The sequence below is a fragment of the Antechinus flavipes genome, chromosome 5 (genome assembly GCF_016432865.1).
Source record: "Antechinus flavipes isolate AdamAnt ecotype Samford, QLD, Australia chromosome 5, AdamAnt_v2, whole genome shotgun sequence".
NCBI classification, from domain to species: domain Eukaryota; kingdom Metazoa; phylum Chordata; class Mammalia; order Dasyuromorphia; family Dasyuridae; genus Antechinus; species Antechinus flavipes.
In genome coordinates, this window is record NC_067402.1 from 188,257,795 (window position 1) to 188,329,883 (window position 72,089).

The 72,089-nt window shown below is 36.5% G+C and overlaps 2 protein-coding genes and 1 long non-coding RNA gene across 4 annotated transcripts; 1 reads left to right on the forward strand and 2 right to left on the reverse strand.

The window, feature by feature from the left end:
* Positions 1 to 649: 649 nt before the first annotated feature.
* Positions 650 to 15,984, forward strand: C1S (complement C1s). 2 transcript variants are annotated; one of them, XM_052000353.1, is made up of 12 exons: positions 650 to 813; positions 1,742 to 1,864; positions 3,844 to 4,048; positions 4,249 to 4,429; positions 5,106 to 5,231; positions 5,772 to 5,971; positions 7,246 to 7,399; positions 8,372 to 8,487; positions 8,951 to 9,029; positions 9,478 to 9,606; positions 12,206 to 12,280; positions 14,761 to 15,984. In XM_052000353.1, exons 2-12 carry the CDS (start codon positions 1,824 to 1,826, stop codon positions 15,558 to 15,560), a joined length of 2,106 nt encoding a protein of 701 aa, XP_051856313.1. In that variant the 5' UTR covers positions 650 to 813; positions 1,742 to 1,823; the 3' UTR covers positions 15,561 to 15,984. The 2 variants fall into 2 exon arrangements, with proteins under 2 accessions (XP_051856313.1, XP_051856314.1); XM_052000354.1 differs by having other exon boundaries at positions 1,745 to 1,864.
* Positions 15,985 to 26,424: 10,440 nt separating this feature from the next.
* LOC127564211 (uncharacterized) lies at positions 26,425 to 31,546 on the reverse strand. The gene is made up of 2 exons (XR_007954204.1): positions 31,167 to 31,546; positions 26,425 to 26,852 (listed from the first exon to the last, which is right to left on the reverse strand). It is a non-coding gene; the product is annotated as an uncharacterized LOC127564211 (long non-coding RNA).
* A 22,229-nt stretch (positions 31,547 to 53,775) lies between these two features.
* C1R (complement C1r) lies at positions 53,776 to 66,981 on the reverse strand. The gene is made up of 11 exons (XM_052000800.1): positions 66,779 to 66,981; positions 65,901 to 66,129; positions 63,771 to 63,960; positions 62,926 to 63,078; positions 62,611 to 62,807; positions 62,203 to 62,350; positions 61,935 to 62,056; positions 58,433 to 58,511; positions 56,970 to 57,110; positions 54,867 to 54,938; positions 53,776 to 54,676 (listed from the first exon to the last, which is right to left on the reverse strand). Coding segments are annotated over exons 1-11 (2,103 nt in total). The 5' UTR covers positions 66,781 to 66,981; the 3' UTR covers positions 53,776 to 53,906.
* Between the last annotated feature and the right edge of the window lie 5,108 nt (positions 66,982 to 72,089).

Genomic DNA, 72,089 nt, shown 5'->3' on the forward strand with positions numbered 1-72,089 from the left:
GAGTACAGGTGAAAGGGGGAAAGGCTCTAACTTTTCTGACATATGTAGACATTACCTCTGATAGGGGAGGAAGAGCCCTGGAAAATATAGTTATAGGTTCTCTTTTTTCTTTCTCTTGACTGGAATGTTTTCTGCATGATTCAAAGCTTCTAATCAATCACAAACATCTGAATGAGGCCTTTGTTCACCTGGCAACCCATCTTGCTTTAATTAAAGTAAAGAGTAAAGTGCTAAAGTGAAAGTAAAAAGAAATTCTGAGCTAAGTTTTTGGTAAATATCCTTTCTTTTAGTATTTAACTGAATTGGACCATGGGAGAGAAAACTATTTATTATGGGCTGGGCTTGACTTCTATTCCCCTCCTTTTCCTATAAACCACCTGATTTCCTCAAAACCACATGCAGATACATTTTGTTACACCCCCTTTGGCTAGGAAGAGAGGATTGCACAACAACAAAATTTCCCCTTAAAAAAAAAAAATCTTGTCCTACATGCCTCAATAGGGGAACTCAGGCCAAGGATGAAGTGGGCAGTGCCTATTCCAAAAGCAGAGGGAGCTCTAAGATCAAGACTGAATCCTCTTCCTGGTTTATGGTCTTCCAGCCCCTCCTTGTGTAGTTCAGGGAATTTGAGAAATAGACACATACAGGGGCAATGGTAGAGACAAGACAGAGAAGGGCAGAGAGGCTGGCTGAGAGGCAAAGGAAGTGCTAAATTCCCTGGTAGCCCTCTGTACTTGTCTGTACGTACCTCCCAGGATGCCTACTTGCAGAAATAAGGGAAATTGATCCACTCTTCCCCATCAGCTCCAGAAGGTAAAAACCTTAAAAGCAAGTGGTATGAACTCCAATTTGGAGAATACCTTCAATATGATGGTTTTGGTCTTTAGGCAAAGAAGAGAGAAAGGAGTTTCATCTCCTTTCTTAACCTGGGGCCATTTTTCTTGGGCCAACTTCACCCTTATTCCATCCTCCAGTAACCCTTGCTAAAAAACTAATATGTACTTTGAACAAACTATGGGAAGATTATTACTTTAAGATAAAAGGAAAAGATTAAAGAAATGAGAAAGAACCTGTTCTCATTCGTTCTCCTCCAGTTTCTTTTGATTAATTTGCCATTTTTCTTTCCCTATCTATCTTTCCAGCTCTGTTTCCATTTGAGATATAGGGAACAAGGTTTTTTGGTTTTGTTTGTTTTATACTATTTGGAGTAAATCTTAAAGTGTACTTTATTTTGGTCCTGAAGGAATCAACCTTTCCTATCTTCTATTAGAATTCAACAATCAAATATAGTGAAGAGAGATGGTCTAATGTGAGAAAGTGAATCAAAGATTCAAAAACCCAGGGAGAATGTATTCTTGATGCCTTGTGATAAAGGGAGTTTTTTTTTTTTGTGTGTGTGTGTGTGTGTGTGTGTTTGTGTGTGTGTGGCTTGGATAGAGATATTGGGTGCTGTGAGGGCAATAAAGGAAGAGGAATGTCATAAAACTTAAGTCAAAGTAACAGAAAAGCTGAATAGTGAGAAAAGACAAATTGATTAACATGTTGCTTAGGAGAGAGCAATCTTAATCTTAGTATTTAATGTGTGAAACAAGAGAAACAAAAGACAATGGAAGGACAAAGTCTAGAAACTTAAAGGCTGAAAAAATGTGAAAGATGGGTAAAGTTGGGTGGTATTGCTTGGTAGGACCTGAGTGTTGGTATGAAAGTGTCATTGAACTCCCGGTGACTCTCACTCCCAAAGCAGGTTTGCTCAGACAAATACGGTGAAATCTATCCCTTCTCTGAACTCCAAAGTCCAGAGGTAGAAAGCGTCAGAGCTAAAGATGTCCAGCTTCTCAGGACCTATCAAATCCACAATCATATGGTGAGTGGTCAAGAAACCTGAGAGATATTTTCCCCTCTATTTTTGTTCTTCCTATCTCCTCTGGGAACTTGTCCCACCGATCATTCTCTCTCACATTCTGTCTTTCTCTCTCCTTCTCTTCTCATCCTTCCCCCTCCCCTTTCTTTTCTTTTCTCCTCTTCTCTCCTTATTTCTCCTCTATCTTTTCTTCTCTCCCCTCTCTCTTCACTTCCCCACATCTCTTTAGTTTTTCTATATTTTCTTCTTCCCAGGGGCCTACAAAAATTCTCAAGATCCCTCTAACAGTTCAGTTCAATAAGCATGTATTACATAACTACTTCTTTACAAACACTCTATGTTAGCATTATGAATGTCTATTCCCTACATTTAAGGAGTTTATTTTTTAGAGATTTTTTTTAAAACTAGGAAAGAAAAATCCTGGATTTGGAGTAAAATGACAGGTTTAAATTCCTGGCTTATGGTGACTACTTATATGACCTTGGTCAAGTTAATTAACTTCTCTGGGCCTCAGTTTCCTCATCTATAAAATATGAAGGGCCAGTTCTCAATCCATGATCCTATGATCTGAAAAAGCAATGTCAGTAGCTAGCCCTGTTGTAGATAGTTGCCCATTCACCATCCTCTGTTCCCAGAATGTAACTTCCTTCTCTGTCCACACTACTATATAGGTGTTGTTTTTCTAGTCAGATGTAAGCTCCTTTAAGGTGGGAACTTCTGTATTTGCATCCCGAGCATTTGCCATGGGGCAGCTAGGTGGTACAATGGAAAGGAGGCTAGACCTGGAATCAGGAAAGTTCCTCTTTGTGGATTTAAATCCAGCCTCAGACATTTACTAACTGTGTGACCCTGAGCAAGCAGGGTTAAATACTCAATTCCTCATCTATAAAATGAGCTAGAGAAGGAAATGGCAAATTATTTTTGTTAAGAAAACCCCAAATAGGGTCACAAAGCATCAGACATAACTGAAAATGACGAACAACAAATATTACAATGCAGTGCTTAATAGATACATTTCATTTGTTGTCAGAAGAATTATCTTTGTGACTTTTTTTTTTAAAGAGGGGTTTGGATCTGTGACTTAATTGATTTAGGGGAATTCCTGGTAAGAAAACTCTACTGATTCTGAATGGTATCTGTTGAAATATATAATCTTAAAGGAGTAGCTAGATGGTGCAGTGAATAGGGCTCAGCCCTAGAGCCACGAGGACCTGAGTTACCCAATTGCACCCTACCCCAAAAGAAAAGGAAATTTATAATCTTAGAGAGTTTCCTGGGGACACTGAGTGGTTCAGTGACTTATTCAGGGTCATATAGTCTGCATATATCAGAGACAGGATTTGACCTGATTTCATGGCAACTCCTAGGTTGTTCCTCTATTCAATATGCCACATTAATTTCAGGTAACCTTATCTTTCAAAAATATTTCAAGTACCTTATGGTTTTATATGCCTCCTAATCACCACAGCCTTCCTTCTCTCAAATGACCATATATATCTACTTGGGTTTAGGTTTAGGATCATAGGATCACTAGATTATAAATATATAGCTATAAGATACTGCAGTGGCCATCTAGTTCATCCCAATCATTTTACGTTATGTGGGTCCGTGTTATATTTTTCCAGTAGAGTGTAAGATCTTGGAGGGCAAAGACTGTTTTGTTTTTGTACTAATATTTTCAGTTCCTTGCTCTTAGTGATCACTTAAATGTTTGTTGAATTGAATATAGAGTCTGAATTTTACTTTTTTTCATCCCCTTGAGAGATCCTGATCTTGCTACAAGTCAATAGAAATGCTTAAAGATTAGACATCTAAGGAGTCTTGACTGTGACCTATCTTCTTTGACCTTTTCTTCTTTCTATCATGATGCTGGCTATCCTTATTTTTTTCCGGTTCCCTGTGATATCACTTGCTTCCTAGTTATTCTCAAGATAAAATTTGCTCCATGACATATAGGTCATCCCTCTATGTCTTTTTTCTAGGTGTATTGTCTTGTTTGCAGTCCTGGCATGGGCGGAGGAGACCTCCATGTATGGGGAAATTTTATCCCCTAACTATCCCCAGGCATACCCCAATAATGCAAATAAGACCTGGAAGATCACAGTTCCTGATGGGTATGGCATTCATCTCTATTTCACTCATTTGGACATGGAGTTATCAGCCAACTGCGAGTATGATTTTGTGAAGGTATTGTATAAGTACAGAAGAACCTGAGACTAAGGGCTTCGAGCAGGGAAGTAGAGGGAGAGATTGTGAAATAGAAGAACAATATGGGAAAGGAAATATGGTTCTTCTTCCTTCCTTCTCCTTATTCCAAGGCCTTATATCAGAACATTTCCTAGTCTTTGGTTCCCAAGTCCTGTATCTGTTTCAAATCCTTTTAATAGATTATGTCCGGAGACCTTGTGGAAGGAGTACTCTGTGGGCGGAAGAGTAGCAAGAACCCCAGTTATAGTCCAATAGTGAAGGAGTACCATGTACCATATAACCGTCTCGATGTGATCTTTAACTCAGACTTCTCGAATGAAGAGCGTTTCACAGGATTTGCTGCTTATTATGTTGCCATAGGTATGGCCCAATATTTTCCCATTAATGTCTTTTTTGGAATGTTCCAACTTTAATGTCTGAATTCAATGAACTTTAATTAGTTCCTTCCTAATAAAAAATTCACGGATCTGAATTCTATTCCTAATTTTTATGAAAGAAAATCATTAGTGCCATCTCCATTACTCCGATTGGTATGTGGAAGTCTTGAGTTTCTGCTGTGAGACACAAGTTTTTTTTCATATAAGGTACTTGCCATTGAGACATTTAAAATTTTTGTTAAAAAATAAGTTATTATTTTATCATACCAATAAATTTGATAATTACACATGCTTTTCTACTATAGACTTTAACAGAGTATCTGATTTTTTGGGTATCATCTTTAGGGTTAGGTGCTTCTTCCTGAGAGATTTTTTGAAACCTAAAGGTCCCAGACATTGTAAACTCATTCTGTACTATATAAGTTCTTAGCTCTGAAAAACTTAGTAGTATGAATTAAAACGGAATAATAGTATGCAGGGTGAGGAGCCCGTGATATCAAAGAACATGCAAAGTAGTTCTACTAAGGCTCAAAAGCAATATCCCTTCCTGCTTTGTAGGGTCAGAGTCTATAGGATCTAATTTTGTAGGTTTTAGTTAAACTTTATTCTCTTATAGATATCTCCATTTTCAATTTAACATCCTCTCTTCCTATTTTCAGATATAAATGAGTGCACAGATTTTAACGATAGCCCTTGTAGTCATTTCTGCAACAACTTCATTGGTGGTTACTTTTGCTCCTGCCCTCCGGAGTACTTCCTCCATGATGACATGAAAAATTGTGGAGGTGAGCCATCCATCCCCATCCATCCAGTCATTCATTCAACAATGATAATCACCATGAGATGCATGAATGGGAAAGTTTGTTTATACCACCAGTTTAACCCTTATAGTTATCCTTGATTTTGATGAATATATATCCTATTTTCTAGGAATATATAGTCTAGAAAATGTGTTAGAATATAGATATTTTAATTTCTCTGCATTTATAGAGAAGAAATACCCCAGAATAAATAAGGCCAAGGGAGAAAGGTAAACTATTAGCTAAGGGAAAACATTCAAACATGGAGTGATTCAAACCCTGGAAAGTGTCTACCCTTATCATAGGCAAATTAGTAGGGACCTCATTATGATTTGGCATCTTTAATGAGGATTGTGACTCTAAATGATTATGTGCCATCAGGAAATTAATGGATATAGATCCTAATTAAGGTCATGGATTTGTTTTGAATGAAAGATGATTAACTGATAAGAGTAAGATGAATAGAAGATGACAAGATTTTTTTTCATTCTGCTGATTCTCTTTTCTTCCTCCTTTCTTTTGAAGTGAATTGCAGTGGGAATATGTTTACTGATCTAACTGGGGAGATCACCAGTCCTAACTATCCCAGTTTATATCCTGAGAACTCTCGCTGTGACTACAGGGTCTTTTTGGAGAAAGGCTTTCAAGTGGTGGTGACTATTAAGAGAGAAGATTTTGATGTAGAAGCAGGTGATTCAGAAGGAGATTGTCCGGACAGCCTGCTTGTACGTGGTGGATAGTTACCTTTGTTTCCCTTTCATGCATGTTTTTCCCTCAAAAAGAGATTTTTTTTCCTCCTTTACTTCCTTTCTTGCATTTTTTTCTTTCATTCTTTAAATCTTGTCCTTTGTAGCAAATATATTCCCCACTTGGAAAAACAGCCAAGTCAATTATATGTTCTCCTCAGGACTTTGGAGGGTATCCTGAAGGGATTTGGGGAATCTCTTCTCTACTGTCATTGCCTCAATTTCCCACCAATTCTTATGCCCTCCCCAATTCTTAAGTGTCCATCAGTATAACCCTACTTCTATTTATCTATTTAATATCGATCAACTTTTGAAAGGAGCATTCATTTAAAAGACAAAAGTACAAGTAAGCACATTCCCTTAATGCAGCAAGAACATACTTTCTTCCATACTACCTTGGTCTCTGGTGAGAGTGGACTCACATAGCATACCTACATAATATTCATCATTCCCACTGAGTTTCCACCCAGAGGAGGCACTGCTGCTGAATTAGTCTTTATCTTAGTGATGGCTAAGTTAGGTCCTAAAGGTCACTCTTGGAGGTCACATTTTGCTCCATGAAGTGTTGACTTACTATAGACTTTATAAAATCAGGATGCCAGAATGCTCAGGTGCTCCCTTTGATGACTTTATAGAGTGGAGTCTTCCATTCCTTCATCTAAAACAGAAAAGCACAAATATTAAAGCAAAAGATTAAGGCCCATGTCATAGAACCATATCTAAGCCTGGTTTTGGAGGGAGGCCCAAAGCCTCACTCCTTACAGCAATTTCTCTCACTGGACAGTCAGCAAAGGAGTCAAAACAAGGAAAACAGATAAGACAAAGTAATTCAAGAAAAAAAGAAAAATGAACCTGAATCTCTGTTTTATAAGACCTTTTGGAGAATCTCCAAAATTCTAGCTTTCTAATCAAACAACCAAGTAGATATTTGTTAGGTACTATTTTAGGCTAGGCACTGTGCTAAGCCTTAGGAATACAAAAATAGACAAAAGACAATCAAAAAGTCTTCTCCTAACCATGTGGTTAGCAGAGACTAGTTATAGAATATTTACACATGCTTAAGTGTTTACAAGAGACTTCCATTAAAAATCATCACAAGTCTCCAGGAGCAGTCTCCCTAGCCTTTTCTGCATGGCGAATGGCATAGACTCTGTTATACTATGTTTAATCTTTTTGTGCCTTATTTTCTATCTCTTTTCTTTCCTTCCTTTCTGTCTCTTTTCTGACTTATTCTCACTTTTTTTTCCTCCCAGTTCACTGCAGGAGGCCAGCAGTTTGGGCCCTACTGTGGTAATGGATTCCCTGGGCAGCAAATAATTGAAACCAAGGACAATGTTCTTGATATCATCTTCCAAACTGATGAAACAGGGCAAAAAAAGGGCTGGAAACTTCGTTACTATGGAGATCGTAAGTAGCCGTGCAAGCTATTCCTATAGATGCTTGCATCCAAGTAACATTTCTATGCCAATTATCTGAAGAAATAGACATGTAGATGTATAAATTTACACTTTCAGAGAGATGTATTGACACATTATTACACTGGATGCTAAAAGAATGGGTTGAAGGATGACTTCCAAAAAATACAGTATTTCTCTTATAAATTCAAAAATTGTTTAATTCCCATGAGACTTCCAAACTCTTAAAGTGATTCTGTAAATGCCTCAGCTTCCAGGATTTCTCCTTCTCAGCTAAACCAACTGTAAGCTCAGACCTTTTGTTTGTATTTTGGATGAGAGATCTTGGGAAACTAAACCAAGATGTTTAGATGGAGAAATTCTCTTACATATCAGTGATCAGAAAAGAGAAATGGTAAGTACATGAGACAAAGAGGATGATGAAAGCATATAATAGTAAAATTATATAGAAGAACATAAAAACTGGAAATATGTTTAATAGTTGAATGAATTAAGGCAGGAAGTCAGGCACATAAATATTTATGAAATAGAATTGAACTATAAAATTCGATTTTCTTATTAGCTAAGATGATAGGAAGATGGATTGCATGGGTTGGATTCACAAAATGATGTTTGGCTATTAGATAGATGGTAAGGTCATACTGAGAAACCATATGGAGCCAAAAGACTAGGTCCCTGTCCTGCCCTGTGTGTGCATCATCAAATCACTTAACTTCTATGGCCCTCCGTGTCATCATCTGTAACACAGGAAATATAATAAGACACCACCTTTGGAGATAAAGAGTTATGAAAAAACTCATAGTTTTTGGACTATGTTGTGGATTCCCTTTAATTGCTATAGAAGTATGTTTTTATCAAATCAAGTTAAGAGACTAGAGAAATATGTCATTTTAAAGACAGGTGATTGTTAGACTTTTTGTTCATTGATGTTTTCTATTCTGTTGCTGCCATTTTCCTTCTAAAGCAATGCCATGTCCTAAAGAATTTACAGCCAACTCTATTCAGGAGCCTGTAAAGGCCAAATATGTGTATCAGGATACTGTGAAGATAACTTGTCTGGAAGGGTTTGAAGTGGTAGAGGTAAGTTACTTTCAGGGGAATTGTTTTTTGTCCCCCTCCCTCCATTCAAGGTAATCACTAAGTTTCTAACTGTTTAGCTATTTCTAAAGAAGGCATGTTTTTTACAACAAGGACCACGCAAGCATGCTTCTTCTGAGTAGTTAATAAATTATTTAGTCCCCTCCTGGGAGAGATTGAGTCATGTTACCCTCCCCATTCCAACTTATGCTGATTTTTTTGGTCATCCTGATTCCAGGGCCAGTATTTTATCCACCGTACCATCTAAGTTCCCCGGCTTCTTTTTTGGCATCCAATTCAGTGCCTTCAAGTGGAAATCAATTGTGAAGCTATAGATCTGGGCTGCTTTGGGTCTCTCCTTTTTAACTTGGTGAGGGGTCCTCATTATACACTAGCATGGGACCCCTCTGGGACTCTGATTTCCCTACATCCTTCCTAGTTAATGGTAGTTCTTGTTTTTCTTTAGGGAAGAGTCAGCTCAACATCCTTCTATTCAACTTGTCAAAGTAATGGACAGTGGAGTAATTCCAACCTAAAATGCAAACGTAAGTAATGGAGCGGAATATTCTCCAAAATGTGTTTGAGGTATATATTGAGGGTATTCAGACTATAAAAGGAGATGGATTGGGTCTTAGGTTTCTAAACACAGAGACTTTATTGAGCCCTAGGCCAGTTGAAACATAGAAGGGCAATGGAATTGTAATGTGTTTCTTTTTCTAGCATCTCAGCACATTGCCAGTGACAGAGAGAAAAACAGACATGCAATGGGGTAATGGCTGTTTGTGCTGCAAGGTTTTACTCTTCAGTGAGGTTAGCATAAAGAAAATCAGGTAGAATAACCATAAGGAGAATAGAAAAGGCTCATTTTAGAGATATTTGAAAACCTTAAAAGGCAGTGGAATCAGTGGGATAGAGGATTAGAGTTGATGTCATTAACTATTGCTGGGTAAGAGTGGCTACCATGATGATCCCTGTCCTGATTTTCCTTTGTAGCGGTGGACTGCGGCATCCCAGAACCCATTAAAAATGGGAAAGTAGACAATACAGAATATACCTTGTTTGGGGCGGTGATTCAATATACCTGCAACGAGCCATATTATTCCATGAAGACTGAAGGGACTGGTAGGTTTTTTCTTTTGGGGAGAGATAATGAAAATGAAGACATTAAAATGTAATTTTTTCCCTTGTAATTGAAAGGACAAAGGGAACACACAGGGATATAGCAGATGTGAGGTATTAGTTGATATTCCAGAAGACATGGGTTCAAACCAAACCTTAGACTAGGGGAGGGGAAACTTTTTTCCTGCCAAGGGCTATTTGGATATTTATAACGTCATTTGCAGGCCATCACCAATAGAAAGAACTCAAGCAGTGGGAGATTGTTGTCACCTTGGCAAGGCCAGACCAAATATTTCATGGTCCAGGTCAGATGTTCCCACCCTGTCTTAGATGCTAGCTCTGTGACACAGGGGAAGCTTCTTAATTTATGTCTGCCTCAGTTTCTTTTATCTGTAAAATCAGGGCATTGGACTTGATGAACTCAGCAGTTTCTTCCAGCTACAAATCTATAATTTTCCAATCTTATGATTTCTTGACTATGTTGCTTTTATCTTCACTGAATTAAAATACAATTCTTATATAGGAACAATCAGATGGTTATCCGGTCAAAATAGTCAAAATAGATATTTATTAAGTGACTACTATAATGCCAGGCTGTTTGCTTAGCACCAGGGGTATAAAAAGAATAAAAAATGAATTACACATATTTACTCTCTATTTGCTGCTTGGGGAGGGGAGAAAAAGAGAGGAAGAAAAATTTGAAACACAAAGTCTTACAAAAATGAATGTTGAAAACTATCTTTATATGTATTTGGAAAAATAAAATACTATTGAAATTTTTTTTTAAAAGAGGCTAAGATGTTGCCTGCCCTCGGGGAATTTATAGTCTCATAAAGGAAACAACATGTAAATAACTTTGTACAAACAATAGAAATTGGAGGTGATCATCCGAGGAAAGGCATTATTAGCATTAAGGAGGATTAGGAAATGGTCAACCTAGAAGATGAGATTTCAATTAGGTCTTGAAAGAAACTAGTGAAACCTTTTTAAGGAGTTTAGATGGGATAGTTAGATGGCACAGTGGATAGTCAGGAGGACTTGAGTTCAAATCCAGACTCAGACACTTACTAGCTATGTGATCCTGGATAAGTAACAATTCAGTTAAAAAAAAAAAAAAGTTAGGCACAAAAGGCCAGTGGAGTCCTTTAGATTAGTTTAGAGACTTATAAAATTTTAGAATGTTAGAATTCTAAGAGATCTTAGCGTTTTCTAGTCCAGTTTCCTACCTGGAATAGTAATTTGTTTTTATAATACTTTTGATAATAGTTATTCATACTCTGAATGAGTCATTTGATCTGAAACCCAGGAATTTATAGACCCCCAATTATAAACTGCCTTTATCTGATTGAAGAGTCCTTTTTTACAGGACAGTCTGTTCTTTGTAAGGTAACTCAAGATACAGAAATCTTCTGACTAGCTTTTCCCTCTCACATCAAGTATGTTCACAGCTGCCATTGTAACACAAGTATTTCCCCTTCTTCTTTTCCTTCCTTATGATCTCCACCATGCTGTAAGAGACTGACTGGTATATCAGGGAAAAATCTCTGACCATTTTTCTGTCCTAAACCCAGAATCTGTAGAAGATTGAATGTCTATCAGGGGTCCTCAAACTTTTTAAATGGGGGCCCATTCACTGTCCCTCAGACCGTTGGAGGGCCTGACTATAGTAAAAACAAAAACTTTGTTTTGTGGGCCTTTAAATAAAGAAACTTTATAGCCCTGGGTGAGGGGAATAAACGTCCTCAGCTGCCGCATCTGGCCCACAGGCGGTCCTTGTCTTCATAATGGCTGCCCTCAGGAGTCTGGAGTTTCAATGAGGAGAATCAGTGCTGAGGGAGTCTGCCTTCCTTGTTTATTTTTGTTTTTTCCTGGTAAATTTATTTATTTTTAATACATATTGCTTTATGAATCATGTTGGGAGAGAAAAATCAGAGCAATAGAGAAAAACCATGGGAGAGAGAAAGAAAAAGAAACAAAAAAGAAATGAACATAGTTTGTGCTGATTTACATTGTTTTCTTAGTTCTTTTTCTGGGTGCAGATGGCATTTTCTGTACAACATCTATTGGGATTTTTTTGAATCACGAACTACTGAGAAGAACCTAGTCTTTCATGGTTGATCATCACACATTCTTGCTCTTATTGTGTACAATGTACTCCTAGTTCTGCTTGTTTCCCTCAACATCAGTTCCTATAAATCTTTCTAAAGCTTTCTAGAATCAGCTTGTTCACCACTTTTTATAGAATAATAATATTCCACATAAACCACAACTTATTCAGCCATTCCCCAATTGATGGGCATCTATTCATTTTCCAGTCCTTTGCTACCACAAAAAGTGCTGCTATAAACATTTTTGCACACGGGAGTCCCTTTCCCTCCTTTAAGATCTCTTTGGGATCCAGACCCAGTAATGATACTGCTGGATCAAGGGTATGCACAGTTTGATGGTACTTTGGGCATAATTCCAGATTGCTCTCCAGAATGGTTGGATCTGTTTGCAACTCCACCAACAATGCATCAGTGTCCCCGTTTTCCCCGCATCCCCTCCAACATTCATCATTATCTTTTCCTGTCATCTTACCTGCCTTCCTTGTTGATTTCAGAGGAGTATCGTTGTGCTGCCAACGGGACCTGGGTGAACAAGGTGTTAGGCATGGAGCTGCCTCAGTGTGTAGCAGGTAACCGAGGCTGGGTATGGGGAATAACTGCAGTGAAAGTAAGATGGCAGGCAGAGGGAGTTGGAAGGATTGAGCCCTAGCACAGCTACTTGAAGAAGCAGTGACCTCTAGAATGTTTGGGAAAATGAGCCTTTTGGAGCTACAGTCAATTACCTCCTGGGGGGGAAAGCCTGGAAACTTTGGGACCACCAAAGTCTTACCCAATGACAAGTGGCTTCTGGGAACCAGATCCGGGTAAATGGACCTATGGGAGCCATAATGGTGCAATGCTATAGAAAGTGTGTTGGAATTGAAATCAGAGAATGGAAGGAAAGATGAGAGAATTAGCATTTATAAAGTACCTACCATAGGCCAGGTATTGTACTGAGAGCTTTTTACAAATATTATCTAATCTGATACTCACGAGAACCCTTTAAGGTAGGTGCTATTATTATCTCCATTTTACAGTTGAAGAATCTGAAATAAATAGAGGTTAAATGGACTTGGATTCAAATTCTACCCTTGATGTTTAATTACACTATCTTGAGTGACATTGAGAAAGTTCAATTGACTTTTCTGATCTAAGTTTTCTCACCTATACAAAGAATGGGTTGATAGCCTCCATGGTTCCTCTCAGGTCTAAATCTAAGATGTCACCTAGTAAAGGTGAGTGTGAGAATCAAAATGAAGATTAGAGTTGGCATAATAAGTTTGGCAAGACTATTCATTTTTTTTGTTATGGACTCCTTGGTCACTTTGGGAAAACCAAAATTTGTATTTTATTATAAAGTCAAATGGGAAAGTGTTTTCAAATGCACAAAATAAAATACCTAGAATTACAAAGCAAATTATTTTATAATACAGTTATTTTGGAATAGACGAACAATTTTTCCATCCAAGTTTACAGATGGCAAGCTAAGAACCCCTGGGTAAAGACAATTGAAATGTAATTTCACAATTACATAATCATATTCTAGATCAAGTGGATAGATTATTTTCCACAGAAAATCTAGGTATAAACACATATTATGAGATTATTAAGGATGAACTCTGGGCCATAGGTTTCGCTGATGTCTCTTAAATCTTAGCATTACATTAAGAGACTTGCTATTCTGCCTCCTTATCATAGTCATCATATAACAAAAAAACTAGTTAAGTCCGATAAGACAAGTTATCTACAATGAATAATGTGTACCTCATTCCATACTTAGAGTCTACTATCCATCTGCCAAGATAAGAAAGACAATATTTCATCATTGCTTAATTCTTCCAATCCTACTTTCACATACAATAAGGGAACATTTTAATTATTGATTAGTGGAATTATTAGTGTTATCTGTTAGATGTTACTTAGCTAGTTTACTGCATTTTTTCATGACCCAGAGAGGCTTGAAATAGCCACCAGAAAATTGTTTCTTATCAGAATAATTCAACCTGGTAGTCAAGCTATCTATCCCCAAATTCCAGAACAAATACCCCCTTTCTTTACAGTAAACTAAATTGTTGCTTTCTTATACAGAAGGAACTGGGGTAAAAGACAATAAATCCAACTAAGCTAGGTAGGGAAGGGCTTAAATGTAGGTCAACAGCTGAAATCAAATGGGGCTCCTGATATAATGAGTAAAAGGTAAAGTCACTATATTTCCAAGCAATCAATAAGAAATGGAGCAACAAGTTTATATGGGCAGGGAAGAGGAAAATTAGTTCCTCTCTCTTCATCCCATCACCTGGGCTGAGGCATAATTTTGGCAGAGGAACCAAGCTCTAGTCCACACCAATCAGGAGCCAGCTCCTTTCTCTTTACCCATTGTTAGTGGTGGTAATTCATAGGGTGTCAGTTTATGTGAAATCCAGTCTACCTGAGGAAGTGAATGACATGTAGGTTTTTTTTTTTTTTAAATAACTTTTTATTGACAGAACCCATGCCAGGGTAATTTTTTACAGCATTATCCCTTGCATTCACTGCTGTTCCAATTTTTCCCCTCCCTCCCTCCACCCCCTCCCCCAGATGGCAAGCAGTCCTTTACATGTTAAATAGATTACAGTATATCCTAGATACAATATATGTGTGCAGAACCGAACAGTTCTCTTGTTGCATAGGGAGAATTGGATTCAGAGGGTATAAATAACCCGGGAAAAAAAACAAAAATGCAAGTAGTTTATATTCATTTCCCAGTGTTTTTTCTTTGGGTTTAGCTGCTTCTGTCCATCCTTGATCAATGGAAACTGAATTAGCTCTTTATTGAAGAGATCCACTTCCATCAGAATACATCCTCAAACAGTATCGTTGTTGAGGTATATAATGATCTCCTGGTTCTGCTCATTTCATTTAGCATCAGTTCATGTAAGTCTCTCCAAGCCTCTCTGTATTCATCCTGCGACATGTAGGTTTTGAAGAGACTTCAGTATAGTCTGGTAATAATATGAGAATGATTGGGCATCAATTTGAGGACAATTTTTAAAAATAGTCTTTTGCTAACTTATCTTTCTTTGTTCCCTAGTCTGTGGAGTTCCCAGTCATCCCTTTTCAGAAACCCAGAGGATTTTTGGGGGCAAAAAGGCAGATATTGGCAGTTTCCCCTGGCAAGTATTCTTTCAGTATCCAAGAGCTGGCGGAGCCCTCATCGATGAACACTGGGTGTTAACTGCTGCCCATGTAGTAGAAGGGAACACCAACCCTATTATGTACATGGGAACCACCAGGGTTGATCGTGCAGCTCTGGAGGAGGCCCAGCTGCTCATTGCTGATGGTATCTTTACTCATCCCAACTGGAGTCCTGTTGCTAACCTAGAGACAAGGAAGAATTTTGACAATGACATCGCACTCATACGCCTAAAAGACCCAGTAAAGATGGGACCTAATGTTTCCCCCATATGCCTGCCAGGCACTTCACCAGAGTATGACCTCAAGTATAGGACCCTGGGAATGATCTCAGGCTGGGGCCAAGCAAACAGACGCTTAAATGTTGTTGAACTGAGAGGGACACGATTGCCTGTGGCTCCCCTGGAGAAGTGTCAGTCGGTAAAGAGCGACGACCCCACAGTAGATATCAGCACCTTTAGTTTTACCAGTAACATGATCTGTGCTGGAGGAGAGAAGGGGAGTGATAGTTGTAAAGGAGACAGTGGTGGGGCCTTTGCTGTACAGGTCCCTAATCAAGAGAACACTAAATTCTATGTGGCTGGCCTGGTGTCCTGGGGACCTAAATGTGGTACTTATGGGATCTACACTAAAGTAAAAAATTATATTTCCTGGATTGAGAAGACTATGCAGGAAAATAGGGTCTCTGATCAGGATTAATCTATTCTTCTATCACCTACCTCTCTGGATTATCATCCTTCCCCAGTGTTTCATGTGACTGTGGGGAGTAAGAATGGAAGAGATAAGTGTGTGTGATGAGATGGAGTATATTGTTGAATCTGAAATGTCCAACCATATGTATTCTTCTGTTGTAATGGCACCTGGTTAGATCACTCTTATCCTTGGAGACTTTCTATTGGTTCATGTCATTCTTTTGACTGCTGTCTAATCCTATCACAATAAGGAACAAGCCTAAAAGAACTCTCTTGCCCCTAGTCCTGAATTTTGCCAGCTCTGATAGTAAGTGACTGATGGAGACGCTAGTTACCTCCCTTGTCCACCTCCTCCTCCATTCACAGTTATAGTTAATGAATCATTCTTAAAATTCAATAATTAGCCACAATAAAGTGTGATTCCACTCCAACTCAGGTGTCCCTCATTCTTTCACAAGGACTCAGAATCAGGATCATAGAACCACAGTAGATGTGAAGGAGAGGGGGAATGATTGGCAAGAAGTCAGGCAGGTCCTTGTTTATTTTGACAGGAATTTTATCAGCAATTCAATATTATTTCTTGAGATCACTCTTTATAGAGCATTGTACTATATGGTGTGGTAGAAAGGGAGGGAGCTAAAAGAATATTCTAATATCTCCCTCTCGAAAATTTGATTGAGAAGTTAAAGGGTGATTCCAAATCAAAGTTCAGAGTTTATATGTTAAAATGTGAATCTGGGCTTTAGAAAATATTTTGAATGTTTCATTGGAAATCCCTAGGAACATAACATTCATTAACAATGGGTTGAATATTTAACATGTATTTGACTATCTGCCATCTAGGGGAGAGGATGGGGGGAAGGAGGGGGAAATTTGGAACAGAAGGTTTTGCAAGGGTCGATGTTGAAAAATTACTCATGAATCATATGTTTTGTAAATAAAAAGCTTTAATAAAACAAAAAAAGAAAGGAAAAAACCAAATGGGTTGAGATGATGATGACCTTTAAGGGGCATTATGTATATGATGAAGGCTGGGAGTGATGTAGAAAAAAAGAATAAATTTACATTTCATGGTGTGTACCTATGCAGCTAAGAGTATAGCTGGTTTGATGATGCCATGATGGAGCTATAAAGAAGTGAAAGGGATTTTTTTTCTTTTAAAAAAATTATTTCAGGAAGAAAAAATATCTGGAATAGATAATCTGCATTTTCTGATTGAAAATAAGGGAGCTTTGGGATGTCTTTTTTTCCTGATTCTTATTTTTATTATGAAATTGAATGACTTTACTTTTTTGAATAATTTTCTCCCCTTTATTTTTTTGGTCAATTTTGTGATTTAATGTAATAAGGCAATTATTACAAATAATGTAATAATGCAACTGTAATCTCAATAATGTGGATCCTCTCTCTAATGATACAGATGGCAACCCATCCTTGCCTGCTCTTTGTGACTTTTATCCTTCTTCTTCCATAAGTCCTCAAGAGAGGATCCATCAATGAGCTGGGAACCTTCCCCTACTTTTCTAGACATTGCTTCCAGTTTATGAGCTTGTTCCCTCCCCTTGATTGCATCACTTGCCACTTTTCTTACATTCTTCTTGATTGGTAATATATATTACTACTTATTGATGCTTATAATACACCCCCTCTATTGCTTTTTGAGTGATCCTCTACATTAATTTTTCAGATACTGGACATTCTGTGACTTTTAGCCATTAAGCAATGCTTAATATTGATATTAATCATTAAAAGGTTAATAAATAAAATTACCTTTATTTTTATCATCTTTCAAGAAATTTTTTTATGTAGGCATAAGAAATGATGAGCAGAATGGTTTCAGAAAAACCTGTGAACTGAGGTAAAATAAAGTGAGCAGAACCAGGAGATCAATTTGAACAATAATAAGGAAGTTATAAAGATAATCAACTGTGAACGATTTAGCTATTCTGATCAGTGCAATGATCCAAGATAATCCTGAAGCACTTATGATGAAAAATGCTATCCACCTTCAGAGAAAGAACTAATGGTGTCTGAATGCAGTTCAAACATAGCTTTTCACTTTCCTTAAATTTCTTTTTTCCTTTTTTTGCAATATAACTTCTATAGAAATGTGTTTTGCATGATTTCACATGTATAATTGAAACTGCATTTCTTGTCTTCACAACGAGGGGTACGAAGGAAGGAAAGAATTCAGACCTAAAAAAGAAATTTTTTTTTAATGTATGTTAAACTTCTCCAGTCATTCTGGCGAGCAATTTGTAACTGTGCCCCAAGGGCTATAAAATTGTGCATACCTTTTGATTCAGAGTGTCTTTACTGGGTCTGTATCCCAAAGAAGTCATGACAGAGGGGAAAAAGGCCCACATGTGCAAAAAATGTTCGTAGCAGCTCTTTTGTAGATGCCTATTAGTTGGGGAATGGCTGAATAAGTTATGGCATATGAATGGAATGGCATTCTATTGCTCTAGAAGAAATGATAGAAAGACTGGTTTCAGAAAAGCCTGGAAAGCTTACATGAACTGTTGCTAAATGAAACAAGCAGAACCTGGAAAACACTGTACATGGGTAATAGCAAGATTGTGTAATGATCATCTATGATTGACTGTTTTTTTTTTTTTTCAGCAATTCAGTGATTCAAAGCAATTCCAAAGAACTTGGTGGCAGTTTCTTCTCTCTTATTCAGGAAAATGGCATGTGCATCCGGAGAAAGAACTATAAGACTGAATTCAGATCAAAGAATACTATTTTTATCTTATTTTTCTTTTTTTCAAAAAAAATTTCTTATGGTTTTTCCTTTTTGTTCTGATTTTTCTTTCCCAACATGATTCTTATGGAAATGTTTGTTTCTTTTCTGTCAAAAATTCTTTTACTCCAAAGATCTACTCAAGTACCAGTTTTTGTTTTGTTTTGTTTATTATTTATTTTTAATACATATTGTTTTATGAATCATTTTGGGAGAGAAAAATCAGAGTAAAAGGGGAAAACCATGGGAGAGATTAAAAAAAAAAAACAACAGAAAAAATAAGTGAACATAGTGTGTGTTGATTTATATTCAATCTTTTTAGTTATTTTTCTGGATTCAGATGACATTTTCTGCCCAAAGTCTATTAGGATTGTTTTGGATTACTGAACCATTGAGAAGAACCAAGTTTTTCATAATTGATCATTGCACATTATTGCTGTTATTGTATATAATGTATTCCTGGTTCTGCTAATTTCATTCAGCATCAGTACATATAAATCTTTCTAGGCTTTTCTAAAATCAGCTTGTTCATCATTTTTTATAGAACAATAATATTCCATCATCTTCATATACCACAGTTGGTTTTGCCATCCCCCAATTGATGATGGACATCTCATTTTTTATGGAAATATGTTAAAAATTAATGAACATGTATAATATATCATATTGCTTGCTAACATGGGGAAGGAGGTAAGAGAGGAAGAAAAAATTTGGAACTCAAAATCTTACAAAAATTAAAGTTGAAAACTATCTTTATATACAGTATACTATTAAAATTTTAAAAAAATAAAAAAAAAATGCTAAAAATAAATAACAAATTAAAAAAACCCCAACAAAGTTAATATTCTTTCTACTTACTGCTTCTCAGTTCAAAGTGCCCATAACTCTCTAACTTCTATGAATGGTTCATGGTACTATGAATTCCTCATATTTTTCAATTCTATGGAGCAATGTCATTTTTATGGAGCAACAGAAAAGAAGTATGAGATAGTGAATTGAGTATTATCTTTGGAGAGGAAGGATCCTTTAAGTCTTCCCTCTGACATCTGTGTGATCCTGGGCAAACCATTTCACTTATCAGTGTCCCAAGGCAATTAAGAATAAATCACAGAGGAGATGCTGATATGCATTGTTTGAGGCTTTCTTACAATAGGGAAACTGCAAATCTGAGGAGAAAAAGTGGATCAATAATCATATAATTTCCCACTTTATTTCTCTTTACTATATTTCTATATTTATTTTGTCTGAGACTACAATTGTTACTCCTCTTTTGGATTCAGCTGAAACATAAGTTCTATTGTAACCTTATACTACTATATATACTATTACTATAACCTCTGCTTGGATCTTGATATTTTAGATGTTCCTAGTAAAAACCACCAAAACACCAAATTGTTGAGTTTTGCTTTCTCATGCATTTTGTCACCCCACTTTATATTATAGGCAAATGTATCCCATTCAGTTTCACAGTGATGACTTTTTTTTCCCCTTGAGATCCTGGTATGATATTTCTTCTCTTTCTCTCCAACTTCAGAAGAAAAAAACAGGAAAAAAGTGAAATAAGTAGTAGGTATCTGAAGTTTCTTCAAGGGAGCTAGGATATTCCCTTCTCTCTTGCTATACCCAAATCTTTGAGTCTTATCAGTTCTTTCCTAATCACCCTTAAGCAATTATGGTTTGTTTTATTTAAGATTATCTCTTTATAACTCTACCCTCCTTTTAAAGTGTCCCAGCTTGCCTTTTTTCTCTGCTAACCCCTAACCTACTCTCTTGCTAACTTTATGATATTTCTTCCAACATTATTTTTTTCTATTTTGTAAATAATATTTTATTTTTTCAATTACACATAAAGATAACTTTCAATAATAATTTTTTATAAGATTTGGGATTCTAAATTTTTTTCCTTCTCTTCTTCTCTTCCTCTTCTCAAGACAGCAAGCAATCTAACATAGGCTATACCTGTATAGCATAATTTTTTAAAAATCTTGCCTTGCCTTGACAGATAAGAGTGAGTTTTACATTTCTCTTACCATCCAAATACCTTCATGTCTAAAAAATTTTCTCCTTTAGGGATCCAATTATAATAATATTAAGTCCCCTTCTATCCTGTCTCCCTCCATCATATTTTTCTTTTTTCCCTCTTTGGTTTTTGAAATATCCATGCATTAAGTTCTATCATTGATGTTTAAAGATAGTAGGACCTTGAAGGGGGAGAGTAGTCCTTTTTCCCTTGGTCAAATTGTAGTTACTTGGTAAAGTATTTACATTTTTTTTTTTTAAAGATGGAAAGATGAGGACTGATTGATAATACAATTAGATTAATAACTTTTTAAATTTCCAGGGTCAAAGAATAGTCATTAACGATTAATGATTATTGTTCTATGTCAACTTGAAAGGGATCTCTAATGGAAAGATCCAGAGCTTATTCCTATGCTACTATGCTTAGTCCTATGCTATTTTTTAAATTTACAAATTGTGTAAAACACACTGGCAACACTCCCTAGTATACCTTGCATTGGAATAAAAAGTGAGAAATATTTAATAAAATAGATAAAAATACAATAAAACATAAATATTACATTTAAAAACGAAGTTAATAAGCAGTCCCAGGGATACTTATGTTTAGATTAGTGGCTACTGTTTCCTTTTTTTAAATTAATTTTATTTTTAATTTATGGCATAAAATAAGCATTTCCATAACATAATAAAATAAAAAAGATTTCACATATAACTGCAAATCTACTATGTATAACTTACTATTCCTTTCAAATATACAATAAAATTATCATGTCAATTTCTTTCTTTTCTTTTTTTATTCTCTCTTTGCTCCCCTACTTGACTACCATTAGTCACAAATAGGGTTGTCTGTGTCTGTGTCTGTATACATACACACATACACATACATATAAATTATTATATATTATTCTACTTATCAATTCACTCTCTGGATGAAGATAGTGTCTTATAAGTTATTTCTTCAAAGTCATCCTTAAAACAAGATTGAACCAAGAGAACATTGTAAACAGTGGCTACTTTTTTTATTTGAGTTTGACACCACTGGTGTAAAGGAATATATGGCTTGGTACTTTAAATTTATAGAAGAGGAGCTAACACAAAGTATGACTGTAATGCCAGAGAAACTGAGCAAGACAGAAAGTAGAGATCAATTTAATAGTTTATTAAATGGAGAGATATACTGGGACCAAATGGATCTTTGTCCTAGGGCTGGACAAGACTATCATCTCAAAGAATCCAGCATTGAGCATTAGACAGCAAGAGTCTTTTTTTTTAAAATTAATTTAATTTTTAAAAATAATTATAACTTTTTATTGACAGAGCCCATGCCTGGGTAATTTTTTACATTATCCCTTGCACTCACTTCTGTTCCGACTTTTCCCCTTCCTCCCCCCACCTCCTCCCCCAGATGGCAAGCAGTCCTATACATGTTAAATATGTCGCAGTATATCCTAGATACAATATATGGGATACAATATTTTGGGAGCTCTGGCACAATTTCTTAGGAATTGCTATGGATTGACAAAAGACTTTTTGTCTGCTCTGTCTCTAGGAGACAGGAGGGAGGCTACAAGGATTTGGAAAACTAAGTTTTTACCCATCTAGACATCAATGGGGTTGGTACCATGTCACCCCAGGGACACCTGGGAAACATGGGACTCTGTTTCCCACATTTTGGAATACCTCTAACCTAATAGGTCATTGGCCAATTGCCAATTGTAGGAGGAAGGAGCAGGGTTTATGGAAATGTCAGTATATCACCTTTGTAGGGGAAGGTCCCCTAGGGATGAGAGACCAGCAATATTACCCTTTTACAAGGGTTCAGACATAATTTCGAGGGAACAGCCTATTCTAATGGGTCATTATTGGATCTGTGGTTTAACTGCTTATACTCACCTACCTCTTAATTGGACAGGGATTTGCTATATTGGACTAATATAAGGCCAAATTTTTTCTTTCTTCCTGAATAGGCAAACCAATATTTAGGGATTCATATGTACGATGATTTGGGAAGAGAGAAATGGGGTTAGATACCTCCATTATTCAGACTGGAGATGCAAATGGTTGGGGTGATTCCTGGCCTCCAGAAAGAATAGAGTATGAGCCAGCCACCTGGGCTCAAAATGGAAGTTGGGGATGTAGAACCCCAATATATATGTTGAATAGGATAATTAAGCTTCAAGCAGTTGTAGAAATTAATACCAGACGGCTGAGGCACTAGATCTTTTGGCTGACCAAGCTACTCAAACAAGAGAGGCCATTTTACAACAGCCTTGTGCTGGATTATTTGTGAAACTAAATTTGTATATTTGTTGTATAAAGATGACAATGGAAATCTAGTAAAAAGTCATTAAAAACATTAGGAAACTTGCTCATGTTCCTGTACAGACCTGGACTTCACTGTTCAATACTTCTTGGTCCTGGTTTGGGGGAAGCTGGTGGAAGCAGCTCCTTTGGTTTGGCCTTATAGGTCTCAGTAGTGTTCTATTACTCCCTATCTGCATAACTTGATTGATCCGATTGATAACCAGAATAGTCCAAACCTCATCATCGAGAATGATTAGGTTGGAAGAGAAAGCCGAAGGGTCTGTTAGATTGATGGTGTTTAAAGAACAAGGGTGGGAGTCAGTGGCCCAAGGAGACCGACAGGAACCAGAAGGGGATGAGGAATTCGATAGGGAATGTGAAGTTATGCTACCAGAATTTGAAGAGATCTCAGTGTATAAATAAGAGAGGGGACTGAACTAGATAAGGTGAGATCTTTCAAAACAGTTGTGAAAATCGATTAAGGCTTCATCTATTTCAAAGTTTGAGTAGGCCTGAAGGACTTTAAGCATTAAGTCAAGGGCATACTTAAAGTCTCCTCCCTGCTATTCTCCTAAGGGTATACTTAAGTCCCCTTCTTGTTATCCTCCCTATTTCAATCAAATATGGGCAACTATGTACTTATTGGTCAAGTTCAATTTCCTGGGTAGTTCCCGCAATGTAAGATCCTCAGTCAATAAGGATGAGGGTCAGTGGTGGGAGGGGGAATTTGCGTTAGGGAAAAAGCATTGATCCTGCCCGCTACGGTGCTTCCTCTCTTCCACTGTCTGCTCGATGGGTGGGATGCCGGATTCTCGCGAGAATGTATAATAAACTTTGCTTTGCTTTTAGAGATCTCTCCAGTCTTTTTTTATTAAATGATTTCTGACCCACACATACATATTTAGGGGGAACCATGTAGTGAATGTATTAGAAAGATTGTAACCCAGAGGTCAGAAACATTAAGATGATTCCTTAAGATTCTCCTTTAATACATTTTTCTCAATATCTGATTTTTAGTGTCAAGACTGTTTCCAACAAGATTGAGTATACATTCTAATTTGAAATTGAAATCACCTTCATAAGTACAAGATGGTTGAATAAAGACATAGATTACAATTTGAAAAAGATCTGCGCAAACTCAGTATGTCAATTTTGTGATGAGAAAACCATCAAATCTAACATGATTTTAAGCTGCAAAAAGAGAGTCAAAACTTCCAGGAATAAGATAGTTATGGACTTTTTATACTTGATCTGATCACATCACACCTGGAATGTTATGTTCATCTCAAGGATGTTGACAAGTTTTCAGAGTAGCATGATCTATAAATCTAAGGTTCCCGTATAGTCTAGAAGTCCTTGCCTTTTTACTTTGAACCATGTTCCAAATCTATTTTTTTACCGTCTTTCTCAAATGCCTACCTTTCCACTGAAGTCACTATGTATTAAAGTGTATGTTTTTTTTTTTAATTCAATTTTGTTTCATTTTAAATTAAAATTCTCTCCCCTCTCTTTTCTCCCACCCTGTTAGCAAAATATTACAAAATGTATAGTAAAGCAAAGCAAGTTCCCAGATTAAAAGATGAAGAAGACAAAGAAAAAGAAGAGAAGGAAAAAGAGGAGGAGAAGGAGCAAAGAAGGAAGGATGGAAGAGAGAAAGGAGGGAAGAAGAGGAAGGAAGAAAAGAAGGGAGGAAGGAAGAAAGGGACAAAAGGAGAAAGGGAGGAAGGAAGGAAGGAAGGAAGGAAGAGAGGGAGGAAGAAAAAAGGAAAGAAATATGGAAAAACTCCTTTGGAATTCTGGTTGGTTGCATTGTATTGATCTTGTTGATTTTTTTTTTTTAATGGAACTGATGGGATGAAATATTTCTCAATATTGAGACAGTCACATGATCCCTATACCCAGAGTGGGAAGATGAGACCTTGGACCCAGGTTTCAGGAAGTCACATGATCCCTATACCCAGTTGAGCCTTGGGTTGGGTTGATCTCTATTCCCAGCCTTGAACCTTGGGATGTAGGAAGTTAGTGAAGTTACAGGAAGTGACATGATCCACAGGAACCAGACAACATTGGTGTCCACTGGTAAAGGATAGTTACATCCTTTTAGTCTATCCCATGAGAAGGCTCGAATTTTTTCCTATTTAATGGCTGTTCTATTTCCTGCCTGCTGGGTTTCAAGGGCACATGGCCGGAGCTGGGATCCCTGCAGGGACTAAATAAATGCTTTCTCTTTGTACCTGAAGATGTCTCTGATTAGTTAATTTGGGAAGGGGGTCTTGCTCCTATCCCACACATTTTTCTTACTATATGAATTGTTCCCCTGGTTCTGCTCACTTCAGTTTGGATCAGTTCATCATTTCTTACATACAATAGTATTCCATCATACTTATATACCATAATTTTTCATCCTTTCTGCAATTTGTTGGCCACTGTCCTCCCAGTTTCCAATTCTTTGCCACCATGAAAATAGCTGCTATAAATATTTTTTACATTTTTTTTTCTCCTTCTTTGATCTGTTTGTGATGTAGATATCATAGTTAGGTGATACAGGGTAAAGGGCTTGGAGTCAGGAAGACCAAAGTTCAAATCTAGTATTAAATGATTAATTAGTTATTTCACCTTTGGCAAGTCACTTAATTCATGTTTATCTCAGTTTTCTCAACTATAAAATGAGTATAATAGTAATAACTACCTTAAAGGATTGTTGTGGGGAACAAATGAGATAATATTTGTAAAGTACTTAGAGTGTCTGGAATGTTATAACGCTAGCTATTATTGTTGATGTGAACTCTGAACCTATTCTGTTCCTATTGTTAACCTTTCCCACACAAAGGGAGGCCACAACTAGCACAAAGCTAGCACAATCTTCCAAATCAGATAAGTAGACCCTTTCTTCCACTCAGCAGATGCGCTAGATTATATTACTGCCTGACAAATAAGCTTTGTGATGAAATAAATATCATTATCTTGTATTAGCATAACTCTTTTATTCCCATCATGCATTTGCAGATGTGGACCTAATGCACATGTGAGTTCATTCCCACTAGAAATCTTCCTAACTCCTTAATTTTCTAGACCCTGCCCTTATTTCTCCTCGTCCTCTTTCTCTCTGACTTTTAAGTGATGTCTCTAAACTCACTGCCCAGCTAGGCCCTTCTGATCTCCTTGTGTGTCCACAAAATTAAGAATTACTTGTGGCTATGAGGATACTTCTGTGAATTCTGAACCACTCTCTCAGAACTTCATCATTATTACTACTTTCAGAGCTTTCACAGTGTAGTTCACAGTGTAGGTACAGTTTACTAGCCTTGGGGCATGGTTCCAAATTGTATTCGACATGCATGTTGATAACATTTTAATTTGGAGGATTTACTTAAATTCTTCATAGCATTTCTCTATTTCTATCTCCTCCAACAGATACTGGTACAAAAAGTATCATTATATTCATGGTGATCTCGCAAATGTTTATGATGATGGCCAAATGTCTCTTGGGCCAATTTCATCAAATGTTTTATATAACCTTACAAGTAGAATCTATGACCCATCCTTCCATTTAGCTGCAAGCTCCTTTTATTTTATGATTCCATTTATAGCAAGAATGCCAAGATCAGTATACTTTAACTCCTTCAGCAGTATGTCCATTTAGCTACTAGATAAGGATCTGAAATGTTAGTTCCTTTTTTAATTAAAAAATATTTATTTAAAACAATTTTAAAAAATAGAAAAAGAAAGAAAGAAAAAGGAAAAAAAATTAAAAAACCCAACATTGTGAGATGTCCAGAAGAATATCAGAGAGGATTCAGTAGTATATGCAACAATAAATGTTTATTTCAAGAAAGCATATGTAATAATAGAAAATTGTAGAGGGCTGAAACTCTGAAAAGGTGTACTTGAATCAGACAGCAGAGCACCTAAGGCTAATTACCTATTCCATGTGAGATAATGGCTCTATATACACATATTTAGATGAGATGAAGATGTGATGACTCTCCTCACCATTGGTGCTTGCTGAATGTGTAGGGGTGAGGTAATTGTAGGCAAGGATTGGAGGGCTAAGGGAGAGAATCAGAGTTGCTCTGCTGAAGGACGAGAAGGAGAGAGAATTCAGGATCCAGACTCCAGAGTTCAAGATTCATCTTTGTCAAGTTGTATGGCAGCTTGCCTGCCTCTTTCACTTTTCCCACTAAAGACCAAGGACTACAGGGGATGATGGTGAGCAACTGTGAGATCATTGAACTGAAAGAAGAGGAGATCAAAAACAAACTTCAATAACTTCAATGGTTTGCTGTTACATTCTTTTAATTTTAATTTCTGCGCCAATTTACTTCCTTTTTATTTTGTAAATAGCATTTTATTTTTTTCCAATTATATGTAAAGATAATTTTCAACACTCATTTTTAAAATAAGATTTTGAGTTTCAAATATTTTCTCCCCCTGTCCTTCTCATCCTCCTCCCCAAGACGTCAAACAATTTGATATGTTATATATATGTAATCATGTAAATATATTTTCACATCAGTTATATTGCGAAAGAAGAAACAGAACAAAAGAGAAAATATGTGGTACTTTGACCGTTTATCAATTGGTAATGGCTTGTATTGTTACAAATTTGACTTAGTTTTCTATATATTTGATAAATGAGGTCTTTATTAGAAATACTGGTTGTAACAAATGTTTCCCTTCTTTCTGCTTTCCTTCTTATCTTCATTGTGTTGGGGTTTTTTATGCAAAACAAATTTAATATGATCAAATTACCCATTTTACATTTCATATCTTTATCATATATTTCATAATAAATTCTTCTCTTCTGCATAAAAAAAAAAAAAGACCAAGGACTTTGATTGATCCTGACTCTGACTGATCCTGAGGTCCTCCAAAGAGCCAGCCCGGACAATAGAAGACATTATATTTGTGACTGTCTGATGCTGTTATTCCCAGTCAGGTAACCAAATGATGTGCTTATTCCCAGTTAGGGAACCAAATGATGACGTTTGTCGCAGGGCAGAGAGTTGTGGGAACCCCTAGTTCCCTGGTCGGTGCAGGTCCAATGTGAAAAAATTCATGAACCTGAAAAGTTAGATTGGCAAAAAGAAATTTATTGCCACTGAGAAATCAACTTTTTGCTAGGAGGCGACTTCCTCAGTGGCAAGGTCCTGACAGAAAAGTAAAGGTCTAGCAGAGAAATCCTGGCAGAGAGAGTGAGAGGGATAAAGAGAACTTAAAGCTGAGAAGATAATGGCTTCTCAGCAGGCAGGGGGTCCTTGCAGGCAGCTATGGCAAGAAGAAGTCCCTTAGCCTGGCATGGTCCTGCTTTGGAGCCTCTGCAAAGAAATGAGTCCTCAAATTGCCCTTTAAATAGGAAATCTGAGGCTGAAGTTTCAATTGAATGATATTACTTCAATGTTGTCATTGCCCCCAGGCCTAGATTTCCAGTTGAATGAGATCACTTACTGGGAGTGGCCTAGGGTCACAACAGGAAGTGTTGTGTCTGAAGACTGATTTGAACTCAAGTCCTCCAGACTTCAGGGCTGGTGCTCTATCCACTGCACCACCAAGCTAACCCTTTCTTTGATTATTTCTTGCAGTATTGGGTCAAAGTTCTTTTCTTGATCACAGTTTTCAAGTAGCCCAATTAATTTTGTTTTCTCTTCTTGATTTGCTATTGTTATTCTTATAAGATGTTTCACATTCTCTTCTATTTTATCATTTTTGTTTGTTTGTTTTATTTCTTGGTCTCATAGCTTCACTGTCTTCCCATTGCTAATTCTAATTTTCAAAGAATTATTTTCTTCTTTAAGACTCTGGATCTTTGTTTTCAATTGTTTGGATTTCTTTTCATAATCTTATTTTCTCTTGGACGGTTCTTATTTTTCTTTTTAGTTTTTCCTCAATCTCTCTCACTTGATTTTTGAAGTCTCTTTTGAGTTCTATAAATTCTCTTTGGGCAGGGAGACATTTAACATTATTCTTTGGGGTAGAAGAGGTCTTTTTTACTTTAAGGTCCTCCTTTGAAGATGAACTGTGGTCTTTCCTATTTCCACAATAAGTTATTATGTTTGGGTTCCATCTCCTTTGCCTGCCTTTTTAGTGAAAACTTATTATTGTAACCACTTCTAATTCTGGGGTGGGGAGATGTTGCCTCTGGCTTCACTTCAGCTTTCCCCTTTGACCTGGAACCTCAAACCAAGAGCTCCATGCACCTGTAAGTGCCTACAGCAATGTCCCTGCCCTAATGCCTCTGCAGTCACTTAGTATTCTGGTTCCTTCTCACCACGGCCATATCTCTGTAGCACAACTACAACTGGCTTCCTTTTCAGCCAAAGTTCCTTCAGTCTTCTGGAACTCAGACCCCCTCCTCCCCAAGCTTTCCTCTGGGAAGTGAAAGTTCCTCCAAAGCCAGCCAGCCTCAGGACTCCTTGCTTTCTATTTCTGCGGAGCTAGCCTAGAGCTATTTATACTTTACACTGGTTAAAGAGCAGTCCTGGGGTCTTTCTTATGTTATTCTTGGGTTATCCTAGGAGGACCCTATTCTACCCCAAGTCTTATTTATTTTTCACTGGCCTATATTCACCCTGAGGTACAATTTTGTTTGTTTGTGGGGGAAATCTGGAGTACTTGGAATTTCCTTACTTTCTTCCCAGAGATTTCACTTATCTATTTCCATGTTTTCCAAAAAATAATGAGAGTGAGGTACTTTGAATTTCTAGGCAGAAAGACTGGCAGACCTCTTCCTTCCTTACTTCCTGCTCCCCCTACTCATTTCCTCTACTGGGACTCACACTTGGTAATTGGGTCCCCAGAGTGGTAGCTGTTACTTCGAATTTTAGGGGTAACCCTGTGGTTTTTTATTCTCTTAATACTCACTCACAAGATCCCACCAGTGTTCTTTCCTAATGACAATTAATGTATAGACTTATTAACTCATAGAAAAGACTTTTATTTCAATTATGTGGCAAAATGCCAATTTCTAACCACATTCTCTCCAAGCCTGTGGAGCACTCTCCCACAAATATGCATAGCATCTCCCTCTCCCATCTTTATTGGGAGGGAGGATGGCATAAATTTATAATATAATGGCAGTTAGTGAAGCTATATGGCCAAGACAAGGCAAAATTCCTAAACTATTTCTCTTGTGATATCGTTGAGTCTTTTTAAGTTGTCTCATTTGGGGTTTTCTTGACAGAAATACTAGAGTGGTTTGCCATTTCCTTCTTTAGCTCATTTTACAGATGAGGAAACTGAGGCAAACAGAGTTTGCCCATAGTCACATAGGTAGGAAGTGTCTGAAGCTGCATTTAAACTCATGAAAAAGGGTTTTTTTGTCTTTAGGCCCAGCACTTTGTCTTAAGCTACATATTCATCAATATCTCTTTTACCTCTTCTATCTCCATAGAGTCATGACAAAATTTACTTCAGGGCTTGATATGGGTAATGGATGAGTTTGTACCTTTGTTCAACTGGTCTGGTTCTTTACAAGACATCACATCTCTGTTGGACTAACTCCATCTGATGTTGGATTCTACTAATAGGTTATTAAGTTGCTAGGCTGATTCCTCCCTGGGCAAGGTATCACAAAGAACAACAAGATTCAGATTCTTCACAGGGTACCAACATTTCTGGAGATCCCTGTAGTATAGAGAATTAGACAAATTTCCTCTGAGGTTAAGTGTCAAAGGGCACCCCAAATTTCCTCCAGTGAATCTCTGCTACAATAGAAAAGTCCAAATGGAACTGCAAACTCACCAATGAGACAAATAAAGGCTCATGAAAAAAAACAATGAGAGTGAGGTACTTTAAATTTCTAGGCACAGAGATGTTTTGCCATGTGAAGCTTCAGAGCATATTGCTCTCACAATAAGATAAACAGATTAGGCCTGTTTTATAAACATACTGTTTTATAAACACACATATACATATGTGGCTTCACATAGCATCTTTCTTCATATGTCCTTTATTTTTAATTTGTGTATTTGTAATAGTCAAATGACAGTCGCTAAAAGTGCTTCTTAAAATAATATTGTTGTTTAAACAATATTCTCTTGGGTTCTGCTCACTTCTAAGCCATTGAGACAATGAAACACCAAAAACAAATCTAAACAATGAATCAGAGACTTTTACCATCCATTCAATGAAAGCCAGAATGATTTGGGTTTTAAGGTGGAGTTAGGTAGCTCCATTTAAAGCACAATAGGCTTTTAAAAGCCTGTCTTTTTAGAACTACATTTTAAGAAATCAAAAATGAAAACCACTCAGGACAGAAAGTAAATTGTCTCAACTTTTTGAAAAAAGGAAAAAGAAAAGTAATAATTAAAAAATGAAGAAGAAATAGCAGTAGTTCTCAACTTCTGCTTAAATTGGCAGGTTGGAGCCCCAGAAGAAAGATAACACAGTGAACACAGTTAATACAAAATATTTTCCCAAGAACCTAGCTAACTCCTTCCCACAAATACAGCTTCCATGGAAGGAGTAGCAAGCTTAAAGTTATACTAATATAATTTTATAGAGTTACAAGTTTAAGAAATACGTGTGACAGAGTTTAACTTACAGTACCTGCTTGGGAAGTTCTCTCTGTGTGATGTTATGCAAAACCCTAGTTGTTGTTCCTCCTTTGCTCTTTAGGGCCACTGACTTCACCAGTGTGATGACTTGAAAATGAATTGGATATGAGTGGGGCAGAGCTGTGGAAAGTTATTATCCTCAAAGCTCTCCTCCAGAATCCCCTGTGAAGAAAGGGATACTTGAAACATTTTGTCCAGATCCCAGTCAGATGACTATATGAATAAAGGAAGTTATGAAAAAGTTTTCATCATGATTTAGCTATTCTCAGCAATAATATGATTCAAGACAATAATAAATGCTATCCATCTCCAAAGAAAGAACTTCTGGAGTCTGAATGCAGATCAAAGCATACTTTTTTTTTTTTTTTTAGCTTTCTTTTCTTTCTTTTTTGTGTTTTCTTTTACAACATGACTAATATAGAAATATATTTTGCATGATTGTACATGTATAACATATCAAGTTGCTTATTTTCTCAATGAGGAGAGAAGGAAAGAATTTGAAACTTAAAAATTTTTTAAATGAATGTCAAAAAATGGTTTTTATATGTAATTTGAAAAAATGAATTTTTTAAAAGGGTTTTTAATCTAGGATAGTTTTGTGAGGGATGTAGAAGACCCTTACCCAAAATGACTACTCAGAGATCCCTCAGTAGAAGGCAGAAAAGTTGTTTATTGAAAAACCTCCGGAGGATGAGCCGTCCCATCGCAAGATAAGCTCGCGGTAGGAGGGCTAAAGAAGTAGTAAAGATACATAGCTTTTATACAAGAAATTACATCATAAGTAAGAGAGCATTGAAAGGGGAGGGGGAGGCATCTAATTGGTTGTTGCTATTTGGGGAGATTGGAATGGAAGGTTTCTGTTTCCCTGAAATCTCCTGATTTCTGGGAAACAAAGTCAGGCCTTCAGGCTTAATCAAGCAGACAGTGGTCCAGCTAATAGATTAAATATTGATAAATGTCAAATACCAATAAATGTCATCAGTTCAGGTTAAGTAAATATGTTTCTAGCTGGCCAAGGCTCAAATAGATATGAGCCTGCACATATTATACAGGTCATAGGGGAGACACAGAAATAATAAAATACAGAAAAAGAATGCATACATCCCTGTAAGTTCTTCACCTTATCTATTCCCCACAGTTTCCTCATCTGTGAGTGAAAACTCAGTCAAGACTAGGTTCTAAATCTCCATGGAGAGAACTCCACTTGGTCTAGAAAGCTTTGTACAGACCAGGTTTTCAATTGAAGTAAGAGTCTGACTTAATTTAGTTTTTTTTCCTTTTCTTTATGCTTGTGAACTAAGGAAGTCCCTCTGAACACCAAGCAGGCTTTGAGTAAGTAAGCAGTAATCTTTGGAAAATATTGTGAAATGGTTGTTGCTTGTTGAATCTACAAAAACTTTGCACTGGGGCATAATTGTGATTTTTATTTATATGTGTGAGAGCATGACATATTAATGGTTTTGAGACTCTTTCCTATATGGCATTGGTCATTAGCAATCCCCAAAGACTGGGGATTTGTAAAATATGTTTAAAATGCTTCTTGGTCTATTTGCTAGGATTGCAAAAATTCTCAGTGAATGGGAATTTTTTACATGCCTATACCACTAAGATGGGTATCAAACACATGGAAATTGCTGGGGAACTACTTCCAAGAGACTGGAAAACTGGCTCATTCATTAACATTTTCTGTTGACTTATTACTTTGATAGAAGAATCCTTTTTTCTGTTGGTTCCAAACCAGAACTTTCTATATCTTTAAAACTTTATATATATATATATACTGATGGAAGTGGATTTCTTCGACAAAGAGATCTAACTCAGTTTCAATTGATAAAGGATGGACAGAAGCAGCTACACCCAAAGAAAGAACACTGGGAAATGAATGTAAACTGCTTGCATTTTTGTTTTTCTTCCTGGGTTATTTATACCTTCTGAATTCAATTCTCCCTGTGCAACAAGAAAACTGTTCGGTTCTGCAAACATATATTGTATCTAGGATATACTGTAACCTACTTAACATGTAAAGGACTGCTTGCCATATTGGGGAGGGGGTGGAGGGAGGGAGGGAAAAAATCGGAACAGAAGTGAGTGCAAGGGATAATGTTGTAAAAAATTACTCTGGCATGGGTTCTGTTAATAAAAAGTTATTTAAAAAAAAAACAAACAACTTCATGAAAACATCATAGGGACTTTTCCTGCATTTGTATGTGAAGAAGTCCTTCACTTATGGCCAGCTATACCATACAATACCATGCAATAAGCAAGGAGGGCCTGAAGACCTCCCCTTCTCCCCATTCCCATTAGGCCAAGTGATGCCCAAAATGAACTTTTGTTGAGAAATGAGGCACTCCAACTATGTTAGGGAGTCTCCAGGTCACAGGTCCTGGTCACAGATATGGTGAAAGAATTTGTAGACCCAATCTCCAAGTTAAATAGGCAAAGAGCTCATTATACTGACAATAGCAAGCTGGATTTTATAAGGGATTTAGCAAGGAATTGAGGGAAAGGAGATAGATTTATACAAAGTTTGATCAGAGCTTCATGTTACTTATTTGCTAATTTTATGGCTTACAAGTAGGTTTGAAGGGTGGTCTGTTCACTGTTGTCTCAGGAACCTGGTCATTACTGACCAACAAATGATATTTGACAATCAGTAATGTTTGTAGGACTTTTCTAAGACCAGAAAACTTTTACAATCATTGATAGACAGATTGTTAGTACAAGAATACTCTCAGGTCAGGGGATTTCAGGATTATTAATATATCTAAAGGAAGAAATATTTTATTCCTAGGCCAGAGGACTTTTATAATCATTGACAGACAAGAGCACTCTTAGGTCAAAAGAGCTTCAGAATCACTGTTGTCTCTCCTATATCACTTTGCTTTTTCATGTATACTTTTTCATTAAATGTAGGGGATGAGCAATAGAATTGATATATTTAAAAATCCAGGCTGGTTGTTGCCATTAGACCAGCAGTAACACCTTAACAAGCTTCGGTCTGGACCATGAGTTGGAAACTCATACTGTCAGCTTTGAACTTCAATTCGAAGAGATTAATGTGTCCAGACCTGCTCACTAGAGGATTTCAGTGTCAGCCCGAATCCTGATCATGGATGAGGAGTGAAGGGGCGGAATTCTCGAAGATAGCCAAACAGGAGTCCGTTTATTCAAAATTTCCTCAGCCTTATATACCCTAATACACTTATATAACTATAGCACATTATGCATGTACTAACTATGTATACTGCACATGTGGGACCACATAAACAACTTGCTATTGTGTGCAGATATCTCCTTGCCACTTTAGTGTAACTCTGCTTTAATTACAACACTTGTGTCATGCCCCCTGACTTTTCAGGAAATCTGGGATGCCCCACCAAGACATGTCAGCAGGAAGTAAAGGGTCTTATACCTTGCCCAGGTTTCCCCACTATCTATGACCCTCTACACTAATGCTTTGTAGGAACTGGGATAAAATGAGAGCCTATTGTCTTCACAGAGACCAAGGGAAGATTATAAGGGGAGATTATACCCCTCAGGTGTTGAGGGGAAATGTTTGAATATTTATTCCTATTATATCTTTGAAGTAACTATCTGTTTATGATAAAAGTTAATCTGGTGCTAAATGAAAATTAAAATTTTCAATTATTAAGCATTTAATTTTTTTTCTCTTTCCCATCTTTCCTTCACATCTATCCCTCAGGTAAAAAAAAAAAAATACACAAACAAAATGAAACTGGGGTGCTAGGTTCTGAGCCACTAAAATGGGAAAATACAATTGATGTGAGTTTGAACCAAAGCCAGAGGAGAATTTCCAATCTCTTCAGGGTACTGAAGAACTCTATAGGTGTAAAACATAGCATGCTTGACCCTAGTCAGTGTGGCCATGTTACACTTTGACCTAAGTTCTGACATTCTTGAAAGCTGTTTCCCTTCATGTTATTTTTGTCTTTGTTCTAATTTTGTTCATTGCATTCTACATCAATTTACATAATGTTTTCCTATGTTTATTTCATTATATTCACATAGCACAATTTATTCAGCTATTCTCTAATTGTTGGGGAAATAATTTCTACTTTAAAAATTAAAATTTTCAGTTCTCAAGCATTGATTTTTTTTTTCTCCTTCCCGTCTTTCCTCCAGTCCCCATCCCTCAGGTGAAAAACAAACAAACAAATATCACCATAATGAATAAACATAGTCATGGGAAACAAATTCCCATATTGGCCATCCCCCCAAATGTATGTCTCATTTTGCATATGAATTCATTACTTCCTAGGAGGTGAGCTGCATTCTTCCTTCTCAGTACTTTGGAATCTAATAATCATTTTACTGACCCAAGTTCCTAATTCTTTCACTATTATTAGCTTCTTAATGTTATAATATTTATTTGCCTGATTCTGCTCATTGCATTTTGTTTCAATTTATTTATGTCATTACAAATTTCTTTGAATTTTTCTCTTTTAAAATTTCTTACAGCATATAATGATTCCTTCAAATGTATACATCATATTTGTTCTGCCATTTCTCAAATGGTGGACACAACTCTGAATTTCTAGTTCTTTTGCTACCACTAAAAGGATTGCTTCCTCTTTCTTTGATCTCTTTGGGGTACATACCAAGTAGTGATATTTTATACACATTTTAGTATCTTTGTGAATATGATTCCAAATTGCTTTCCAAAATAGCTGTACCATCAGTTCACAGCTCTATCAACAATATATCAGTGTATCTTGTTTCTCCATAACCCTCCAATATTTGTTATTTTCCTTTTATCAAATTTGCTAAATCTAATTGGATGAGATAGAACTTCAGAGCTGCTTTAATGTTGCATTTTTCTAATTATTACTAATTTGGATCATTTTTTCAAATGGTTATAGCTAGGTTAAATTTCTTCCCTTGAGAATTGCCTATTTATTGCCTTTTAACTTATCAATTAGATAATGGCTCTTATTCTTTTACAGTTATCTTTTCCACAGCAAGGAAATAATGGGTGTGATAACATCTCCCCTTTTTTTCCAATCTGGAAAACCAACTAAATTTTTTTTGGCCTTCTTTCTTACCAGAGAAGAAGTCTGAATTATTAAGGTATTAAAAGATAAAATATAAATAAAATATACATATATTTAATGCATTTCTGAGTTTCTAAACTTTTCCTGTGTCATCTGTGGGCCTTTGTCATCTGTGGCTTCTGAAAAATTCTCCCCAAATTCCCATTTACTTTCTTATACTGACCTGCGATATATCAAAATTTCAATGGGGAAAATTGTGATGTGGAAAAGATAACTGTAGATTTAAATTAATTTCTTTATATGTCTTAGAAATAAGACCTGTCAAAATATTAGGAGACACCCTGTTTTCCAGAACTAGGGGCCAGTAACCAAACCATGTCCTGGTTGGCATAACAATAATCCTTTGTACTCTTCCCCAGGATGATCTTGTTGAGGTTCAAAGGAGACCCCCAAAAAGACTGAGGTTCCAAACCGTTGTCATGAGGTGTCTCAAAAGAATTTTCAGTCTCAGACCCATCTCCAAGCCAAGAGGCAATGTTTATTATAATTGTAATGTCAGTTGAAGTGGGCTAAGTTCCAAAAGGAATCAAGGAGCAAGAAGATAAATTTATAGGAAAAAGTTAGATCAGGTGCTTCAGGTGTTACTGATTTGCTAATTTTATGACTCACAAGTAGGCTTGAGAAGTGGTCTGTTCATTATTGTCTCAGGAGCTTTGTTAGAACAACAGATTGTTTATCTGACAGTCAGCTATGTTTGTAGAAATATAGCATTCCTAAGGCCAGGGGACCTCTGGGTTATTGCCACATTTCCCCTAGAAGTTGTGCCCAGTCAAATTCAGCCACAGCAAAATTTCAGAATTGTTTAAGCCCTGTTTTCTTTTTAAAATTTTTAAAATTTAAAATTAAAATTTTAATAATTATAACTTTTTATTGACAGAGCCCATGTCTGGGTAATTTTTTACAACATTATCCCTTGCACTCACTTCTGTCCCAATTTTTCCCCTCCCTCCCTCCACCCCTTCCCCTATATAGCAAGCTGTCCTATACAAATTAAATATGTCACAGTATACAGGAAGAATTGGATTCAGAAGGCAAAAATAACCTGGGAGAAAAACAAAAAATGCAAGCAGTTTACATTCATTTCCCAGTGTTCTTTCTTTGGGTGTAGCTGTTTCTGTCCATCCTTGATCAATTGAAACTGAGTTAAATCTTCTCTTTGTCGAAGAAATCCACTTCCATCAGAATACATCCTCAAACAGTATCGTTGTTGAAGCATATAATGATCTCCTGGTTCTGCTCATTTCACTTAGCATCAGTTCATGTAAGTCTCGCCAGTCCTCTCTGTATTCATCCTGCTGGTCATTCCTTACAGAACAATAATATTCCATAACATTCATATACCACAATTTACCCCACCATTCTCCAATTGATGAGCATCTGTTCATTTTCCAGTTTCTAGCCACTACAAACAGGGCTGCCACAAACATTTTTAAGCCCTGTTTTCATTCATTCGCGGTTTTTTTTTTCCCCTGAGGCAATTGGGGTTAAGTGACTTGCCCAGGGTCACTAAGCTAGGCAGTGTTAAGTGTCTGAGATCAGATTTGAACTCAGGTCCTCCTGACTTCAGGGCTGGTGCTCTATCCACTGCGCCACCTACCTGCCCCCAAGCCCTGTTTTCAATCAAACTTGTCTTGTTTCTGTTACCCTTCATTCTCAGGACTACAGATCACTGTGTAGCCTTGGGTATAAATACTGAGATCTGCCTATACTAAAGCAGGTCACTCTCCACTAGCCCACTAAGGATGAGTCCCTTGTCTATGTGTCCCTGCTTGCAAAGTTTCTCTCATTTTGAAATTAAACTTCTGTTTGATTCCTGACTCTTGTCTCTAGACTGCTCTGTTCAGTTCTGGCTATCCACAGGTTAGAGGTTGGTTTTATCTGGTTGACAGACCTTTATCAGAGAGCAACCTGCTGCAAAGGTTTCTCCTCTTTCCCCAAGTTAACTATTTCCCTTCTAATCTTACTGTATGATCCTTTTACATTTTAAAATTTTCTTTTATTCTCTTCTTTTTTGTTCCCTATTCCCTCTTAACAAATAAGAGCTGCAAAGAAAGGGAGCAGGATCACTGCTTTATGCTTGATTAAATAACTTCTACTTCCCCACCCTTTTTCTCTTCCCTCACCCGAATCCAATCATAAGTTCTTAGCTTTTCTTTCTTTTCTTTAAACTCCTCTTCAATTTCTCTCTGTTGAACTTAGGGTTTGTTTTGCTTATAATTAATCCTTTCCTAGATCTGCTTTCCCTCCTATTTCTCCCTTTCCTTTCTCCCAGTTTCCTCCTACATAAAATGTATGTGTTTTTCTCTCCTTTGATCAGTTCAGCTAAGCGTGAGATTCAAGTAGCATCTGACCTGTCCACCCTTTCCTTGTACCTTCTACTAATTCCCCAGGATTATGTGACATAAACCCTGCCATTCTTTTCTTTACTTATGTTCTTCTTTTTCTTCTTTTAAAACAAATAATCAAAATACAACAAATCACTCCCAGGCTCTCCACTTTATTTGTTTCCTTCTGGATCTCTGTTCTCCACTTCTTTTTTTTTTTTTTTTTGGCTGAGGCAATTGGGGTTAAGTGACTTGCCCAGGGTCACACAGCTAGGAACTATTAAGTGTCTTAGACCAAATCTGACTTCAGGGCTGATACTCTATCTACTACACCAACTAGCTGCCACTTCTTTATAGTGAGAGAAATAGATATTATACAGTTTTGTTAATAATTAATTATTAACTTGTGATCCACCCTTTTTGTTTTGTTTTTGTCAAGGTCCAATGCCAAAAAGGTTAGTTAGCCTATGAAGGTCATAGCTAAGTGATGAGATAGTTCCTACCTCCCAAGACTCCATGTTCTGTTAACTAAGTTGGAACTCACTTTACTGGGAAACTTAATTTCTGCTAAGAGTATAAAAAGAATGCAGTCTAGGCACACCTTTGCTCAAGGGAAGAACCCTCTGTTCTTAATCCATTTGTTAGAGTTTAGGGCAACCTAGTTTATGAAGGAGAAAACTAGCAGGAGAGACCCAGTTGGAAATAGCTTTTCCTGTCCAGATGCCTTCAGACTGCTGAATCTTATGATCAACTGAGCCCTCAGCAAAAGGAACTAAAGATTTTTAGTTCATCTCCTCAGTAAATGTCCACCATTCTGAGTTGAGTTTCATTTGTCGAGGGAGTTCCCTTTCAAAAGGCATTTAAGATGATTCAGAGCCTCTCTTTTGGTCTTTTGTTTACTTTGTCAGTTTATTGATTGCCAGCTAATAGCCTCACTAATAAATGAATTATTAATTACCTAGAAATTTCTTGGGATTTTTTTTTTCAGCTGCCAAATCTTATATGATCCTAACTGTGGTTCTTCAATACTTAAACTTTTTCTAAGTTGCCATTTACACAAATATTATTTTTTGACCCCAAAGTATTAGATTTTGGCTATAATGTTACTGGGAATTTCATTTTGTTGTATTTTTTAGTAGGCAACTGGTGAATTCTTTCTACTATCACTTTACTTTTCTACTATTGCTTTACTAAAAGAGCTATATAATTTTCTTTCATGATTTCTTGAAATATGATATCCAGTTATTATATTTGATAATGATTTTTAGGTAGCTTAATAATTCTTGTCTCTTTAATGTTTTCCAAGTCAGGTTTTTTTTTTTTAAATATGAGATTCTTTAAACTTTCTTCTGTTAATTTTTTTACTTCATTTTAGTATTTCTTTTTGTATCATGGAGCGATTAACTTCTATTTGGTCCATTCTACTTTTTAGGAATCATTTACTTGTCTAGGTTTTTGTATCTTTTAGTTAAAGTGTTAATTCTCTTTGAAAATTTCTCATTTCTTTTCTAATTCTTTTTTTCTATATCTCTTATTTTACTTATAACATAAATTTTAACTTAAAAAAAAAACCTCATGCTATTTTTAGTTGATCTGGGGAATATAAGTAGGTCAAACAATTTTGTTTTATAGTCTTTATAGTAGGCATTTTATAGTTATCTTCTCTTCTAGGTTTGCCTTAGACATCCCTGACATTATAATAGCTTTGTATCTTTTAGTTTTTGTGCTTTGTTTATATCTAGTGATTTTTTTCTAAGCATTTGATTTTGCTGACCTAGCTGAGAATTCTGAGAGCTAAGTATGTGATTCTGGCCCTTTAGGAGACCCTGATTTGGTGTCTTGCATGGGCATTTAGTCTATGATTTGTTCTGAATGACCTCATGTTCAATACTCTGGGTACTACTGGATTGGATGGTAGACACTGAGTAATAGATCAGCTCTGGGCACTCTGTACTGCTGGCTTAACTGAGAGCCCTAGGCACTGAGTCCCTGGGACTCAGGCTTCTTGGGGAATCCTTGTGCTGTTGGTATGAACCCAAGACAGGGTCTGTGGTCAGGGCTATCATAGCATACAGAGCACTGGGTCTGGAGTCAGCAGGACTGGAGTTCAAATCCTGCCTCAGATACTTACTAGCTATGTGACTCTGGGTCAGTTTCTTTACCTATAAAATGAGCTGGAGAAGGAAATGGCAAACTGCTCCAGTGTCTTTGCCAAGAAAACCCCAAATGGGGTCATGAAGAATCAATGTTACTGAAACAACTGAATGACAATAACACAAAAGCTCTGGATATATATATATCTATATATCTATACTGCTGCCCTAACTCAGGGTCTAGGAACTAAGTCCATGATTCCAGGCCATTTTTACTGAACAGTTCTTCTGGCATAGTTTTCTTGTCTATGGTTTGAATTTGTGGTCTTGGGTAAAAGATGATCCATGATAGTTTCTCTTTTGGTTTCCCAATCATTACTCAGTCTTGCATTCTTCTGGAGTAGTTGTGAGGGTGGGGATACACTATATTGCTTCCTCCTACTCTGACTTTCTTGGCCTTTGCTTTGCTGTGATTTCTCAATCCCTGGAATAGATCCAGAGAAGTTTGACTTTGATGGTTCTCTTGTGCCTGAAGAATGGAAAAACTAATTGAGGGAAAAAGTTGGTGGGAGATCCAAAAGTTTTCTTTCTTTCTTTTTTGTTCTTTTGGCAAGGTAATTGGGATTAAGTGACTCACCCAGGACCACGTAGCTAAATAAGTGTTAAGTGTCAGAGACTAAATTTGAAATCGGTCAAATTAGAAATCAGTCAGGAATATCCTGACTTTCAGAATAATGCTCTATGCACTGTGCCATCTAGCTGCCACTCAAAAACATTTTCTTACTGCAAGATTAGGACTTGAAGAGCAGCTCATAGAATATACCTCATTAACTCCTGATATTTTTTAGCACAATCATGGAAGATTCCCCTATCTCTAATAGAAGATCTCAGAAATCATTGAAATAACTGCAGATCAGTAGAATGATCAAAGAGTTCAGTTGTCAGTTCATGTGGACCTATAGTAGTCCTCACTTAAATCCAATTCAAGAAATCATCCTCATGATATTATTAGACCTCTTCAAAGAATGAAGTACGATCATGTACCACTAGTACTACCACCCATAGTGTAGTAAGAAAGAAGCCTAAAAAGATCTGAAATACATAAATTTTGATTTTCCTGTCCAGAATTTTGAACACGGGAATTAACATGAACTTGTACCTATAACAAGAGTTCGAGATGTCCTGGGCTGCTTGCTAGGCATTCATTAGTTCTGAGTTTTGAATTTATGTCATGGATACAATCAGAATGCAGTGCTTTCCTTCAGTTAATTCATTCCTATTTATTTTACATATAACTTGCTTTGTATTTATCGGTTTGAATGTTGTCTCCTTTATTAAATTGTAATCTTTTTAAGGGAAGGAATTATTTTTTTTCCTATTTTGTATGTAGCTCCGTGCTTAACACAGTGACTGATATATAGCAAGTGCTTAATAAAGTCTGATAAATTAAGATTTTGATGTCAGAAAGACAATGAAAAGAAAGCATTATCTGCTCAGCTTTTTTTTTTTACCACTTTCAATACTTCCTACCACTTTAATTTCTCTCAAAAAACAACAACAACAACAAAAAAACATGAACTTAAATACTGTTATCTGCTGCCCTCATGATTTCCAGAATCCAGACACCAGTACCTAGAACTGTTATCTCTTGTAAGTGAATGATGATAATATAAGGAGACTGAGAGGCAGCTGCTGTTCTCTGACCTCCCTACTGAGAGGCTGTTGTGTTGTCTAACCTCTCTCCTCTTCCCTCTGCCTCCAATTTATTTCATTCCCAGTCCACAAGTAATATGTGTGTCAGTAAAGGTTGCCCTGCAACTCCCTCAAGTGTCACAATCCACAGCTGCAGAAACAGCCCTTTCACCAAGGCATGATCCTTAACAGAATTCTAAGAGGGGAAAAAAAGGATTTCCAATTACAGCAGCACACAAAAATTTTGTGAATCTCCATTTTATGTCATTTGCGTTTTTGTTTTTAAAGAATGTCATATATTCTATAGGTCATTTTCAAAACTGTCCTGTTTGTCTATGTGTCCTTTTGAATTTCCTTATATCTTTTACTGCACATTAAAAAATGTTCCCATGATCCTTTTTTTTTTTTTTTGGAGGGTCATCACTATTGCTATCCAGACCCAAAATTCTCCTCTAATAAAAGCTGGAGAAAAAAAGAAAAAACAATAGTGAGCAAATAGAAGGATCTGTATGATAAAATAGAACTAGCATTGTTGTGGAGAAGAAGAAACTAGTGTCTCCAAAACTTTATTGTCTTCAAAGGATATTGAAGCAGTTCATTATGAAAAGTAAAGATCCTTGTGGATAGTTGTCTTCTGAAGGTTTTCTAATAGACATAGTTAGCCAAAATAAATCTGGAGAGTGACTGTGTCAAAAAATACACATCTCTGTACCTTATGTCCATCACCTTTCTGTCAGGAAGTTGGTAAAATGCTTCTCCATAGAGCCTTAGGGAGATATGATAGATCATTGCATTGATTAGAGATTTTAAGTCTTTCAAAATTATTTTTCTTTATAATGTTTCTGCTCTTATGTAAATTGGTCTGATTCTACTCCTTTCATTCTTTATCACTTTAGACTATCCAGGATTCTCTGAAATCTTCTTTTTCATCATTTCTTTTTTTGTTTGTTTGTTTTGGAGGCAACTGGGGCTAAGTGAGTTGCCCAGGGTCACACAGCTAGTGTTAAGTGTCTGAGGTGGATTTGACCTTAGGTCCATTGTGCCATCTAGCTGCCTGTTTTTCATCATTTATTATGACACAGTAAGGTTTAATTTAATTTCTTCCTAGACTACAATTAGTTCATTCTTCAACTCTTATCTATGGCACCCAATTAGATTCTCTCTCTTTCTCTCTTCATCTCCCCCCTACCCCAATTTATTGCCCTCTTCAAGATCAAGATTTTTTGCTTGGGACTATTCCTGATATTATTCTTCCTCTTGCCTACTTCTTCATATTCACTGCTTATTTCCGTGTTGAATTTGATATATTTTAATACAAAATTATGTGTGTTTAAGCTTCTTTGTCCATTTGAAATAAGAGATTTATCTGATGCTCACTCCCATCTCTCCCTCCATGTTTGTTTACTCTTTCCATATACTCCTTAATAAAGAGAAGTTGTAAATCTCTCTTTCTCCTTCCTTCTCTAGCACACTTTCACTTTCCCCCGTTTTCTTCCCTCCCCCCCCTTTCAAAACAACTAACTCCCAGGATCTCATTTTTCTTAATGAACTCCTTCAATATCTTTTGAAAACAATAAAGTTTTGGAGACACTAGTGTCTACTTCCCCACGACAATGCTAGTTTTATTTTATCGTACAGCTATTTCTATTTACTCATATAAATCTATCTTTCTAGTTTTCTCTTGACCCTCATGTTTGCATTTCAGAGTTGTTTCTCAACTTTGGTCTTTTTGTTAGAAATGCTTGAAAACTCTCTATTCCATTAAAGGATCATTTGTTCTCTTTGCACTAGCTTTTCAGGGTAGGTTTTTTTGGTTGTAAATCAGTTGTTGTTCCTTCTTTGTTTCAAAGAGGACCAATGACATCATAGGGTGATGTCTTGACTTGCTCATAAATTGGATTGAAGTGAGACAGAGGTTTGCAAAAAAAAATCAGCTTCACTTTCTCTTTCAGAGTCATTAAATCCAGTGTCAGGACAAAAATCATGAGGACTAGTCATGGCTTGGGATGCAGTAAATGACCTTGACATCTTTGATCTGTAAACCAGTTGTATCAAACTCAAAGTGCTCACTCATATTGACTTAGAAAACCACAAGCATTATCCATAACCACCATATCCACAACCACCATAGCATTATCCATGTTACATTGTATTTTTATTGATTCTGTTGTTAAAATTACATTTTAGTCTGATTATGGCAGCATTTGGGAGTTTTTCTGCCAGCCAGCTTCTGAGTCTATTTCTTTTGCCTTGTAAAATAGTTCATTCTAAGATCTTACCTTGTTTGTGAAAATTCATGTCATTGAAGTGCTTGGCAATGTCAAATAGTTGCATCAGAAACCGATGTAATTTCATTAGTGGGAATGATATTTATTTATTTATTTATTTTTTAAATTTTTATTTTTTATTTAATGATTACTTTATATTAACAACATTATCCCTTGCACTCGTTTCTTTTCCGATTTTTTTCCCCCTCCCTCCCTTCACCCCCTCCCCTAGATGGCAAGCAGTCCTTTATATGTTGGATATGTTGCAGTCTATCCTAGATACAATATATGTTTGCAGAACCGAACAGTTCTCTTGTTGCATAGGGAGAATTGGATTCAGAAGGTATAAATAACCCGGGAAGAAAAACAAAATGCAGATAGTTCACATTCGTTTGTGGGAATGATATTTAAAAAGTTGCATAAACATATACTTTACCACTACCCTAAGAACCAGGGGTTTTTTCCATATAATTTGTAGTTGAAACCTTCTATAAGTGTTTTCTATTGCATTACATTGTGAGCTCTTTGAAATCAAAGACTGTCTCACTTTTCTCTTTATATTTGTTTTCAGTCTTTTCAGTGGGATTTTCTTGACAAAGATAGTGGCGTGGTTAGATGACTTGTGGAGGCTCATCTATTTCATAAGTGTCTGAAGCCAGATTTATACTCAGGAAGATGAGACTTCTTCATTTCAGGCTCCATCCACTTCAATACCTAACTGCCTCTTCTTTTTTTTTTTTTTTTTTTTTTTTTTTGTATCTAGCACTTAGTACAGTGCTTTGTATATAGTAAAGGCTCAATAAATGGCTTATTCATTCATTCATTTATAATAGATGCTGATTATAGTTCCTTGATACTTGAACTACTTCTTTTTGAATGCTTGCTGTATTCAGAGCTCAGGAGAGAGCTCTGGATTTTGGCTTTCACATTCCTCAGACTTTTCTTTTTAAGGTTCCTTTCAGGAAGCAATTGGAGGATTTCTTTCTTTCTTTCTTTTTTCGAAAGCTTTTTATTTTCAAAACATATGCACGGATAATATTTCAGCATTGACCTTGTGTTCCAAATTTTCCCCTCCTTTCCCCTCACCCTCTTCCCTAGATGGCAAGCAATCCAATATATGTTATACATGTTAAAATATATATTAAATCCAATATATGTAAACATATTTATACAATTATCTTTCTGCTTAAGAAAAAATCAATCAAAAAGGAAAGGAAATGAGTAAGAAAACAAAATGCAAGCAAACAGCAACAGAAAGAGTGAGAATGTTATGTTGTGATGGTGGATTCTTTCTAATTTTACTTTGTCCTCTGGCTTTAATAGAGCTGGGTAGTTTTCTGTTTATGAATTCTTGAAATAGTTTTTTTCACTCTTTTAGCATGATTTTCAGGGAGTTCAGTGATTTTAAAATTATTTCTTTTTGAATTCTTTTCTAGATTAGTTGTTTTAGGTAAAGAATTTCAATGGAATTAATGAAAAAAAAATGTCCATGAAGATGACCTAGCTGTGCCAGACCTAAAATTATATTATAAAACAGCAGTCATCAAAACCATTTGGTATTACTTAAGAAATAGAGTAATGGATCAGTGGAAGAGGTTAGGTTTACAGGACAAAACAATCAATAATTATAGCAATCTAATGTTTCACAAACCCAAAGACCCCAGCTTTTGGGATAAGAACTCACTATCTGACAAAAACTGCTGGGAAAATTGGAAACTACAATGGCAGACTCTAGGAACTGACCCACACCTAACGCCATATACCAAGATAAGGTCAAAATGGGTCCATGGTTTAGACATAAAGACCGATATTATAAGCAAATTAGAAAAACATAGGATATTTTACCCCTCAGATCTGTGAAAAAGGAAGGAATTTGTGACCAGATTAGTTGTTTTAACATCATATTTGATATTAAAATTTTTTTTCAATATTTCTTGCTATTTCATGGAGTTATTTACTTCCATTTTGTGCATTCTAAATTTTCTAGGAGTCCATTTATGAGTAAAGTTTACCACATTTGGTTTAAGATATTTATACTCTTTTTCAATTTTTGTCTTTCAGAATTTTTGTTTCCTTTTTTTCCCTTGCTTCATTTCTTTAGGCATTTATGTAGTCCTTGTGAAAAGTCCATTTCTCCCCTTTGAGTGTGTGCTTATAGTTGCTACAGAATTACTAACTCCTTCTTTTTGGAGATCTCCCTGCAAGGAGTTTGGGCAATGAGCCCAGCTCTTATAGGAGGGTACAGAATGTTCAGCCAATACAATCCCCAAATGAATTTTAGAGCATGTGTGGACAATTTAACTTTGGTTAGCTAATCATGAGATAAAGTGGAAGTATTCTGACTAGCTGTGTAGTTAGAAATTAGGTGCATTCAAAAGGCCCTGACTATCTAAACTGGACTCTGCTTAAAGTGTGTAGCCACCAGCAAAATTTCAGAGCTTTTCTTCTGTTCATTTTTCTCACTGAATTATCTTTTTGAAAAAAAAATTAATAACTCAATACAATTGCCTTCCTTTTATTTTATTTTATGAATTTAAAAATATTATTCTAAGAAGGGGTCCATTGGCTTCTGCCAACTACCAAAGGGTCTGTTCTTCTTTTTTTAATTAAAGCTTTTTATTTACAAAACATATGCATGGGCTATTTTCTTTCTTTCTTTCTTTCTTTTTTTTTTTTTTAAGCTTTTTGTTTTCAAAACATATGCACAATACCCTTTGATCCAGCAGTGTTTCTACTGGGCTTATATCCCAAAGAAATACTAAAGAAGGGAAAGGGACCTATATATGCATGGATGTTTGTGGCAGGTCTCTTTGTAGTGGCCAGAAACTGGAAACTGAGTGGATGCCCATCAATTGGAGAATGGCTGAATAAATTGTGGTATATGAATATTATGGAATATTATTGTTTGGTAAGAAATGACCAGCAGGAGGATTTCAGAAAGGCCTGGAGAGACTTACATGAATGGATGCTGAGTGAAATGAGCAGGACCAGAAGATCATTACTTACTTCAACAACAATACTATACGATGATCAATTCTGATGGATGTGGCCATCTCCAGAAATGAGATGAACCAAATCAGCTCCAATAGAGCAGTAATGAATTGAACCAGCTACACCTAGCTAAAGAACTCTGGGAGATGACTAAGAACCATTACATAGAATTCCCAATCCCTATATTTTTGTCCACCTACATTTTTTATTTCCTTCACAGGCTAATTGTATACTATTTCAAACTCCAATTCTTTTTGTACAGTAAAATAACTGTTAGGACATGTATGCTTATATTGTATTTTATTTATGCTTTAACATACTTAACATGTATTGATCAACCTGCTATCGGGGGGAGGAGATGGGGGGAAGGAGGGGAAAAATTGGAACAAAAAGTTTGTCAATTGTCAATGCTGTAAAATTACCCATGCATATAACTTGTAAATAAAAAGCTATATATACATATATATGTATATATAAAACAAAACATATGCATAGATAATTTGGCAACATTGACCTTTGCATAGCCTTGTGTTTCAGATTTTCTCCTCTTTGCCCCCACCCCCTCACCTAGATCAATATATGTTAAATATGTTAAAATATATATTAAATCCAATATGTATAAATATACTTATACAATTAATTCTCTCAATGCACAAGATAAAAAAAAAGAAAGTAAATGAGTAAGAAAACAAAATGTAAGTGAACAACAACAAAAAGAGTGAGATTGTTATGTTGCGATTACTATTCAGTTCTCACAGTCCTCTCTGAGTGTAGATGTCTCTCTTCATGACAAAATCACTGGAACTGGTATCAGTTACCTCATTGTTGGAAAGAGTCACGTTCATCAGAATTGATAGTTGTATAATATTGTTGTTGCCGTGTATAATGATCTCCTGGTTCTGCTCATTTCACTCAGCATCAGTTCATGTAAGTCTCTCCCGGCTTCTCTGAAATCATCCTTTTCTTATAGAACAATAATCTTCCATAGCATTCATAGACCATGACTTATTCAGCCATTCTCCCACTGATGGGCATCCGCTCAGTTTCTAGTTTCTAGCCACTATAAGAAGGGCTGCCACGAACATTTTTGCACATGTAGATTCCCTTCCTTCCTTTAGTATCTCTTTGGGAGATAAGCCCAGTAGAAACACTGCTGGATCAAAGAGTATGTACAATTTGATAACTTTTTGAGCATAGTTCCAAATTGTTCTCCCGAATGGCTGGATCCATTCACAATTCCACTGAATTTTCTTATATAGGGCTCTGAAAAAGGAAAGAAAGTTCTGTGGTTTGCATATATGAACTTAAGTTTTAATTACTTAAAACAGCAAATATACTCTTACTCATTGGCTCTGGATCCATCTAAAATTATTCTAGTTAGAGGAATCTAAATTAGGTACTATATCTGGAATCAAGAAGATCTGAATTCAAATGAGGGAGGCCTCTGATAATACCAAACTGAAGTTCTACTGAATCATTGTTTTGACTTTATTGTTATATGCCTGTGAAACCTACATAGTCTACCAGCGCCATACCAGGAAACTGAATTGCTTCCATTTGAATTGCCTTAGAAAGATTCTGAAGATCACCTAGTAAGATAAAATACCAGACACTGAGGTCTTTTCTTGAACTAAACTGTCAAATGTTCCAAAGCCACTGCAGAGAGTGGGGTGGCCACATTATTTGAAGGCCAAATGTACTTGCCAAAGAAATTATTTTATGGAGAACTCACACAGGGCAAGTGCTCACAAAGTGATCTGAAAAAGTGATACAAAGATACCCTCAAGGACTCTCTTAAGAATTTTAGAACTGATTGTATGGCATGGGAAACACTGGCACAGGACCATCCAGCATGGTGTGCCCTCAACAGAAAAGATGCAAAGCAAAATTGAATTAGCTTAGAAGAAATGTAAGATGGGCAAAGTTAGAGATGCTATCCCAAATGTTCATAGGGATTATTTGTATCTGACTTGTGGTAGAGCATTCTAAGCTCATATTGATCTGATCAATCACAGTCAGACACACTATAATTCAACTCTAACATAATGATATCATTTTGGTCCTCTTTGAGAACCAAATACAACAATCAACCAATTGATTTCTATCTGCTTTAGTTTTTTAATCTGTAAAATGGGGATAATAATAGCATTTACTTCCCTAGATTGTTTTAAGAATAAAATGAGATAATATTTGTAAAATGCTTTGTGAAACACTATATAAAGACTAATTATTATTCATGTGAGGAAAACTTGCAAGTTTGGATATAGTAAAAAGAAGCCATTGCTCAATTAACAGCTTTAATATAGAAACTTTAATAAGCATGTACAAAGAATATACTTCCATTTCCAGGATGGAGTATTACCATATCTGGCAGGGTATTGGTCCCTTCTGTTTCCTTTCCTATTTCCTATCCCTTCTCATAATCTCTGAGAGGCAATAAGAAGGAAATAGTAAGATTGTTAAATGGGGAATACATGATTTCCAGTGACAAAGCTTTAGTTAAGGAAATGCAGTTAAAAAGGGGGCTTTGACTATCTAGGCATCTCATGATCATGGACCAACAGTTTGGCAATCTCTGACCAAGACCCAGTCCACTCATGAATATTTGTACAGCCTTAGTTCCTTTATCCTTGACTGCCCAGTATCCTTTGCCTGTGACTGCTGGGAGAGTCATAGAAATCTGTCTTTCCTCTCTTCTGGCTTAGCCAGAAAAATGGATTCTGTATGTGGCAACACAGACTAGATCCTTTCTTAAAGTCTGTCAATCTTTAAGTGTTACCTAGAATTAAAAAAAAAAATTCTAGCATGGGAATGCTCATGTACTCTGTTCTTTGACTCAGTCCCTGGAAGGAGATTTCATTAGAAATATATCTCATTTTGGTGAGATTTGTGTACTCTCATTTTAGGAGTGTGACTCCACTTGAAACTAGAAGCCAGATGCAACTGGAACCCATTCAAGAGCAACTGGACTTGAAAGTGTGAATTAAGAAGTAGTCCAAAAGATGTATGGCACTATGGGACGATAGTATTTCATTATATTCATAGATCGGGCTTGTTCATTATCCAGTTATTTGGTTCTTACTTTATTTACAGTTTTTTACTTATAAATAGTGTTGCTAGGATTTGTTTTTTATATGGACAGGTCCTTTTTTTTCTGTCAATAACCCACTTGGATTGTGGGAATGCTGATCAAAGGATAGACATATTTGGGTAAGAAGGTAGGGAGACAGCAGTTCCCTTTGGCCTAGAGTTGTGATTTCATTAATGATGGCAACTACTAAAGAGAAAACTCTCTATTTCTGCAGAACTGAAAGAGTCCCACAATTAGAGAGTAGCCTCAGGGACTGAGAACTGAAGTGATTCTTTCAGGATCAATATGTATTGATTCCAGTCAACATACATCAGTGGCAGACCTTGAACCTGTTATGCAACAGCAGCTCTTTATTTCATTAATGTATCACTATTTGCTTACCAGTTCTTCTATTATTGGACATTTAGGTTGTTTTCAGTTTGGAAACAATTACAAATAATGCTACTATGTTCATACATATGGAAAACAAGCAGAACCCAGAGTTGAAAAAGGAGAGTGGGCTAAATTGTCTTTGGGGAATTGGAGAAAGGAAAGGATTAAACATTTATGTAGCATCTTCTGTGTGCCAGACACTATGCTGAGCACTTTTTAACTCATTTGATTTTCATAACCCTGTGAATTAAGTGCTATCATCTTTATTTTACAATTGAGGAAACTGAGACAGAATTCAAAGGACTTGTCCAGAGTCATGAAACTAAGGAAGAGTCTTAGACTGATTTAATTGAGGGCTTCCTGGCTCCAGGTTCAGCACTCTATCCACTATTCCATCAGCTATCTTTGCAGCAAAAAATACAAAGCATTTTTATTGATTCCAAGTTTCCCCTAGTAAGAAAGGTCAGTCTTTTTAACACAAATATTGTACAAGTATTGCAGTATATCAGTGAGACCTGGAACACCACTGACTCTGAAGAACTAAAGAAGAGGATAAATAGAGGAATGGTGGCAAGCTGTAATATCTAACTAAGAAGGAACAGGAGTAATGTTTATTCTACTCTACCATATGCTATGTTACCTCTCTCTTGGATTACTTCTAACATTTCTTCTAGGTCTAATCTATGAAACTTTCACCCTATATTTTATGTCAACCTATTGTTTATTATCATATTAAATTTATACATATTGTTAATAGGTTAGTTTGTAAATTTGGTTAGGTTAATAGAATATAGCTGTTCTCTTAGAAAAAACAAGTGTCAATACGAGAAACTGGTGTCAATCAAAGATCAAGAGCTCAAATCATGGTATCTTATAGAAGAACTTTGGTTAATGCATTCAAATTGACTTTGTTTTATCTTCTTGGCAAACATCTCTTGAAGAAGACCCTAGGATGGTCTACTTTTTTTCTTTTTTAAATAACTTCTTATTGACAGAACCCATGACAGGGTAATTTTTTAGATTATCCTTTGCATTCACTTCTGTTCTGATTTTTCCCTTCCCTCCCTCCACCCCCTCCCTCAGATGGCAAGCAGTCTTTGTTAAATATGTATGTATGTATGTTAAATATGCATATTAAATATGTCACAGTATTTCCTAGATACAATATATGTGTGTAGAACTGAATAGTTTTCTTGTTGCACAGGGAGAACTGGATTCAGAAGGTAGAAATAACCGGGGAAGAAAAACAAGAATGCAAACAGTTTACATTCATTTTCCAGTGTTCTTTCTTTGGGTGTAGCTGCTTCTGTCCATCATTGATCAATTGAAACTGAGTTAGCTCTCTTTGTCAAAGAAATCCATTTCGGATGGTCTACATTTTGCAGAAAAGGGACAAAAGTGAAATGTAATTATAATAGTTGGATGGCTGTAGGAATGGGGTGGGAGAAGAGTTGTGAGTTACATAAAGGATGTGAAGATTTGGAAGGACTGTGTCATGATGTGAAAAACTGGAGGATTAGAAAAGGTCTGGTGAAACTTCTGTTCAGGGAACTGAGTTGAGTAGTATCATGAAACTTGTTTCCCTCATCTTTGCTAAATGGAGGTAAGCAATAAGACTAACTGAAATGCACAATTAATAATCCCAGTTCCTTTGTTAACCTGTAATTCCAATCTTTTATGGGACATGATGGAAGGAGAACAGGGTTGGAATATGGCATTGAGGGCTAACAGGTCACAATACCCAAATATCTTACATGCTACAGGAAAAGAAATGGACATCATTTTCCCAAGAGGCAATGATTATCACTTTACAGTGCCCAAGACCATTTATCCCTTGTCACAACTTTTCCTGGGGGTGTTCTTTTTTTAATTTTAATTTTTTAATTTTATTTAATAATAACTTTATATTGACAGAATCCATGCCAGGGTAATTTTTTTTTTTTTTTACAACATTATCCCTTGCACTCGCTTCTGTTCCGATTTTTCCCCTCCCTCCCTCCACCCTGGGGTCGTTCTTAAATCAAGGCTTTCTGCTCTTATCTAAATTCAGTTGTAGAACAGAAGGGATGGTAAGGAAAAAGCCATCTGCACCCTTGCCATTGTGGATCAAAGCATAGAATTTTCATCTTTCTGTTGTTGTTTGTCTTTTCTTTCTCATGGTTTTTCCCCTTTTGGTCTGATTTTTCTTGTACAACATGACAAATATATAAACGTGTTTAAAAGGATTGCACATGTTTAATATGTGTCAGATTGCTTGCTATCTTGGAGCGAGAAGAGGTAAGGGAGAAAGGGAAAAAATTTGGAACACAAAATCTTACAAAAATGAATGTTGAAAACTACTGTTATATGTATTTGAAAAAAATATTATTGAGAAAGGAAAAAAAACATAGGAGTCTTGATAGCACTATTTTCATTTCTATATCTTTGTCAAACTGATTATTCAGTGTCTCAACTCAAGGAAAGGCTTAGATTCCCAATATGTCCAAGATGACCATAAACTTTCTTCTCTTCACCATTGTAGGCTTAACTATGGGAATGAAGATTTGACTATGGAGTGATGAAAGATGAAACAGAAAAGAGATAAATAGAAGCCATGGCACCTTGGTCCAGGACACTTTGAACTTCTCATCTGTCTGAGATGATTGAAAAGTGGGAGATAGATTGAGAAATGGAGAAAAGAACTAATTTCACAACCTGAATTTCTGCATCAGTAATTTTTAATGTGGATGCAACTGCCTAAATAACAATAGCCAGTTAGAATGATGCGTTCTCTTTTTTGTTTGGGACTTGGATATTCCTGAAATATCTTGGCTCTTAGTTTTTCCTTCTTTTAGTTCTCTTTTTCTATTATTCCCTTAATCCAATCCACATACTGGAGGACTTTGGTATAAAAACCATATCCTTTGCCACACCCAATACCCCAGGACACAATGCCCGTGGCTACCCAACGATCTCCAGTTTCATCTTTCACTGCAAATACTCCTCCACTGTCTCCTTGACAAGCATCTTTCTTTGCAGTCTTGTCACCAGCACAAAACATGTTGTTGGAAAACACCTGGCTGCTCCTTTTTGAATTGAGCCAATGCTGACAGTTCTCTCTTGAGACCACGGGCAAACTCACAAACTTCAGATCATCATGTATTTTTTGGTCTTCTATTCCAAAGCCACTGACATAGCCCATGAATCCCTTTTCATATAAGGTTTCATTATCTGGAAGACAGATGGGAAGGAGGTAGGGACCTAGGGGGATACTGTCCTCCAGCTCTAGAAGAGCAATGTCATTGTCAAAGTTGTTCATATCACTTTGATCATAGCCTGGGTGGATGAAGACATTGCGGATGGGGTGGGCCCCCATTTTCATGATTTCATCCAAATTTGTATGACCCAAGAATACATGGATAGATGTATTCTGCCCTGAAGGATATTCCTTAGGGTAGATGGTATGGGCAGCTGTAAGTATCCATCTGTCACCTAGTAGTGCCCCACCTCCACGTCCATAAATGTTGGTGAAAACTTGCCAAGGGAAATTGCCCAACCGAGCATTTTTCCCTGCAATGATGCGCTGATTTTCAAATACAGGATTAATTGGCTTCCCACACACTGGAAAAAGAGAAAAAAAGAAAGAAGACCAAATCATCTTATGTTCATCAAGCCCATTCTTCCTTATTTCACCCTACCTTCATCCAATCACTGTTAAGATCTTGACCCTTTACTTGTTTTCTCTTCCGACTCCCTTCTCCCCGACTAGAATGTCTTCTTTTCTTAATAATCCCAATGGGTCTTTGCTCACCTGGTAAACACTGAGGAATCTTGTTTCCATAGTTGTCTTTCCAGATGCCTTCGGCTGTGCAGGTATATGTCACTAAAGAAAAAAAAAGAAGATATGATTAAGCTGGTAGGGAAGAGGTTGAAAAATTAATTTACTGAATGAACTTCAAGATAAAAGAAGAGATTAGGAATTGAAGTGAAAAAGTTTATAAAGACAATAGTAGGAATTACCACAGCTTTCAGAACCAAGGAGTAATTGTTGCTTGATCATTTCAGTTGTGTCCCACCATTTGTGACCCCATTTGGAGTTTTCTTGGCAAAGATACTGGAGTCATTTGTCATTTCCTTCTCAAACTCATTTTACATATGAGAAAATAGGGAAACAGGGCTAAGTGAGTATTTGAAGTATTTGAAGCAGGATTTGAACTCATGAACATGAGTCTTTCTTATTCTAAGCCCAGTGCTCTATCTATTGTGCCACCTAGCTGCCATTAAGGAGTAAAATCAAATATGAACTCAACAAATGCAGTTTATATATTTACAGCTCTCTAGGACAGAAGCCATTAGTTAAACTACCTAATAATTAATTTACGAACAGAAATGTGGTATAGACACTATTTTGCTTTTTTTTTTTTTTTTTTTGATTGTTGGGGGATGGCTCAATCCTAGATTTCAGAAATCTATCTATCCATCTATATCTATATATTATATATGCATAGATGATATATAGACAGACATATATGAATGTAACTGGTAATTTGTACTTAGTAGCATTTTCTTTATAATTGTTATTTCTTTACTTGTGTCTCTATCTTCCATTTTTCATATTAAAATGTTAGCTACTCTTTTCCTTCTCATATCTCTTTCTGGAGAGGCAACATAGAGAAGTGAATAGAGCAGCGGACTTTGAGTCGGGAGATAAGATTTTGAGTTCCAGTACTTAAAAGTTGTTTACTGATAAATTGTTTCACTTCTCTTGGTTTCAGGTTCCCCATCTTTAAAATGGGATGACACTCTGCATGAACTACCTCATAGTTGCGAGGAAAGCCCTTCGCAAAATGTTAGGTACTATATGAATGCAAAAAGTATTCCCTTGGACAGAGCTTTGAATAGTACACAATGGGTGACTATTAGGGACTATATATGTGAAAGCTGCAACGAGGAAATGGATTGAATAGTGTTCATTTGTTTAACATTCAACATTTATTAAATGCCTACTATGTGCCAGGCTCTTTGCTAGCTATACAGCAGTAAGTAAAAACTTAGTCTGACTTAAGGATGAACTTCCTGATTGTGACGTGCAGTATCTAAATACTTGAACAAGCAAAAGAGAGAGACTGGGATATGTACTTCCTTGGAGATTCTTCATAGTTGAATAGGAGACCATTTATTGTGAAAGCCTTACTTTAAGGGCTAGGCCCACATAGGTGACCATTAATCATGACCATGGCCATCTTTGGAAGAAGGGCATGAATTACCAAGCGTAAATCATATTGTGAACCATACATAGAATTTATATAAATTTACATGTGAAACTGGGTGAAAATCATGAATGAGAACAACTCTTAAGGACAAACCAAATGGTGTCTGTGGAAGGGAGAAGAGCTGATATATTTCCATCTTGGTAGTTGTGCATGGGATAGTGTTTCTTTAGCATTAGCCAAAAGAACCACCTCTTTCTTCTGTCCGGCAAGTTCTGAGTTAGTGCCCAATGCCAGGAATGAGACCCCTCCAAATCCAAAAGTCCAGATATTATCTCTAGTTCATCAAACTTTAGGAACATTTTTGAATATGATATATATATATATATATATATATATATATATATATATATTTTTTTTTTTTTGGCCTATTATGGGAGAAGATTCACTTTTTTTTTTTTTTTTTTGAGGCAATCGAAGTTAAGTGATTTGCCCAGACAGCTAGTGAGTGTTAAATGTCTGAGGCTAGATTTCAACTCAGGTCCTCCTGACTCCAGGGCTGGTCCTCTAAGATTCACCTTTGTTGAAGAGAAAGACCTAAATAACAAAGTGAAGAGACACTTTTTGTTCTGGGATGGTAGAAGAGAGAAGGACAATCTACCTTGTCCCAGATTTCCACTAGTCCTTTCCTGATGAAGACTTACCACTTTCCTCTTTAGTTGCCATCTGATAATATGGCTCCCGGCAAGTGTAGAGGATCTCAGATTGGTAGGTATTTTCCCCTTCCTTAGTAATGTAGTTGAAGTTTCCATTAGGTAGATCTTGGGGAACTCCACAGTTCACAACTATAGGAAACAACAGAGTGGAGTAGGGATCAAAGAAAGGGTAGCTGGGTATTTATAGAGAATTTTGCAATCTGATTCCAAACTTCCCTACCAAACATACATTCCCTTTCATGCACTCTTCAGTTCATCCAAACTGACTTGATTGTTCCTCATGATTAATACTTTAACTCTATACCTTAGTCCAGGCTGTTCCCAATGCTCAGAATTCCTTCCTTTCTCACGTCTATCTTTTTAGCATCAAACATTTTCTATATGAAAGAAAAATCTTTTCCTGATATTCCCTGGCTGTCAGTTACCACTCCTTCCTCTTTTTTTTTCTATTTGCTTTTTTCATGAAATCATGAAAAAATAAAAATATTTTTATTTTTATAAAGTATATGTGTATACTTATACATAAATATATAGATATACAATATAATACATGCATATAAATACACTCAAACAAGTGATTTCTTTAAATAGAATGTAAGTTTTTTGAAAGCAGGTACTATTTCAATTTTTCTTGTATCCTTATTACCAATATAGTGGTACTAGCACTATTTAAGCCCCAAATAAAGAGTTGATTGAACAGACTCATTAAGAGAGTAAAGAGCTTTCTGCTCAAAAAATAGATTATTGAATGAAGGTTTTTGGGAAAAGAGGCTTTTCCTACAAGTGGATCACTTTTGTGGCAAGAAGAATGAAAGAAACTTCCTGGAGGAGCCAACCAAACTTTTCACTATTGGTGAGCAATGATTTGAAATTATATAGGCTTCTTCTCCAATTTAGACCATATTTCTCGAGGAACTGAGCTGGGGGGAGGGGAGGCAGCAAGGAGAGATGTCATGCAAAGAGACCTAACTGAGTTTCAATGGATAAATGATGGACAGAAACAACTACACCCAAAGAAAGAACACTCGGAAACGAATATGAACTATTTACATTTTTGATTTTCTTCCCGAGTTATTTTTACCTTCTGAATCCAATTCTCCCTGTGCAACAAGATAACTGTTTGGTTCTGCAAATATGTATTGTATCTAGGATATATTGCAACATATCTAACATATATAGGACTGCTTGCCATCTAGGGGAGGGGGTGAAGGGAGGGAGGGGAAAAATCGAAACATAAGCGAGTGCAAGGGATAATGTTGTAAAAAATTACCCTGGTATGGATTCTGTCAATATAAAGTTATTATTAAACAAAATAAAAAAAAAAAAGGAGAGATGTCATGGCAAGGTGCTTAGCCCAACACCCTTTATCTTCACCTTTTGAGTTGTATTTCCCCTCTCTGTGAAGAGAGCAAGTCTCACTGGGGATGGTGTCCCTGCCAGCTGTCACTTACTCTTGCAGCGGGGCATAGCTCGGTGCCATGTGCCATCATCCTGGCAGAAAGAAGTGAAGGACTTCAGTTTCTGGTTCCCCTGGTTTTTGGAGGAAAGAGAACATTTTATGGTAGCAAAAGTGGCTGTTGGGAGAAATTAGTGATGTGATGACATTTCCTATTACTGTTTCTGCTGCTCTCCTACCCTAAAGTTCTCCGGCCTTCTCAAGTCTAGCAACTTACTGCTTGTTCTTCTCTCTTTCCTTGGAGATGTTTTTGACCCTTTTTACAGAGACACAAAATGAGAAAGTTTTGTCCCTGGTTATAAAGCAACCTGGTTCCAATTGATCTTTCTAACCTTATCTAAAATTCTTCCTCTTCCTGGCACTACTCCCCATTTTTGTCCTTTATACCTGGAGTAGTTCTCAAAGTAAATCCTGAGAGTCTCTGAAACCCTCTCAGAAGGTCTACAAATTCAAAATTAGTTTTTATTTCGAATATGATAAATATCCATCAGTATAACCCATATTAACAAAAACTCTTTGGATAGATCCTCAATAATTTTTAATAGTATAAAGATACTAAGAACAAAAGTTTGAGAACCACTGGAATAGACAACCTCTCCCAACTTCTGTTAAAATTTATCTTTTTTTTCCTTCTTCTTTTATACCCAATTAAGGTACCATCTTCTCCTTAAAGACTTTCTAACCATCCTTTTCTAAATTTCTCATAAATAACTATTTATGTGAGGTTAGAACGAAGGAGGAAAGAGATAATAGAGAAAGATGCAAGTAAGCGTCACCTGTGTAACTTGTTTTAAGAAAACTTTGCCTGATTCTCCTTTGCCCATATCATATTCCCCTCTTTTATAACACTTATTTGTGTATCTGTCAAAACACTTATTATAATAAAAAGTCTTTGAACTCCAGTCCCTATCAAGCACACATCAAATATTTAATAGATGTTTGTTGAATTGAATTGAATTGGAAATACTGTTGCTTGAACCCATGAATCCTATCCCACCAGTACCCTTCCTGGCTCATTAAAGGTTAACAAAGGATAGTTGATGTGGTCCTGGAACACAGGAAGCAGCCTAGAGCTATATACATAGATCTGGGAACCATTTGCATAGAAATGATCATTTGAACTCATAAGAACTGATGAGAAAAGCAATTGAATATAGGCACTGGGCTATACCAAAAGTAAGTGAGCATGACATAGATGAAGATCTAACAAAGTAAAGACTGAGAAATTGTGGTTTGGGAGGCAGGAGGAGATTGAGGAGAAATTGGTGTCATGAAATACCAGAGGAGAATGAGTGTCTAGGAGGAGGTGATCAATAGTATTAAATCTTTCAAAGAAGATGAGAATTTAGAAAAAATCTTTAGATTTAGGCATTAGGTTTATCTTAAGGAGAATAACTGCTTTTCTGAGTTTGGAGCTAAGGAAGAGATAAATAGTAGGGGAGGTCTGAAGAGTATAACTATCTCAAAAAATTTAGTGCATATAAGAACTTTTGCAGGGGAAGTACAAAAGACATTTTTTGGGTAAAAATCAAGGGAGGAGAAAAAAGAGGATATTGTTATTGGAATATTATGAATATCAACTGAATTAGAAGAAATAAATGAAGAATTTGGGAAATAGACCTAAAATTTAAATGTTATATCAGATGCAGATGCATTAATAAGGATTCTCTTCTCTGCAAACAATCTTCACAGGTGTAGATCATTTACCTTCCTTACTGAAATCTCTAGTGCAGTCTAGAGAAAATGGTGTTCTTTTAGAAAACCTATTCAGGTCAATTTAGACAGAAATTTACTTATAAGGAAGAAGAGCAACTTATCTGGCTCCTTTTATTCTATTTATATATTCAATAATAACTAAAATTCATACAGGATTTCCAGAAGTCTTAGTACAATTTAAAGCTATTAAAACTATTTAAGCCATTAAATTGTAAACATTAAATTAACTTAGTTATTAATTAAATTTATTTAAGTTATTGAAGCTTAAAATTGCTTTCATAGCTTAAAACTTCACTAAAACTTTGGGACATCTTGTATATTGCTTTAAGGTTTCCAAGCATTTTGCTCACAATCATGTGAGGTAGTAATACAAGTACATGAAGTATTATTCCCATTTTATAGCCAAGAAACAGATTAAGAATTGAGTGGCTGGACGAGGATTGTATAGTCAGTAACTTTTTTCATTTGTTTCAGTGACCCTATTTGTAGTTTTCTTGATAAAAATATTTGAATGGTTTGCAATTTTCTTCTCTAGCTCATTTTACAGAAAAGGAAACTAAGGCAAACTGGATTAAGTGAATTGCCCAGAGTCACATAGCTGAGATTAGACTTGAACTTGGGTCTTCCTGGCTGCCCTCAGTATGTGCTAGAACAAGGGAAATTGAATCATGACTCTAACAATAATGATAATGATGATAATAATAACAGTTAATATTTATATAGCATTTATTATGTACCAAACTGTGCTAAATGCTTTACATTTATAATCTTATTTGATCCTCACAACAATCTTGAGAGGTAGGGATTATAAGATCTTCATTTTACAAATAAGGAAACTGAGGCAGACAGAGGAAAAGATCTTAGATGACTTCTACTCAATCCTACCATACATGTTGATTCCTGTCCACAACAACCTCCCATAATAATTACTAGTGAATGCTAAGATGAATTTCTACAGAGAATTTCAAGAGCCTCTATGGGAGGGTTCTAATTATTAGTCAATTTCTCCTTAAACTAAGTCCAAACCTGTCTCTCTTTAGCTTCCACCCTTTAATCCTAGTTTTGCCTTCTGGAGTCAAGCAGAAAAAATTTACTTGTATATAACAGCCCTTCAAAAATTTAAAGACTTAAATGACTCCTTAAATCACACATCAGTTAGGTAGTAAAGTGGTTAGAATACCAGGCTTGGAGATAGGAAATTGTAAGTTCAAACCAGCTTCAGACATTTATTATTTTGTGATTTTGCCTCAGTTTCCTCAACTATAAAACGAAATAAATAATGATACCTATTTTTGCAGAGCTATTGTCAAGAGCAAGTGAGATAATAATCGTAAAACACTTAGTTGAGTGAGTGTTATATAAATGTTCAGGGCCCCATAACTGGTCTGCCTAGGGAAGAATGGAGTGGGACTATCAACTTTCTTCTTCTGGACATGATTTCTATTAATTTGCTATTTTTCTGTCTATTTTCTAAAAAACTAATTTGCTATTAATGCACTAGGCATCTATTAATACCCCTTTCTGCAAATAGCAAATTAGCATTCTGATTTGTTAATAGCTCCCTTGTGAGTTTGGTTAGTATGAATGAGTCTTTCAAAGCCTTGGTTTTCCCTGGATTGGATGACCAAATCATGTTCTTTTTTCAAAGAAGCAGACCCTGGAGTTGAGGTGACCCTTTCCTATTGACCTCCCCTTGAAATGAAGACTTGCCCGAAATGGATTTTATCCTAATTAAGTAATTATGTTGAGATCAGGCTTTCTCCCCTGCCCTGAGTTCTCACCTCTGTGAGTTGGTAGCCAGTTTTGCAGGTCACAATGAGGTAATCACGGAACTGAAATTGTTGTTGGGGTTTACTGATAACGGTGAACTCATCAAGGGTCTTTGGCTGTGGACACTTGATAACTGTTGAGGAATAATGGAGATGAATATGAATTTCAGGGCCATTCACTTTTCACTTTTTGTCTTCTCCCTTCCAGGTTTTGTCTTTGCAAATGGGGATGCCAAGTTGGGGTTAGGTGGTGGGGTGGACTGGGTGGGGTGCTCTTTACTTTCAGTGGCATAGTGGATCTTCCAGCCACGGCTGTCTCCTGACTCATCTGTGAAGAACAACACATCCACAGCATTGCTGCTGGTGTTGATGATCCCAGGACTCTTCATTCCACAGTACTCTCCCAGGAGCTTCCCACTGGCATAGATCTGGTGGTATGTAAGAGGGAAGAAAAAGAGAAGTCAATGTTCCAACTTATTACCAAGGATGCACTTGAAATGTTGAGCCACCTGAGATAGAGTAGATATTTCTGGCTGGTGTACAGGCAGGCCTACCTATACTTTGGAATTGGTGTGATCTGACATGCTGAGACTTTGATGGCAGGAAATTTTCTTGTTCTGTACCCACCATACCCCAAACAGAGGAATAGCAGAGAAGTAATATGGAAGTAAGGGAAAAGATTCTGTACCTGGAGCTGGTCATAGGGGCAGTGAACTTGCTGATGGTCATCAATTTCAAAAAGCTCTAAGAACTCAAGGTTGATAGTTAGGCCCCGATCTACACGGATGCTATAGTTGCAGCGCATGTCAGGAGGATAAGCCTTGGGGTACTCGAGGCTGGTGATGTACCCTGATTCTTCTGTGAATAGCTCACTACTGCACTCCGCTGCAATTATAAGGCCAGTTGGAAGTTCACAAAAAAGGCTCTTTTCCTGATTTGTCTTTTAGTCACTCTTCCCTCTATAACTTAGAAGCTTCCCTGTTTCCCACCACCTGGTTCTTACCATGGCAAGAGTGTCCATCATCTTGGAGCTCATAACCAGGGCGGCAGGAGCAGAAGTAACTGCCGATTGAATTGTGGCACAAATGTTCACACCGAAGCCCCGACTTAGAGCTCTCCTCGTTGTCATTGCCCTGGATACTACATTCATCCATATCTGGAAGATTATCAGCAAAGAAAGGTTTCAATAATTTTTTGTTGTGGGATCGGAGGAGGAATCTTTCTTTTTTTTAATTGAAGCTTTTTATTTTCAAAACATGGAAGGATAAATTTTCATCATTGACCCTTGTAAAATCTTGTGTTCCAATTTCTCCCCCTTTCCCCTACCCCCTCTCCTAGATGGCAAGTTATCTAATATATGTTAAATATGGTAAAAAAAAATGTAAATCCAATATAGGCATACATATTTATACAATTATCTTGCTGGACAAGAAGAATCAGATCAAAAAACAAAAAAAATGAAAAAGAAAATGAAACTCAAGCAAACAACAACAAAAAAAGTAAAAATGCCATGTTGTGAAGAAGGAATCTTTCTAAAGGAGTTTTTCATGGAAAACCTTAAGAACAGAATCTTGGTTCTTGCTCTTGGTAATGGAACTTTTTAATGGTAGGCTAGACCCCATGGGTAATACCTACTGATGACATGTCAGGATTTTGTGTTGCTTTCTAGAGGCTACTTTTACAGGTGTGTTGGGGAAAGGAACCAAGATCATGCTTCAGTATTCTATGGTTTATGACAGATTCCTGAACCTCTTTTTCAATCTGTTACCATGGATACCCTTTAGTCCATGAAAATTGACCCCCTAATGTCATGGCTGGTATTAAAGTCCAATAGTGGTACATACTCACCCACGGCTTGGAAGTAGGCCAGGAAACCTTTGTAGAAAATGCTGGTCCCATTCTCTTCATTGGAGAAGTCAGTATGAAATGTTAGCCACATACGGTTTCCCTGGGACACAAACTCCTGGGCAGGAGGATTGCCTGCTTTGGATCCCAGTTGCCCACAAAATCGACCCAAGTTTTTCTTATCAGCAGAGATCTAACAAGAAAAATTAAGGAAAAGATTCCCAACCAAATGGCAAGTCAGTGAGAGTCACTCCCTTTCTGTCTTGCCTGAAGGGTCCATTTGATTAACTGAACAGATAATCATCACTGCCACCCCAACCCCCGCCAGCCTTTCCTACCACCATATTCTGGCTGCTGTGAATAAATGTTTAAAAGATCCCTTTTAGCTCTAAATTAAGGAACGTATGACTTCTAGGGACCGAAGATGATACTAAATTCTTCCTTCAGTAGCTTCCATTGACTTTACTAACAGTCTTTACATAGTACTAACCTATTTCAGGAGCCCTTGCTAAGAGCTCCCAACCCTCATTATTCCCCCTCCTTCCCCTCTCCTCCTATTTTAATGTTACCAACTCTTTCCCTACCTGGGATTTTGTTTCCCCTCTCTTTGGTCCCTTTATTCCTTACTTTTCTACCAGACAATGTGCTCTTAGCATTTTTCATCTTTTAATTTCTAGGACACTTATGGACTTAAAGACCCCAAGGCTGCACAATGTACTTCATACAAATCTAAATTTTAAGGCTTCCACCTCTGGTCACTTACCCTGGTTATGTAAAGTCAGCCTCCTATAGGCTGATACAGGTATGTACAGCAACATTTGTCTCCTGTAGCCCACTTACCCAATTTTCTCATTCACTTTTCTAAAGACCTCTCTAAAAACTTGGAAAGGGGAATTTTTTTTAAAGCCCCTTTCCTTATATCCCAGATGTCCTTTAATATTACGTTAAAAAAGATCAAGGAACAGATAACAAGGAACTAAAATCAATATGTTTTATCTTTTATCTCCTAAAATGCAATCTCTTAGAATGTCACAGGCTCTATCTCAGTTGAAAACAGAAGGGAGAGAAACAAAGATGAGGGGATAATTTGCTAAAAGACCATCCACCTGTGGTCAGACATTTACAGAGTGAATCATATAGCTCTCTCTAAGTCCTATTAGAGGGAGGGGGCTGGTATGGTGATTAATTCATGTGGCAGGTAGAGAAAATCAAGCTTAAGGTCCCTTTAGCTAGCTAGTAGAAAATATGGGGTGACAATGCTATTTAAAACCACAGGGCCAGAGATTTAGATCTAAAAAAGACCTTAGGGGTCACTTAGTTCAATTCTCTCATTTTATATATAAGGAAACTGAGCCTTGGAGAGATGAATTGATTTGCCTCAGATCACAGCTTTTATGTAACAGAATTAAGATTTGAACCAAATTTTTATTGCTAATCTGGCATATTTTTCAGAAGTACCTTGGTTACCCTCTTCATTGGATGAGACTTCTATATATCTGATCCATGGCATCAAATAACTAATTCACTGACAGACTTTTTTGGGAAGGAATGAAGATATCAGAATTAAGTGATCTGTCTGTGATCATATAGCTAGTGAGTGTCTAAGGTGGGATTTGAACTTGGGATCTTCCTGACTCCAAGACCAATGCTCTAATCACTGTACCACCTAGCTGTCCCTAGACTTCCAATTAAAACTACATTATATATATAAAATTTGATGCCTTTAGTGATTATATCATAGTCATTTATGAAGGAGAAAAAAAGAAAAAAAGAGTCCCTTCCCTTTGGAAAATCTTACCCTTTGGAAAAAATATTAGATAGTGACTATTTCTGATAATAGTATTTCTTTACCAGTAGCAACCTACTTCTCTGTCTTGGATTTTATTTATTGGAAGGCAGAGACTGAAGGTTTATTCAATGACTGGCATTTCATGAGGATTCAGTAAATGTTAAGTGAATATTAAGAGGACAGACCTTTGTATTGTAATCCCCACCCCCATCCCAATCAGAGAGTGGGGAGTCAGGGTTGGGGGAGGATCCTCAGTCCTTGAAGTCTACATGAGTCTTTGAATTCTCTTCACCTTGACATCCCCTTCTCCATCCCCTTCTTCATCCCCTTCCCCAACTGAATACCTTGACATAGTCATAGAAACAATTTTCAGATGGTTCCAGATCAAACTGCCAGAAGACAAGTTTCACAATGTAGCCCCTGGGGACCACGATCTCTGTGGTGTAATCGTAGTTGTTAGGGTATGGCTTGGGGTACATAGGGGATGTCACTTCTCCATAGAGCTCATGGGTGAGGGGTTTGGAGCTTCCTATCTTACAGAGTAGGAGGAATCCCAAAAGGCACCAGACTGACCTGTTAAATGTAATAAGAAAACACAGGCTAGAGATGAGATGAGGGAATTAGGTAATGGTCTTCCCTATGGTGTTGAGTAGGGTGGAGAAGAAACATTATCATTTTGGTCAGTGCCACAGTCGGATGGTACAATGGTCCTGAGATCGTTGACCTCCTCTTTGCTTTCTGATTTCCTCCCTTTCACTTTCCCCTCCTCCATCCAGGGCAGAGATTTCGTTTTCCCAGAACAGGGGTGAATCAGAAACAAAATAATATTAGGTTGGAGATGGAAGGAGGGAGCTGGGGCGGGGGAAGGGGGAGATGGGTGGGTCTAGATTTCTAAGCCAAATCCTTCAAATAATGGTTTCTGCTGGTTGTTGCAAAGGACTCTGGGAGCGAGGGTAAGTTCTGCATGGATGATGTTCATTTGGGAAAATTGGGTGCCCTGTCTTTTTACCATGCTACTTGCCCCCTCACTATTATCTGCCACCAAATGTGGGACAGAAAAGAAATGTGATCTTTGATCCTTGTAGTCCTCAGGGACCACCGAAGTCAGAAGTTGTTTCATCTTGGGGATGAGGGCAGGGAGAAAATGAGGGCAGCAGGAGAAAGTCTACCTCCTCTTTATCCAGTGCCTACCCCTTCCCTCTCCCCAATCAGTTCCACTCACATTCTCTAAGCCTGCGCAGGGGTCCGTGACTCTCCCCACAGCTGCTTCATGCACTCTGGAATGAGAGAGATCGGGGCGGGGAGGGTGATGGGGGAGACATGAAGGGGAGGGAAGGAGGAGGGCATATGTGGGGAGGAGGGAGAGAGCCGTTTCAGGGAAATTTAAGGGGAATTGGCTATTTGCATAAACAAAAAGCGGAATTTTGATTTTTTTTTTTTTTTTTTTGGTTTTGTTTTTAAAAATCCCCGCTTGTGGTGCCATCTGCTGTCCTGTACAGAGAAGGGTTTCCCAATGGACCCTTTCATAGAGTGACAGATTTAGATCTACAAGCCACCTTAGAGATCATCTCTCCCCCATATTAAAGTTATTTTACTAAACCAAAGTCACACAGTTAACAAATAGAATTCGAAACCACATCATCTGCTTCTTCTTGCAGCTTCATAGTTGCAGGGATTGGAATATTGTTTGATTCCATGTTACTATCTACAAAATTTTGAAAATTATTCAAGTCAGTTTCATGTTTTAAAATTTCACTTAAACGACATGATTATTTTTTCAGTAGCTATCTATGGCAAAGTTAGCTCTTCAGAAAGCCAAATAGATGGTTCTAATAAATCCAGATAATTACAATTCCATTCTCCATTGTTTCTGTTTGACAAAGATGTTAAGTTCATGTGTCAAATTATATTTTCTAGTAATTTATGCCTAGGAAGAACATTAAATTATCATTTTATTTAATAGAATATTTTTTAAAATTAATGGCTTTATCTTCAGCTTGAGAGTCATGATTTCTAGTATCAATTTTAGAATTTTCCAAAGGTTGTAGGACACATTTAATTAATTTTTCTGCTTTTTGAACATTAGTTGATCTTGATGGCTTAAACTTGAAGTTTAAAGTAATGAAAATTCTTCACTGATGTCAATGATTAAAGCAAGAAATTATTTTTAGTTAATCTCTTTACTAAACCAAAGAAGAGTGAGAAAAATGCACCTATAATAGAGGATATATGCACCATACAACAAAAGTAGCTCATTAACTACATACTTTCCATTTCAGTCCCAGTAATCAACCTACTATAATCATTTCAATTTCAAGTACTTTGATTTATTTTCTAGTCTGGTTTGATTTTTATTGAATTGGTGATAAATGGGATAAATCTTATTTAGAAATATTTTAAAATGATCAACTCTCCTGCCCTACTAAGCTGCCCCAGCAAATGATAATTTTAGAAAAATTTCCAACAATTCCATAATTACTTCAGACTTTCTTCTCATCATTATATTAGCACCAATCAGAACAAAATGCAATTAAATTCACTTCAAATATTTATTACTAAGGCCAAACTCACTTAAAGTAGATAATAATATATTGAAAATACACCCTGTTGCAGTTGACACCAATTCTTTAAAATCAATAAATAATATTAGATTTGAAGGAAATGATTAAACTGTGCAGTTGGCTCACAAAATTCCTGAAAATTTAATCACAGATTCAGCACTTACTCCAATACATGGGGTTAGTTGAGGTGTGCAGGAAAGGCAAACTGTGAAGGTCACAGAGCTTAGAACACTAGAGAGAAAATAGAGTTTGGTTGAACTAGAATTGTAGGTTTTCAAAAACTCAATTAAATATGTCAGATCTAGTGTTAATTGAATTTGGAATTGCCTTTAAAGTAGGTTTAAGATTATTTTTCTGGATATATGCTAAACCATTCAGGCTTTTGGATAGTGATCTGAATTACTGGAAGAGAGGGACACATGGGAAGGGAATAGAAACATTGTATTCTTCCTTGGGTCTTAGAATTCAGGATGACAATCAATTAATGATAAATATTTTATTTTATTTTTCAAATGTATTCAAAGATAGTTTTCAACATTCATCCTTGTAATAGTTCATGTTTTTCTCCCTTCCTTTCCTTCTCTCCCCTCTCCTAGACAACAAGTAATCCAATACAGATTAAACATGTGCAATTCTCTAAACATATTTCCACATTTATGATAGGCATTTTAAAGCAGCTATTGTGTGATTTGTATCGGTCTGTTATATAGAGAAGAGCCCTTACCTATCCTTCCTATTGTTAGTGTCTCCAGCATCCTAGAAATGTTATACTAGTTTTTTTGTACACTGAAATAGAGATGTCAACCTGGAAGTCAACTAATATTAATTTAGTTTTAACTCCTCACCCAGAGATATCATTAAATTGAAGGAAGATCACTAGCTAGAGTTTTTGAAGGCAAGATTGGGAAGCCTTGAGTCCTTGGGGTTTCCTATACCTGGAAAAAAAACTTGCTCACAGAAAACATGAGGATGAGAGACAGAGGAAGAGACAAGTATATTATTCCACAACCCTTTTTTGATCAGGACCTCTCCCTTTCAGGAACACACAAACAGGGAGGCAGAATTAATGACTGGCAGCAATTGGTGACCTGGCAGTTCCTGGCAGAGGAAAGCAGAGATGAGAGCAGTCTCAGGTCAGAACAGATGCAAATGAGTTAAGAGTAGATGGACCAGCTGAAGCAGTGGTGTCAATCAAAGCTTTGTCTGGCATTATATATAATCCTTTCTTTGTATTTTCAGCACTTAGCACAGTGCCTAGTACATAGTAGATGCTTAATAAATGCTTATTACGTGACTTAAATTCTATGTAAACTTCCAGATGCTGAAATAGCAAATCTCCTCTCCTTTTGCTTTGAATATATATTGTATTTATTTATTTTTCTGTGTTGTACAATGTAAACAATTTGAGTGCAGGGACTATTTCAAATTTGTCTTTTTATCCCTATTACTTAACTTGCACACAATGAGCACTTAATAAATGCTTATTTATTGATTGAATTGTACCCTAATGCCTTGTAATCTTTCTGAATGGTTTTCTTTTCAGCCAGTGATGTGTTGGATCCAACACTTTCCAGTTTTAGAAAGTCAACTATTAAGTTTTCAGAGTGAGCATTTATAACTCATTTGACAAAAGCTGAAAACCATTGCTGGTTTATTATTTTGTTGATTGTCTAGACTTAAGAAAGTCATGAAAATAAATGTTGGTAATGCAGATTAAATTTAAAAGTGTGTCGCATATCTTCTTTTCCCATAGAGTCTCTTGTGAAATATTTCCCAGAACAATGTTGTTCTGGATCCAAGATACCACCTACTCCGCATCTGGAGATGAAAGATTCAGAAATTAGTCAGAAATAAGATCAAGAGATGCAATCAGTCTGTAATTTCTGTTTTCCTCTGATGTTCTTTGGAGTTCCAGAAGAGATGAAGGTTTTTATAGCTTAGATGACTAAGGATTCTAGAATAGTGGTGATGCTGCAGTCCAGTGACAGGGAGATGACTGAAAATGGTAGTATAAATGCAATATATATATATATATAATAATTATTATAATATTTTAGATTACATTATATATTACTCATATCACATTATTATATTAGAAATGTCATAACAATTAATATATATTAATTAACATATATTAAAATAATGATAATTAATATATAATATTATAATCCTGGAGTAAAGATGGTGGCTGGGAGGCAGAAGAAGAAAGGGAGATCTGACATTGCTCCTTCTGTTATGAATCCCACTTAGCTGAAGAGGTTGGGAATAAGCTTCCCCTCTTTCATGATCCTTAGGTGTGCAGAAAAAGTATTAAATTTCTCATTTTAGTCCATTGTCTTAGCTGAGCAGTGCATATTCCTACCCATCTTTTCACAATCATAGTTGTGTGCAGTCAGGATTACATCCTATTTATATCCAACAATCAGTGAGTAGAGTAGGAAGAGGGTTAAGAGGCAGATGTCTCCATATAGGACTGTTTGGTCTAGTTTACTTTTCACTTTTTTTCTGCGTATGATACAGATGACATTTCTCTCTTATATATGGATACCCTAGAATAGCCACAGATGCACAGTTCTCTGTGGGTCCACAAACACTCAAAATGACAAATTGCAAAGCTAGACCAATGTCAGTCAGAGGACAGAGGTTAAAGACATTCAAAGGAATAATGTATTAAGAAGATTTACAATAGAACATTTCATCTTAAACCTAAGGCATATTCCCTCACAATTATATAAACCAGTCAGTAGAATGAACATGTGTAGGGATTATACTTGAGATTCTCATACCTCTTTTGCTGCAGGACCCCTGGTGTTTTCTGGTGATATTATCTTCTGATCTCTCAGCATTGTTGCTAGGTGCATTGATCCACAGGGTTCATGAATCTGCTCTTCACTGGGTTAGGTATCTCCTCATTGGATGTGACATCCCTACTCTCCTCATTACTGATCTCACTATTTCCTCTCTGCTAATATACTACTTAGCTCCTTGCTAATAGCTTTCAGTTTCATTTCTTTTTTTAAAATTTAACTTCAATTTAATTTTTCTCAATTACATATAAACAAAACATTTAAACATTTGTTTTCTTTTTAAATTTGAGTTTCAAATTTTCTTCTCTTTCCTCCCTTCTCAAGAAGCAATTTGAGATGTGTTATGTATATGAAGTTATGCAAAAAATTTCCATATTAGCCATATGGTAAAATAAAACATAGACCAAAACCCCGAAATAATAAAGAAAGTTTTTTTTTTTAATGTATGATTTAATCTGCATTCAGCTTCCATCAGTTCTTTCTTTGGAGGTAGATAGCATTTTTCACTAGAAGTCATTTGGAATTGTTTTGAATCATTGTATTGCTGAAAATAGTGAAGTCCATTCCCAGTTGATCATCGTAAGACATTGCTGTGACTGTGTACACTGTTCTACTGGTTCTGTTCATTTCACTTTGCATCAATTCATATAAGTCTTCCTAAGTTTTTCTTATTTCTTATTACCAGGTTCATTTCTACAGGATTGACTTAGTCATTCCAGTTTCATTCTGCTAGAGTATGGTAGTAGTAAGCTGTTACTTAACAGCATTTATATAGTGTTTTAAGGGTTGCAAAGTGCTTTATAAATATTATATTATTTGATCCATAAACAACCTTGGATAGTAATTATCTACATTTTATAGATGAAGAAACTGAGACAAAAAAACAAAATCACAAAGTCAGTGCCTTAGGGATTGGATCCATTTCAGATCTATCTAACAAGAGATTCAGCAGTCTACTCATTTCATACTACATGAATACTTTTTGTAGCTAGAACTATTCCCTGATAAAGGAAGGCAAATAGTCATTTAGTCAGCAAAATCTAGGTGGAATGTCCTAGACTAAAATTAAACCTTTGTGATCCTTCTGACTGAGACAGAGATCAAAGTTTTTATTACACATAACTAACAAAGTTCTGATAATTAAAAAACAAACAAAACATTTCTC

Coding starts and splice junctions, on each gene's coding strand:
- C1R (XM_052000800.1), bottom strand. Junction 63,079..63,770: donor GGCCTACTTCCAAGCCGTGG/GTGAGTATGTAC, acceptor ATAATCTTCCAG/ATATGGATGAATGTAGTATC. Junction 62,808..62,925: donor TGATGGACACTCTTGCCATG/GTAAGAACCAGG, acceptor TTATAATTGCAG/CGGAGTGCAGTAGTGAGCTA.
- C1S (XM_052000353.1), top strand. CDS start 1,824: ATGTCCAGCTTCTCAGGACCTATCAAATCCACAATCATATG. Junction 1,865..3,843: donor ATCAAATCCACAATCATATG/GTGAGTGGTCAA, acceptor TCTTTTTTCTAG/GTGTATTGTCTTGTTTGCAG. Junction 7,400..8,371: donor ACTTCGTTACTATGGAGATC/GTAAGTAGCCGT, acceptor TTCCTTCTAAAG/CAATGCCATGTCCTAAAGAA.